This window comes from Nicotiana sylvestris, chromosome 10 (assembly GCF_000393655.2).
Source record: "Nicotiana sylvestris chromosome 10, ASM39365v2, whole genome shotgun sequence".
NCBI classification, from domain to species: Eukaryota; Viridiplantae; Streptophyta; class Magnoliopsida; order Solanales; family Solanaceae; genus Nicotiana; species Nicotiana sylvestris.
Window position 1 is genome coordinate 22,533,983 of NC_091066.1, and position 70,408 is coordinate 22,604,390.

Below are 70,408 nucleotides of genomic sequence, written 5' to 3' on the forward strand. Positions count from 1 at the left end.
TTGAAGTGTTATGGCGTAATCATGACGTCGAGGAGGCTACTTGGGAGGCCGAGAAAGATATGAAAATTCGATATCCACACTTATTCGCAACTTCAGGTATGACTATTTTTTTGAAATTTTGAGTTTAGAGTTTATTATAATTTATTTTCATGGGGCAAGTGATTGATTGATTTATCTATTGCATATGGTTGTTAGACTTGTCTTATGTTGATAAATTTAATTATTGTGATGTTGCGAGAGGCTAAGTACTGATGTCCGAGATATATAAAATCGCGGTTACATTCATTAAGGTAGTTGTGTTGAGTTGAGCCATGTAAGGCCTTTTATATTGTATTCTTATAACTCGTTGTGAGGTTGGAATTTTGGGATAAGCTTATTAACAAAGGAAACTCTGCTGAAATTTTTTTAAAAAAAATTTGGAGAGTTAGTCAAATTTCGAAGCCTTAAAGAGTTAAGGAGTAAGCAAAAGGCTCGGAGATTACGTTTTTAGACTTTAGCACGACAAGAAATTTACATTCAAGGACGAATGTTTCTAAGTGGGGGAGAATGTAAAGCCCCGTAAATTCTTTTAGTTAACTCCTACTAATTTTGAGCCTGAGAATGCAATGTAATTAAATCTGAGCTACATGATTATTCTAGTGGAACAAAGTTATTGAAATGCTTAGGGACAATATCGATAGTTAATCATTGAATTAGTAGATGTTACAAGGTCATCAAATGCATTTGGAGCATTTCAAGTTTCTATTCATAAGTGCTGAAATTTTGAGAATTCAATAGTATGTAACCAACTTGAAGAGTTGGAATTTAATAAGGAAAATAAGGATTTAAAATCCTAGTCTTCAGATGACAACGAGAAAGGATTTAGAAAACTAGGAAAAGTGATTGGCCAACAAAGAGACAAGTGGGGGAAAATGGAATTAATTAAATAATAAGGATAAGAAAATAATGGAAGTAATTATGAAAGACAAAAGCAAGTGAGAAATAAAATGATTAATGTTGAAGACCAAAATGTTACTTCTGTGATGGAATAAATTAGAACCTAGTGAAGGCGTGCAACTCAGCACCCGAAATTTAGAATCCATAACTGAAGCTTTTGTAGGCTTGTAAAGGGAGAGATTATATTATATTTGACTTGGTCTTGGGGATTAGAGAGAACAAGAAGCTATTTACCATTAATACATCTTCAAGGTAAGAATTAAATGCATTTCTTTGATAAATTTGATTCATTTATTACATCTCTTAACCCTCCAACATCGTGGGATTCATAGCTTTGTGAAGATAATCTCAAAGACATTTCAAGAAACTCAAATCTTGTTTTAGGGTTTGACAAAGAGGTAATTTCTTCTCTCCAATCTTATGTACCATACTCCACGGGCGTAGTAGAGTATATTTATGAAGTTAGATTTGTATTTAAACATCTATTCATAAAACCCTAGAAGCTAATCTTGAAATTGAAAAGTTAGTTGGTAAGAATGATGAATAGTGATGGGTGTTGTTTGAACGATGTTATTTTGAGTTTATAGTAGAATGACTAGATTCCATAACAAGTTTAATGAATAGTTGGAGTTAAAATTCAAGGATTGTCATTCAAATAATCAAATGAGAATTTTTGTTAAATTTACAAGATTAGATTTAAGTATTACACACTTAGTTGGTTTAGTAGGTATCGTTGTGATTTGTTCTTGAATTATGTGACTTCGTATATGTAGATCGTGACTCATTGGCGTTGTTGGATCATTTGTGATAAGGTTGGAAGCAATTTGAGGTACGTTGAAACTTACTACTCTCAGAACTTTTCTCCAAACTCATATCGAAACACGATTAAACTGAGTTTCAAAATGCGAGTCCTAGCTTGTGGGGACGGGTGAGTTGGGATTTTACCATTCTTGCATCATAAAAGATTTAAGTGATATGAACATTATTTTCCTGAAATGTTGTATCTTAAATAAAGAAAAAAAACTAAATAAATAAGGAATAGCACTTGTAGTATTTTGAAATGAAAATACATGAGTTGTAAAATATCTTGGATATAGCTATTCTCAAATAGTTGATTTGGCTATAAATATCATCATTGATAAATGTAAAGGTTTTGGGAGTTACTTAAATTCACCGAGATTGACCTTGGACATTTTTCCTCATTAGGTCATGAAACTACACGTGCCGGTGTAGGCGTAGAACCTACCTTATGGTTAGGGACTACGGAAGAGTACTTCCCATTAGGGGTACTATTGTGCTACTTTATTAGCATGGCTGAGTCGATTCGTGCGGCATAACGATGAGACGACATGAGCAAGTAGGGTATATGATACTTGCCGCTAGGTACATAACCTAGTTGACCTTCTTTCGTGTCGGTGATGGTATAATGCTCCCAGTAAATGAAAAATCTAACATGATTTTGCAAAGATCAATGATAAAGGAAGACTTTGAAATATGTTTTACCATATTATTTTATTGTACTTTTTAAATTGTTAATTGATATGAATACTTCTTTCTTGATATCAATTATTATTGCATATCTTATGTCTTCTTAAATATCGTCCTATTTTCTTTTTGGAAAACGGTTCATGATTCGTACTGGGCATGTGGAGCTTAGGCCTTTCGGCCACATTTTCATTTTCTATTTTCAAGGATTGGACCTGAGCAACTTGGACCGCGTGGATAGGGCAGCTCTACATTTTCCGTTGACGTTATTTGGTGAGACTCCACGCTTGTATTTGTGGAGGACTTTATTATATTAATATCCTTTTGAGCTACGGGGTTATGCCTTGGCTGACTATTCCAATTCGTGTCATAGAGATTCCATAGACAACAATAGTATTCATTTTGGGTTGTAATCCTATGGTTACTTGCATGACGTGCATAAACGAAATTTCTTTTATCTTTATGAAGCTTTGCCTTCAAAAGAAAATATTTACTTAAAGACATTATTCATGTTTTGCGTATATCTTAAAATGATTGAAATTGAAGAGTCTTCCGCATCCTCCTATTAAGCATATAGATGTGTATTAATCTATAGGATGGTTCACTCAAGTCGGGTAGAATACTGGGTGTCGGTCACATAGTTTTAGGGCGTGACACATTCGAACGCATTATCTTTTGCACAAACATTTTTTTTTCTTGAGAAAATTTTTTGCAAAGTTGTCCAAACAACTTAAGGCAGTGAACGCCAGCGTTGGAAGTATATATTGCATGAAATGATGAAATTAAGTGACATGAGATGTATGTTATATTATTGAGGTAATAATATTACCTACCAAGAAATTTTGCAATGTATAGGAAAATTGGAAATGTAGACGTCAAGGTCCGTGTCTATAATTGTTTTTTTTTTCCTTGACTTGATTCATTATTAAAAAGTAAAAAAGAATAAAACTTTAATTTTTAGGCATTTAACTACAGCATTGAGGTGTGGGACAAACAGCAAATATTCAAACGTTATTAGAAATATATTATATTATGGATGTTCATTTAGTACTCCGTTGTAAATAAACTTCCTGAAGAAGCTTATCCATATGGGACTTCGCCGTAAATATGTTTATCTATTTAGTATTTTATTGGAAATAAGCTTCCTGAAGAAGCTTATCACTTCGGTACCCGGTTATGGATAAATATTACCCCCAGTAGAAGATTATCCATCCGGGTATAATAAGCTTATCCTTTCGATACTCCGTTATGGATAAATATTATCTCCGGTAGAAGATTATCCATATCGGGTACAATTAGCTTATCCTTTCAGTACTCCGTTATGGATAATCGTTACCCCTAGTAGAAGATTATCTATACTGGGTACAATGAGCTTATCCATTCAGTACTCTGTTATGGATAAACATTGCTCTCAGTAGAAGATTATCCATATCTGGTATAATAGCAGCTTACACAACAGTTTATAGTAGCAGCTTACACAACAGCTTGCAGTAACAACTTACACAGCAACTTGCAGTAGCAGCTTACACAGCAGCTTGCAGTAATAGCTTACACATCATTTTCCATTCTTCTATAAATAGAAGATATTTCAGTTCATTATGTACATCAGTTTGAATTCGTATAATATATCAGTTTCTCTCTATACTTGTCTTTACTTTACAGTCTTTATTTTATAACACCTTATCAGCACGAGACTCTGCCATCTCGAGCAAATACTTTGAAAGTATTAGAGGTACGAACTTTCTTTTCCTAAAAAATGTCAAATCTTTCTAAACTTGAATTTGTAGCCCTGGATATATCGGGCAAAAACTACATGGGTGCTTGATGCTGAAATTCATCTTGATGCGATAGGATTGACAGACACCATCAAAGACAAAAAATCAGGTATCAAACCAACACTGTGCCAAAGCAATGATATTCCTACGCCATCACCTTGATGAAGACCTGAAAATGGAGTATCTTACTGTTAAAGATTCAGTCATATTGTGGAATAATTTGAAAGATAGATACGACCACCTGAAGATGGTCGTTCTTCCACGGGCACGATATGATTGGACTCATCTAAGGCTTCAAGATTTTAAATCTATCAGTGAGTATGATTCTGCTATGTTCAGAATTATTTTTCAATTGAAATTATGTGGTGATAATATTACTGATCATGATATGTTGGAGAAAACTTTCACCACTTTTCATGCCTCAAATATGCTCCTGCAGCAATATTGAGAGATAGGATTTAAAAAGTATTATGAACTTATCTCATATCTTCTTATAGCCGAGCAACATAATGGGCTATTAATGAAAAACCATGAAAGCCGACCTACCGGTTCTTGTCCATTCCCTGAAGTGAATGAGACGAACTTCCACCAAGCTAAACGTGGAAGAGGTCGTGGCCCCAGTCGTGGTCATGGACGTAGTCGGGGAAGAAACCCCAATCATGGTAATAATAATGCACCAAAGAAGCCTCCTCACCACCGGCAGTGGAAAAGGAAGGAACAAAAAGCATGAAGCGGTGCAAGCGCCAAATGCAGAAAATGCATGCTATAGATGTGGAGGAAAAGGGCACTGGTCACGTACCTGTCGTACGCCAAAGCACCTGGTTGAGCTTTATCAAGCCTCCCTGAAGAAGTCAGAGAAAAATGCTGAAGCAAATTTTATTTCTGAAGATAATTTAGACTTCATGCATTTGGATGTAGTTGATTACTTTGCACTCCCAGAAGGAGAAACAAGTCATGTAATCAGTAGTGAATATGTAGAAATATGAACATTTTAATTTTTGTTGTTTGTAATAGATAATATGGTTATGTAATTTTTGTACATAAATAAAAGTTATGCTTTGATAATGATGTTTACTATAATATATTTTATTTATGTCATTTTGAAGAATATGGATAATCCTCAAATTATGTTTGGATCAAAGACAAATCATGAAGATATTTGTGTTATTGATAGTGGAACAACTCATGCCATATTCAAGGATCAAAAATATTTTTTCTTATTTGCATAAGGAAAAAGCAAATGTTTCAACAATTTCTGGTAATATAAGTTTGATTGAAGGCTCCGGAAGAGCCATTATATTTCTGTCTAAGGGAACAAAACTTATTATAGACAATGCATTGTTCTCCTACAAGTCCCGAAGAAACTTGTTGAGTTCTATAGATATCCGCCGAAATGAATATCATGTTGAGACAATAAATGAAATGAATGGGGAATATCTTTGTATTACAAAGAATATTTCTGGCCAGAAATGCATTGTAGAAAAGTTACCGACTTTATCTTCTGGCTTATACTATTCAAAAATTAGTATAGTTGAAACACACTCTATCGTAAACCAGAAGTTTACAGATTCAAATACTTTTGTGCTTTGGCATGGCCGTTTGGGCCATCCTGGATCAACAATGATGAGACAAATTACTGAAAATTCAAGAGGGCATTCATTAAAGAACCTGAAGATTCTTACAAATGGCGAATTTTCTTGTGATGCTTGTTATCAAGGCAAAATGATCACTAGACCATCACCAATGAAGGTTGGCATTGAATCCCCTGCCTTTTTAGAGCATATACATGGGGAAATATATGGACTTATTCACCCACCAAGTGAGTTGTTTAGATATTTTATGGTCCTAATAGATGTATCTTCAAGATGGTCTCATGTGTGCCTACTATCATCTCGCAACCTGGCGTTTGCAAAGCTATTAGCCCAAATAATTCGATTAAGGGAACAATTCCCAGATTATCTATAAAGGCTATTCGCCTTGATAATGCTGTAGAATTCTCATCTCAAGCTTTTGATGATTATTGTCTATCGGTTGGGATAAAAGTTGAACATGTTGTAGCTTATGTTCATACTCAAAATGGCCTTGCAGAGTCATTTATTAAACGCTTGCAATTGATAGCAAGACCACTACTTATGAAAACAACATTGCCCACTACTATTTGAGGCCATGCTATCTTGCATGCAACATCACTTATCCGTCTCAGACCGACACATTATAATAAATATTCTCCGTCACAATTAGTTTTTGGTCATGAACCAAATATTGTCCATCTACGAATTTTCGGATGTGCTGTATATGTGTCAGTAGCACCACAACAGTGCAGTAAGATGGGACCACAGAGAAGGATTGGAATATATATTGGGTTTGAATCACCCTCTATTATTCGCTATCTTGAACCATTGACATGAGATTTATTTACTGCTCGATTTGCAGATTGTCGGTTTGATGAAACAAATTTCCCACAATTAGGAGGAAAGAAAAAGGAAATTAAAAGAGAAATTATGTAGAAAGTTTCATCATTATCTCACTTTGATCCCCGCACCCCCATATGTAATCGGGAGGCCGAGAAGATCATCCATTTACAGAATATAGCAAATCAAATGCCAGACGCATTTACTGATTTGAAAAAGAAAACTAAGTCACATATCCTAGCAGAGAATGTGCCTATCCAAATTGATGTCCCGGTAGGACCATCTACTAGCATAAGAGCTAGTGAACCTAAAGCACGCCTGAAGCGTGGTAGGCCTTTGGGTTCTAATGATCGAAATCCTCGAAAAAGAAAATCGACAAATGATCAAAATGATATTATGAAGGGATATCCTGAAGAGACCCAAGATCTAATCAGTTCTGAGATTCCTAAAGAAATCAATGAACCCGAAGCTCATGTGAGTGAAGAACTTTTAATAAGTTCGACAGGTGATGGGATTAATTTAAATCGATCTGAAATAGTGGTGGATAATATTTTTGAATATAATGTTGCACTTAATATTATGCAAGATAGTGAGGATCTTGAACCTCGATATGTCGAAGAATGTCGGCAAAGATCTGATTGGGCAAAATAGCAAGAGGCAATTCAATCGGAATTGAAGTCACTTGCTAAAAGAGAGGTCTTCGGACCAGTAGTCCAAACACCTGCTGGCATAAAACCAGTTGGTCATAAATGGGTTTTTGTTTGAAAAAGGAATGACAAAAATGAAGTTGAAAGATACTGTTGCACAAGGATTCTAACAACGACCTGGAGTCGATTTTGATGAAACATATTCACCTGTTATAGATGCCATAACATTTCGATATCTCATCAGTTTAGCACTACATGAAAAGATTGAAATACATCTAATAGATGTAGTTACAGCTTATAGGTACGGTTCACTTGATAATGAAATTTATATGAAAATCCCTGAAGCAAAATCTCAGGAAATGTATTCAATCAGATTACAAAGATCTTTGTACGGTTTAAAGCAATCTGGGTGCATGTGGTATAATCGCCTTAGTGAATATTTGCTGAAAAAAGGTTACATAAATGATGCTATTTGTCCGTGTATTTTTATAAAGAAAATGGCATCAGAATTTGTTATACTTGCTATTTATGTTGATGACATAAATCTTGTTAGAACTCCAGAAGAGCTCCAAAAGGTAATTGAATATCTTAAGAAAGAATTTGAGATGAAAGATCTTGGAAAGATAAAACTTTGTCTTGGTCTGCAAATTGAACATTTAGAAGACGGAATTTTAATCCATCAATCTTCCTACGCAGAAAGAGTCTTAAAATGCTTTTACATGGACAAAGCGCACCCATTGAGTACACCAATGGTTGTTCGATCGCTTGAAGTGAATAAGGATTTGTTCCGACCTCTAGAAGATGATGAGGAACTCCTTGGTCCCGAAGTACCCTATCTCAGTGCAATTGGTGCACTGATGTATCTTGCTAATGCTACAAGGCTTGATATAGCATTTTCTGGTAATTTACTAGCAATATATAGTTCTTCTCATATACGGAGACATTGGAACGGGATTAAGCATATATTGCGATATTTAAAGGGAACTCTTGATATGAGTTTGTTTTATGCTAACAAAGATAGTGCAGATCTTGTTAGTTATGCAGATGCAGGTTATTTATCTGATCCCCATAAAGCTCGATCTCAAACGGGGTACGTATTTACATATGGAGGTACTGTCATATCATGGCGCTCCACAAAGTAATCTATTGTTGCTACTTCTTCAAATCACGCTGAGATAATAGTTATTCATGAAGCAAGTAGGGAATGTGTATGGTTGAGATCAATAATTCATTTTATTCTAGAAAAATGTGGCTTGGAATGTGAGAAAAGACCCACAATTTTATACGAAGACAATGCTGCATGCATAACCCAATTGAAGGGAGGATTTATAAAATGAAATAGAACGAAGCACATTTCACCAAAATTATTCTACACACACGATCTTCAGAAAAGTGGTGACATTGATGTGCAACAAATCCGTTCAAGTAATAATCCAACAGATTTATTCACTAAATTTTTGCCAACTTCAACTTTTGAGAAGATGGTATACAAGATTGGAATGCGGAGATTCAAATATAAAATAAGATTTTCATCAGGGGGAGTAAAATACGCGATGCACTCTTTTTTCCTTACTAAGATTTTTTCCAATGAGGTTTTCTTTATAAGGTTTTTAATGAGGCACATAGCAATGCGTATTACTAAATATGTGTACTCTTTTTCCTTCACTAGGATTTTTTCTCACGTGGTTTTTTCTAGTAAGGTTTTAATGAGACACATTATCTTTTAAAGAACATTCAAGGGGGAGTGTTATAAATATATTATATTATGGATGTTCATTGAGTACTCCGTTGTAAATAAGCTTCCTGAAGAAGTTTATCCATATGGGACTCTGCGGTAAATATGTTTATCTATTTAATACTCTATTGGAAATAAGTTTTTTGAAGAAGCTTATCACTTCGGTACCCAATTATGGATAAACATTTACCCCGGTAGAAGATTATCCATACCAGGTATAATAAGTTCATCCTTTCGATACTCCGTTATGGATAAATATTATCCCCGGTAGAAAATTATCCATACCGGGTACAATGAGCTTATCCTTTTAGTACTCCGTTATGGATAATAATTACCCCTGGTAGAAGATTATCTATACTGGGTACAATGAGCTTATCCATTTAGTACTCCATTATGGATAAACATTGCTCTCAATAGAAGATTATCCATATCTGGTATAATATCAGCTTACACAACAGCTTGCAGTAGCAGCTTACACAACAGCTTGCAGTAGCAGCTTACACAACAACTTGCAGTAGCAGCTTACACAGCATGCAGTAGTAGCTTACACATCAGCTTCCTTTCTTCTATAAATAGAAGATATTTCAGTTCATTATGTACATCAGTTTGAATTCGTATAATATATCAGTTTCTCTCTATGCTTATACTTGTCTTTACTTTACATTCTTTATTTTATAACAAACTTATTATTGTTGATATGTTTCTCAATTATTTTTCGTATAAAACACTTTACATTCCAAAAATGGTCCGGTTAAGCTCCACCTTAGATGAAAATATTTCAACACTGCCCTTCATTTTCTCGTAGAAATCTATGTTGCATATTTATAGGATTTAAGTTATGTACACTAAGAGTGTATATTATCTTTACAAGATAAATGCAATTTAATAGTATGTTATTGCAGAATGCAGATTCACTTATTATGTATCCAAGATTGTCAATCAATACTTATTATCTGCAATTACATTTAAATGATCCAATTATATAAATATTCTGCAGATAGCCTTTGCGTATTAAACATTTTTTTGCTTCTCCTTCCCTTGAGTTCTTTACTTCTTCCACATTTTGCTATCTAAGGTCCTACCACTACTAGAAATCCGGAAAAAAACAATCACAAAAAGCGATCAAAGTTGGTCGTTTATGGCCTAAAAAGTAACCAAAAAGCGACCAAACACGTCTGGTAGCTATATTGATGGTCCCTTTTATTTAGCGACCAAAGTTGGTCGCTATTTAGCGACTAACTTTGGTCTCTAAGCTAAAAGGGCCAAATATTCTGATTTTGACTTTAGTGACCAACTTTGGTCGCTATATTAATTTAATAATATAAATTTGGCGACCAAAGTTGGTCTCTACATATGAAATACGTTGTTTTTAATTTATCATTAATCATTAGAAAGCGACCAACTTTGGTCTCTAATCCAAATATTATATTTTAAAATCTGGACAATAGAGACCAAAGTTGGTCGCTAAATTCAAGAATTTAATTTTTTTTTAAAGATAAGCGACCAACATTGGTCGCTATATTTCCAGAAATTGTATTTTTTTAATAGAAATCTGGGCAGGTAGCGACCAAGGTTGGTCGCTATTGCCCAGAAAATTATTTTTTTATAGTGAAAAGCGACCAAATAGAGACCAAAGTTGGTCACTTTTCTTGGTATATTTTTGGCAGAAACTGCCTGTTTTGGCAGCTACACCACCTGCCAGCTTACCAAACATCCTAAACAGGCATTTTATGCCAGCAACAACAACAACAACAACAATTAAAAGCAACAATCAATAGAACTAACACATTAAGCTAACAAAACTAAGTTAACGCTTATTACAAGCCCATTCAAACTAAAAAGAACTAACACAATAGAACTAAGTTTTTTTGTCTAGTTCAAAGTATATAAAGTACTCAAGGAGTGTTCTTTCAGCATCCTCGTCCGAAAGTTGGATTGCCTCGCCCGATTCATTAGGTGGTTGACTGCGTATGAATTCCCCCACGTCAGCTGCATGTGAAGCGAACCTATATGAAAAATTATATATATTGAATTAGTATTTCAAAATTTATATAAAAGTAAATCAAAATACTTAATGAAAAGTAAAAAACTTACATGTATATAGTCGAGGCTCGACCCTCCTTTCTGAATCAGTCTCTTTCTTCTTCTTTACAATACGAGTTTCATTGAATAGCTCATCTTGCTTCATTGGCATCATAAAGCTGTCTGGTGGCTTTGGTGATTATCCTCGTGGTACTATTACTCGGGATGAACTTGGATACAGAGAATAACTTGGATACAGTACCTGACAGGGTGTGTCTTTGATCAATTGTTGATCTCTATAGCTACAATGATAATGAGAAGGCAACGACATGTGTTTCAAAATAGTGATGGTGTAGGTAGGATTTTAACATTTCCTAAGTAGATAAAAGAGGTTATAGAGGAATTCTCTACTTCACTTTCCAAGAGGAAAAGAAGTTTGATTGATAGTGACAACGTTGATGAAGACGGAATGTTTTTCGTTGGTCGTGGCAGTTCCCATAAAGCGGGGATCATAAGACTCTATGATGACAAAGATTATAGGAAGTTTTATTCTAAACTTTCTTCCAAGTCTGATCCGTACAAGCTTAATGTGATATTGGTGATATTTCTTCGGATTCAGACAATGATTTGACCGACAAAAGTATGGAAATGCTCTTAAAAAGAATTAAAAGTAAAACGTTTTTCTTGGTAGAGAAGGATGCTGAAAAGATTTTACCTTTAATTCTTTTTAAGAGCATTTCCATACTTTTGTCGGTCAAATCATTGTCTGAATCCGAAGAAATATCACCAATATCACATTAAGCTTGTACGGATCAGACTTGAAAGAAAATTTAGAACAAAACTTCCTATAATCTCTGTCATCATAGAGTCTTATGATCCCCATTTTATGGGAACTGCCATGACCAACGGAACACATTCCGTCTTCATCAACCTTGTCACTCTCAATTAAACTTCTTTTCCTCATGGAAAATGAAGTACAGAATTACTCTATAAGCTCTTCTTTTATCTACTTAGGAAATACTAAATTCCTACCTACACCATCACTATTTGAAACACTTGCCATTGGCTTCTCATCATCATTGTCGCTAATGAGAAGAACAATTAAAGGCACACTTTGCCAGGTACTGTATCTTAGTTATTCTTGGTGGAAGTTCTATTGCATGTCTAATAACGTCATCAACCTCTTCTAATAATCCTCCGGCAATCTAAAATTCCAAAACATAAACTAAAAGTTCAATTCATATTCTAAACCTTCAATTCATATCCACAAAAGTTCAAGTCATATCCTAAAGGTTCAACTCATATCCTAAAAAGTTCAAGTCATATCGTAAAATTTCAATTTATATCGTACAAGTTCAATTCACAAGAACAAAACCTAAAAACTAAAAGTTCATCAATTCTTATCCTACGAGTTTAAACATAAACTAAAAGTTCAATTTATATCCTAAAGGTTCAATTCATATCCACAAAAGTTCAAGTCATATCCTAAAATTTCTATTCATATCCTAAAAATTCAACTCATATCCTAAAATTTCAATTTATATCCTACAAGTTCAATTCACAAGAACAAAACCTAAAAACTAAAAGTTATATTCATATCCTACGAGTTTAAACATAAACTAAAAGTTCAAGTCATATCCTAAAGGTTCAATACATATGCTAAAGGTTCAATTTATTTCCTAAAAGTTCAACTCATATCCTAAAAGTTTCAATTCATATCCTAAAAATTCAACTCATATCCTAAAATTTCAATTTATATCCTACAAGTTCAATTCACAAGAACAAAACCTAAAAACTAAAAGTTATATTCATATCCTACGAGTTTAAACATAAACTAAAAGTTCAAGTCATATCCTAAAGGTTCAATACATATGCTAAAGGTTCAATTTATTTCCTAAAAGTTCAACTCATATCCTAAAAGTTTCAATTCATATCCTAAAAATTCAACTCATATCCTAAAATTTCAATTTATATCCTACAAGTTCAATTCACAAGAACAAAACCTAAAAACTAAAAGTTATATTCATATCCTACGAGTTTAAACATAAACTAAAAGTTCAAGTCATATCCTAAAGGTTCAATACATATGCTAAAGGTTCAATTTATTTCCTAAAAGTTCAACTCATATCCTAAAAGTTTCAATTCATATCCTAAAAATTCAACTCATATCCTAAAATTTCAATTTATATCCTACAAGTTCAATTCACAAGAACAAAACCTAAAAACTAAAAGTTATATTCATATCCTACGAGTTTAAACATAAACTAAAAGTTCAAGTCATATCCTAAAGGTTCAATACATATGCTAAAGGTTCAATTTATTTCCTAAAAGTTCAACTCATATCCTAAAAGTTTCAATTCATATCCTAAAAATTCAACTCATATCCTAAAATTTCAATTTATATCCTACAAGTTCAATTCACAAGAACAAAACCTAAAAACTAAAAGTTATATTCATATCCTACGAGTTTAAACATAAACTAAAAGTTCAAGTCATATCCTAAAGGTTCAATACATATGCTAAAGGTTCAATTTATTTCCTAAAAGTTCAACTCATATCCTAAAAGTTTCAATTCATATCCTAAAAATTCAACTCATATCCTAAAATTTCAATTTATATCCTACAAGTTCAATTCACAAGAACAAAACCTAAAAACTAAAAGTTATATTCATATCCTACGAGTTTAAACATAAACTAAAAGTTCAAGTCATATCCTAAAGGTTCAATACATATGCTAAAGGTTCAATTTATTTCCTAAAAGTTCAACTCATATCCTAAAAGTTTCAATTCATATCCTAAAAATTCAACTCATATCCTAAAATTTCAATTTATATCCTACAAGTTCAATTCACAAGAACAAAACCTAAAAACTAAAAGTTATATTCATATCCTACGAGTTTAAACATAAACTAAAAGTTCAAGTCATATCCTAAAGGTTCAATACATATGCTAAAGGTTCAATTTATTTCCTAAAAGTTCAACTCATATCCTAAAAGTTTCAATTCATATCCTAAAAATTCAACTCATATCCTAAAATTTCAATTTATATCCTACAAGTTCAATTCACAAGAACAAAACCTAAAAACTAAAAGTTATATTCATATCCTACGAGTTTAAACATAAACTAAAAGTTCAAGTCATATCCTAAAGGTTCAATACATATGCTAAAGGTTCAATTTATTTCCTAAAAGTTCAACTCATATCCTAAAAGTTTCAATTCATATCCTAAAAATTCAACTCATATCCTAAAATTTCAATTTATATCCTACAAGTTCAATTCACAAGAACAAAACCTAAAAACTAAAAGTTATATTCATATCCTACGAGTTTAAACATAAACTAAAAGTTATGATTATATCCTAAAAATTCAACCCATACCCTAAACCCTAGATTTCTATAAATCCTAGATTTCTATAAAATGTTAAATAAAGTTAAATACAATGTTAAATAAAATGCTAACATTTCTATAAACCCTAGATTTCTATAAAATGTTAAATAATGATAAATACAACCTAAACCCTAGGTTTCTATAAAATACAATGTTAAATAATCAATTGAAACACTAGTCATTTGAAACTAATTCATAGCTAATAAACAAAACATTATAAGCTTACACAAAAGATATAAATTGCAATTCTAACCTAGAATTTTTAGGAGGTGGAGAAGGAGAGAGACGCAACAGCGGCAGAGGCGACGGCGACGGGGCGACGGCAGCTGGGCGGTGGTCGTTGGTGGCATGGGTGGGGCCTCTGGTGCTAGGAGTTGGAAGGGGGAGTTGAGTGTGAGAGAGAAAAGAGAGATTTTGGGAAATTTTTAGAAAGAATGGGAGGGTATCCCGGTTTTGACAGTCTGGAATTAAAAATAGCGACCACAGTTGGTCGCAATTTTGGTAGGTAAATCAGTTTTGAATTTTTAGAAATAGCGACCAAAGTTGGTCGCTATTTCTAAAAAAATTATATTACTCTTAATTCAATTTAAAATTATATATATATGTAGTATAAATTTTCATGGTAAATATATATATATATATATAAGCTATATTCGATACAGTATTACCTAATACACTTATACTTAGTGCATAGCATAGCGTAAATATATATATATATACACTTATACTTAGTGCATAGCATAGCGTAAATACATATATATATAAGCTATATTCGATACAATATGACCTAATACATTTATACTTAGTGCATAGTATATCGTAAGTATATATATTATATATATATATATAAGCTATATTCGATATAATACTACCTAATACACTTATACTTAGTGCATAGTATAGCGTAAGTATATATAGTATATATATAAAAGCTATATTCGATACAGTATTACCTAATACACTTATACTTAGTGCATAGTATAGCGTAAGTATATATATATATAAAAGCTAATACACTTATACTCAGTGCATAGTATAGCGTAAGTATATATATTATATATATATATAAGCTATATTCGATATAATACTACCTATTACACTTATACTTAGTGCATAGTATAGCGTAAGTATATATATATATAAGCTATATTCGATACAGTATTACCTAATACACTTATACTTAGTGCATGCGTAAGTATATATATAATATATATATATAAGCTATATTCGATACAGTATGACCTAATACACTTATACTCAGTGCATAGTATAGCGTAAGTATATATATATATATATATATATATATATATATATATATATATATAAGCTATATTCGATATAATATTAGCTAATGCACTAATACTCAGTGCATAATATAGCGTAAGTATATATATATATATATATAAGCTATATATATTTACCTAACCTGTCCAGGACGTACCTGCAGTCAATTAGCATAGTACTAGCACATACAGGTACTTTCAAGACTTCTTCAGGAAGTTTTTGTAAATCCCAAGACTACTTTTAAATACAAGACAACACATTAATTTTGAAAAGAAAAGACTATAGATTGAATATATATATGTATATATAGAGAGAGAAACACACACGCACGATTCTTAGTACTATTCATCCCTTGTATTACAAAAGTATTAACGGCTTACATTTATATTCTTTAGATAGTAAATACAAAAGTGATTTTTAATTTTGACCATTGTTGACCTGAATAGAGACCAACTTTGGTCGCCATTTATTCAAGAATTTAGTTTAGCGACCAAAGTTGGTCGCTATATTTAAATCAGATTTAATTATATTTCATATAATATTTAAATTAATAATATAATTATTAAAATTGTATAACTGGGTCCCATTTAAGCGACCAAAGTTGGACGGTATCTTCCTACCCTTTAAGTTGCAACCAACGTTGGTCGCAATTTTTATATTATATATATTTATATTTTATAATTTTTTTAAAATAATAATATATTTATTAAAATTTTGTAGGTGGATCTCACTTAGCGACCAACATTGATCACTAATCTTAGTAAATGTTAGACCAAGAAAGTCTGACCAGTTCAGTCAACATTTTGACTAATATAGCGACCAAGTAGCGACCAACCTTGGTCGCTATTTTGTTTCTTTTATTTATTTTATTATTGTCGCTAGTTTAGCGATCAACTTTTGTCGCTTTTTCCCACAGACCAACTTTGATCGCTAAATTTTGATCGCTTTTTTTTCGGATTTCTAGTAGTGTACTAGTACTAGATATTCTCACCTATACTTTTTCCATTGTACAATGAAAAGATATAACTTTGATATGCTGCCTTATTGACCCAAACAACGCACGGTTGGCTATAGGTTTTGGTGCTAGAGCTTATCCTATTTTGGAAATGAATAATTTCACTTTTCTAGTTGATGATTTTGTGTATTTGCTGGTGAAAATAACGTAATTCCTCCGTTCCAATTTAGATGAGTTAGTTGATTTGGCATGTAATTTAAGAAAAAAAGATTTTTGAAACTTGTGGTCTTAAAAGCTTATGAGGTAAAAACTTTGTATGTCATGATATTTGTGTGGTTACAAAAGCCTCTTATTAAGCTTCTTACTATTTTGGAACACACAAAAAATGAAATTATCTCATCTAATTTGAAACGGATGGAGTATCTTGTTTGGCAGATATTTTCTTTTGCGACCTTGTTCTCCTTTTTTCAATAAATTAATTTCCTGATTGGCTGATATATATATATATATATATATATATATTAAATTTCTCTAGTCCTTATTCGAAAATTTAAATGTCGAAGTTATTAACTGAGTGAGTCGTCAATACTTACTATGTGATGTACTTTATAATATGTATCTTATCATAAACCTTTTTTTTCCTATAACACCCATAACGGTTAATTATTCTAACATTATTTTCATGGACTTAAGATATATCTTCATTTCATTTTTTACTGTTTGGTAAAATTAATTTTGGTGGAACCGTTGCCAAAAAATTTGCAAGTTGATATTATAAATCCATATATCCAAGGGGATAGTAGCAAAAAAGACAAATATGAAGAGGTTTTGAGGGGATTGGGAGAAAAAAATATACTTGGAGGAGTAGGGAGGCCATTTTAGGCCAAACATACACTGTAATGGGTAGTTTGGTTGTGAAATAAGTTATCTCAGGATTAATTATTTAAGGATTAATTATCCTGCAATTTTAATCATACATTTCCTTAGGAATAAAAATGACATTACAATCTTAGGATAACTAAATTTCGTAAGAAGTTAATGTATATGAAATCTTTATCGTACTCAAAAGCAGTTTTTTTTTATGATAATAGTTAAATAATCATACTATATTGTATTGTACATTCATGTTGTTCAAACAACAACCAAAAATAAAAGGGAAACGATCTTGTTCTTAATCACCTTCGTTAAATTCTGGCTTGCTTGTTTCAGCTGATTAGATGTTTATCTAGAAGCCATAGTACTTAATTATTATTAATTGTTCAGGTGTTCTGTTTTTTTATTTCTAGTCGGCGAAGAAAGAAGTCAATAATTTTTGAGAGCAAACAGTTAAATCATTCACAATACATAAGATTATATTTTCTCGTTAGACAGGCTTAGGATCTGGTAAACTTTTCATAGAATGAGAAATGAAATTTCTCATATATCACCGATGCCATGAGAAATTTATTACTCGCGCTATCTCCCGTTTTTAACATGATACTTCTATTTCTAGATTTTATGATTACAATTTCCTAAGTTCAAGACAAATTTAATTATCCTATGGAATAGTGATTTATAATAATATTACATCATTTTGAAATAAAAATAGATTGTCTAATCTACAATGACATTTTTCTCACTCGAAAGATATTTTAAGTAGTACTCCCTCCGGTAAGGGGTCGTTTGGTTAGAATACTATTTATATCGGTATAGGTTATGCCGGTATAAGTTATCTTGGAATAAATTAATTATGCTGGAATTATTGTTTATTCATTGTTTGGTATATTGTATTAAGAATGAGAATTGCATAATTTTTAAGAAGAAGGTATAAGTTATATCGGTGATAATTACCCCACCTTCTATAAGGTATACGTTATCCCAATGTTAAAATTAATACCGGAATAACTTATACCTGGTTTTCTAACCAAACAGAGTATTAAAATGGTATTAAATTTTTATATCACCCTTATACCTTCTTATACTTCATACCAAACGACCCCTAAGTGACTTTTTTGACTATTTTCACACATATTAAAAAATTTATTTTTAGCATTAATTAACAATAAAATTGATTATATTAACCTTAATTTATACGTTGAAAATATAAAAAATACTCCTAAATTTTTTACTTCAATAAAAATTATTGAAAAAAATTAATTATTTCTTGATATTTAAAATAATTAAATATTATGAACCACAAAATAAGACCAAAAGATCGCTCTAAGGGAATAGAGGGAGTATTAATTTGTAGGTAATACAACAATGATTAGTCCTACAATGAAATTTTGCGAGGAGGGACACACATAGTGTCCCCTGTGGCGCCAACAGTAATAGAGTTTGACCCCTAACCTGCAGACCAAATTCCACGTTTTTTTATTAATTACTCCCCATATTCACAATAAGTGACCATTTTTTTTTATTTTGGTTCAAAATAAGTGTTCTGTTATGTAATCAAGAAAAAATTCAATTTATTTTTATAAAATAACCCCTATGTACATATCCCTAAAAAAAATTCTTACTCCTCACATTAAATGTTTAATTAGAAATAATTTAGTCATTTAAAAGCAAATTGGTCACTTATTGTGAACCGGAAGAAGTAACATTCTAATCCTCATTAGTTGTACTATAAACTATGGGCTTTTCTTTTTCCTACTTTTCGCTACGGAGGGTGAAAATTAGGATAGAAGTTGTAGTTAGTCGAGCAATTTCTTTATTCTTTGTGGGAGAGCATAATTTTAATTTAGAGCACTTTATCTGTTCATCGCTTCTCTATATAAGTATTAATATTATTATTCAATTATTGTCTTATTCTTTAATTTTATTACGATCATTGTTTCTTCGAATTTGCTTATCTTTATTAATTGTTGTCAATATTTTTCTTTACTTCAATATTTTTATTTTTAGCTTTTACTCTTGTAATTTTAAATCTATTTTAAAAATATTTTTTTTGATCTGAAGATCTATCAAAAATAATATTTCTACTTTACTTGAGACAGCGGTAAGAATAAAGTCTATGTACACATGTGTGATCATAGTGAATATGTTATTGCTGTTGTCGATGTTAAACGGTTGAACCGGTTAAACTCCTACTTTCTTCTAACTTTTGGTTTGGTTTTCTAGATGAGAGTATATTATTGTTAAACAATTATATTAGATTTCTTTGTTTATGCTTTTCTTTTTGGCGCTCAAGGATTTGGTGAACTTGGAAAAAAGTTCCTACGTCGATGATCAAGCTGTAGAAAGGGTTGGATAAGAATCAATCTCCGAACTTTACACTTTTAACTTTTATCTTACTTTTGTGATACTTTCCATTTTGGCACGTCAAAATGTTTGACATTAAGATATTATTACATTGTTTTCACAATTTTAAATAATTTAAATTTATGGAATTATTTGTACTATAATTTTTGGATATGATGTTTGTATTGGTCAAAATCTGACCATCACGATCAGGTCGTCTAACACCCCGCGCCCAGTAACTATACAATGAAAGTCAATAGAGTCTGCTCCATTTCTCCTCTGTGACATTTGACAAGTCAAAAAGAGTAACGTTTAAAAGCAAGACCAGGACACACTGACGACGAGAAAGCGTCAAGTCAAGCAATGGGTCGACCATATAGCCAGAGAACTCTCAACAAACAGGAGGGGCTTCGCCATTCTTCCAAAAAAGAGGACAAAAAGCCTCTTCCTTGTATTTTAGAAAACAGAGGAAATGATCTCAAGGAACACCTATAAATCTACTCTCTCATTAGTGGGTGAGGTACACAATATTAAATCTGAATAAGATCGATCATGTTTCTTTCGTCTCATATGCGTTCATTATCATTAACGTTTCGATCTGGAGTTAATTATCTTTGGCTAAGATTTACCCCTTCATTTTTGATTGATTTGTTCAAAAAAGGTTTTAATATCTTTTGAGTCAAACAATTTGGCGCCGTCTGTAGAGATTTCTTAGTGAAAACTCCTAGTTTTTTCCAGATCAAAGCTGAGAAACATAATTATTCACCGAAAGAAGCACGAAGGGAGAATCTAACTCACGCGAGACATGGGAACAACGCGGTAAGGGAAGGAGAGCCGAGTGGGTTTACCGAACCTGGAATTCCTCGCCCCATCAGCTGCAAATATTCTAAACAAGGCAAACGGTGCTCCAAAACCAGCTCTCCCCCACTGAACCACCGGATGGAAGCGAATAAAATCTCACCCTCACCTCTCACACTTCGTTAGGGCAAGCACATAAGATCCGCGTGGACGAAAAAACACAAGGACATCTAGGTTGAAGAAAAAAAAGTACTTCAATACGGCCGAAAACCTCCCTGCCGGCAACATCTCCGAGTTGAACGGCCGGAGTCAGACAAGAAAACTGTAATGCACGCACAGTGCGAGCCTACATGAAACGTTGATGCCTCTTGTCCACCAGCGTTGCACCATTTGATGCAAGCAATACCAAACAAACTGGGACTCCTGCGGAAGATGCCCAACTCTCCAGAAACTGGGACTGGCGGCGGGCTGTTATTTCGATAAATTCGAAATAACACCCTTTAAGGCCAAGGGCCTTCGCCATCAAATAAGAAAGGTTCGACCTCGATCGAACGATGACGGGCTGTTATTTCGTTAAGTTCGAAATCACACCCTTGAAGGCTAATGGCCTTCGCCATAAAAAAAAGAAAGGTTTGACCTCGATCGAACGACGACGGCCTGTTATTTTGATAAGTTCGAAATAACACCCTTCAAGGCCAATGGCCTTCGCTAACAAATAAGAAAGGTTCAACCTCGATCGAATGACAACGAGCTGTTATTTCGATAAGTTCGAAATAACACCCTTTAAGGCCAAGGGCCTTCGCCATCAAAAAAGAAAGGTTCGACCTCGATTGAATGACGGCAGGCTGTTATTTCGATAAGTTCGAAATAATACCCTTCAAGGCCAAGGGCCTTCGCTATCAAATAAGAAAGGTTCGATGTCGATCGAACGATGACGGGCTGTTATTTCGATAAGTTCGAAATAACACCCTTCAAGGCCAAGGGCTTTCGCCATCAAATAAGAAAGGTTCGACCTCGATCGAACAACGACGGGCTGTTATTTTGATAAGTTCGAAATAAAACCCTTTAAGGCCAAGGGCCTTCACCATAAAAAAAAAAAGGTTTGACCTGGATCGTACGACGACGGGCTGTTATTTCGATAAGTTCGAAATAACACCCTTCAAGGCCAAGGGCCTTCGCCATAAAAAAAGAAAGGTTAGACCACGACCGAACGACGACGGGTTGTTACTTCGATAAATCCGAAATAACACTCTTTAAGTCCAAGGGCCTTCGCCAAAAAGAAAAGAAAAGTTCGACCCCGATCGAACGATAACGGGCTGTTATTTCGATAAAATTCGAAATAACGCAACAGGTCGACATTTCGATAAGTTCGAAACAACATCACCAAAGGTCGATAACTAATGGAAGAAAAGAAAAACCGGGACTCGTCAGACGAGCCTCTATCTTGCACCAAAGCCATGAACAGTTGGAATAAAAAGTAAAGTACAAGGCAAGTAGCGAAGGAGAGAACTTTTATTTATGCAAAGTCACAGTGCAGGCTAACACCGCTTACATATGGCCCAGGCCAACCAATAAAAAAAGAAAAAAAAAGGGAAAAAAGAAAGAAAGAAGAGGAAACAAACAAGTGACAGTTAACAAACAAAATAAAAATAAAAACAAAGGACAATATTCTTCATTCAGCGTCATCACCGCAGTCATCATCACCACTATCATCACCATCTCCACGAGATCCACCATTATCATCATCCGCACCCCATTGGCTTAAGGAGTCACCGCATCGTATCCACAGTTAATGCGAGCCTCACGAGCTTTCGCTCACGCTTCTTCATAAGCATCCTCAGCCACGGTGCCCGCTTCCCATAAACTCTTATATATGTCCCTCTAGGCTTCAGCATAAACCCATAGCTCATGCATTTGGCGAGGAACGACAGCGGAAGACGACTCAACCTGGGCCTGTAATCGCTCATTCTCTGCCTCCAAGGCCGTGACATGATCTCTCAAAGTCGATGCCTCCTAATCAATCGTGTCGATGCGCTCCTCGAACCTCGTTTCCCTGAGGGTAGCTGTCGCTCTCTCCGATTCCTGTTCAGATTGAGTACGTGGATGGTGTCCTCCAAGGCCGCTGCCCTCGCCAAAGCCTCAGACCAAGCTCTCTCGATGTTCTCTAAACCCGCGACCTTGCTCTCCATCGCAGTCAATTTTCTCAACCACTCCGTGCTCATCGCCTCGACCTTGACCAAGTTCTGGTCCATCTCCGATTGCATTGACCTCAACCTGCCATGCAAATGCTCACACTCCACCGCAATCCCCCTACCTAACTCGAGCTCTTCGTCCTTAATGCGGAGTTGCTCCTCGAGTTCGCTCTTGCTACGAATTGTCTGCATCAATTCCTGGTCCCTTTTCTCCAACTCCTCACCAAGAGCCCGTTTATGGGGGTCCGCCCTCAGCCACTCGTGCATCTCACGACATCTATCACGGTAGCGATGGTATTTCTCCAGCATCTTCAGGAAAACCCTTGCCCGGATGTTAGCCCTAGGAATGCTTTCCACTTCCACCATGTATGTCTGGAAATCATAAAGACGGGGTTAAACTAGTGCTCTCGAAAAGGGGGAAAGCATAAAGTGAAAACAAAACGCAACGTACCTTTAAGCCCATGACGGCCACCTCGTCCCTCAACTCAGCATCAGGGACATCCCGAATAGACTCATTCTCAGCTTCTGAGCATAACAGGCTGAATTGCGGCACCAGATCCTCTCCTTCCGCCAAGAGGTTAACGCCTGAAGGGATCCGAAGAACATGGGTCGATTCCCCCGCATTAACCACCGAATGAGTAAGGCCCTCCTCGAACATCCTGACATCATCGGGGTCTAGGTCTGACTTAGATTCATACTTATCAACCACCATAATTTTTTACTTTCCGCTACTGAAAGAGGGGCACGACCCGCTGCAGAAGATGAGGGCATGTCTGAAGTCACAACAACGGCGCTAGAGGTTTGGTCCTCTAACACGGCAAGATGTTGATCATCAGTAACAGCAGGGACTTCTGATTGAGCCAAGACGACGGTGGGAGTTTCTGACTACTGATCATGGGCGCCGACAACTTCAATGGCCTGCTCCGCCCCTATGGGGGAAGCCGCAATAACACCCTCTCCAGAGCCCGTCGGGGGAGAATCGTCCAGGCGAATCACTGTTGGGGGCGCCGCCTCAAACTCTACTCTCCGTCTCTTTAACGGACCCTCCTCCTCTCCAGTAGACGGTGACTCGTTCGTGGGACGAACGACATTGGTCGGGACCTCGTCCTGTGAAACGGCCCTCGCTGGAGTAACCAAGGCCATGGATTCAACGGAAGCAACTCTCGATAAAGGTCGTGCAGTAGATACTGCGATAGGGAGAGCAAATACGGTCGGCTGGCGGAAAGCTAGTTGAGGTGCCCTTACTCTCCGCACCCTCCCTGACAACGACGAACAATGCTTGAGAAGCTAAACAAAAAATGAGAAAAGAAAAGGGCAGTACATAAAGGCGTCGTCTCACCTGTGAGGGGCCGACGTCCGAACCTCTCATGAAAGGCCGACCATGTGCGAATTCCCACTGTATGGGGAAGAATGGCCTCCTCTCATTCGCGAATTCCTTCGATGGGAGGCGGGGGTAATCTCTCAGCTGCAAAGACGAGTCAGTTTGGTACTCAAGGAAATTAATAAAGCATTTCACCGAATAAAGGTGCAAACTTACGTGCGAAGTTCCATCTCTCAAGGAATCCCATTGGGTCCGCCACAATGTGTTCAATCCACACATAAAAGTAGTTCTCATAGAAACGACGGTTGGCCCTGTCGTTCATTCTTACCACCAGACTTCTCGACCCCCGAGGACGCATGTGGATCATCGAACCACGGATCCGTTGAGGAGCAAAGATGCTGAGCATATGGTCCAAGGTGACATCACGACCGACAAGTTCCGCATACTTAAGCAGCATAAGGAATAACTTGTACAGATAAGGCGAAAGCTGGGTGGGGCACACTTCGTAGAAATGGCAAAAATCCACCACCAACATGGGAAGAAAAAATGTGTAACCTACAATGAAGGGGTAAGCATAGAACACGCAGTACCCAAGACTGTCGAAGTGAACTCTGTCGTCCCCCTCCACCGGTCGTATCTCGACGTAATTGGGGATTCTCCACCTTTCCCTCAACTCTAAGATTCCTCTTTCTCTCAAAATGGAAGCGACGGGTTCCGGATTCGCTCTACCAACAAAACTAAAGTCAGTCGCCACCCTCCCAGGGCGAGGTAGGATCTCAACCACCGAGGGAACCTCCTCATCCTCTACCGCGTCCGCCCCTCCGGTGACATGAACAAAACTCTCTGGTAACGGATTAGCGGCAGGAAGATTGTCGCGAGAAGAATCACCGGTCATTTTTAGCAGAGAGTGCACCGGAAGAAGTAATAAGAAGAAGAGATGAAAGATTTCAGTAAGCAAGAAGGTGAGCAGAAATTCAAGGTATCAGAAAAAGCTATATCTGAAGAACTCACTCAAACGAAAGATGAAGTGAATCAATCAAATGACAAGTTCCCTTTATTTATAAGAGACATAAATTTCCCGAGCACAAAACCCAAGAGTCGTCATTCGAATCTGACAAGGCACGAAACGTTTCAGTTTCCTAGAAACGTATGTCATAATGGTGTTAACCACGATCCGTCGCTTCAATACCAATCAACGTTTCGGTTCTGAATTCACCGCAACGGCCCGCGAGGATTGAGAGAACCCCACCATTTCATTAAAAATCCCCAGGACACAACTAAGGAATGGAAAGTCATAGGCCAAATTTCTCTCGACTGCGTAACGAGCATGATCCGTCTGTCGAGGCCGACGTAGGACGACCCCGACAGACAGAGGGACTAAATGTATTGGTCAAAATTTGACCATCACGACCAAGTCATCCAACACCCCGTGCCCAGTAACTGTACAATGAAAGTCAATAGAACCTGCTCTATTTCTCCTTTGTGACATTCGACAAGTCAAGCAATGGTGATGTTTAAAAACAAGACCAGGACACACTGACGACGAGAAAGCGTCAAGTCAAGCAATGAGTAAAGGGATCTCGACTATATATAGCCAGAGAACTCTCAACAAATAGGGGGCTTTGCCATTCTCCAAAAAAAGAGGACAAAAAGCCTATTCCTTGTATTCTTTTATTTTTATTATTATTTATTATTATTATTATTATATAAAAAAGCGAAGATGGTCGACCATCTGAGGGCATTTTTGACTTTTCATAACTTATAATAGACGTGGCCACTCATCGAACTCTCAAATTCTTTATTTTTCTTCTTCATCTAGAATTTTCCCTCACTTCAGTTCCCCATCTCTAGCATCTTCGTTGTCTTCTTTGTTGGGTCTCACAATGTTCAGGTTAGTATTTACTCTCTTTTTAATTTGTTTTTCATTTTTTGTTGCTTGTTGCAGTGGAGTTTTGCTTCTTTTTCCCCCTTTATTTGTTATGCGTATTTTATATTTCTTTTAGTTTTCTCTTCTTCTTCTTTTTTCCTTCTTCATTACCTGGTTGGTGATGTTGCCTTCTTTCCATTGTCGCTTTTCTTAACTTTTTTGTGTAGTAGTCTCTTCTGTATTTTCTTTGCATCTCTTTTACGATCATTGGAGTTGTATTATTTTGTGTATGTTTTAATTTTTTGGTTGAATTCCACACTTGTATTTTTGCTTGATTTGTTTTAAACTTTATGCAAAACTGCTCCATTTAGTTTGTTTTATGTTTTGTGGATCTTCACTAATTGAAGATCTTCTTTGTTAAATAAATTTTGCATGTCAGATGAATCTTTCATTCTAAAAAAAGCCTAAAAGAATGAATATATGGGTCAAAGGAAAATAGTTGTGCGAGCACACAAAAAATCATCAGTAATTCATTAGTATCTGCACATTCAAAGGGACCTTAATTTTTAATAGTTTATTTAGTGATTGAACATTGGACATTTGAGATTTTTGGGAATTTTGGTGATATGCCGTGAGTAACAGTAGTAGAAGCTAACTTGTAAAAAAATATATAACTAAAATAAATGCTGTTAGAAGCTAAACAAAAGGGACAAGGAATATACCAATGTATGACTATGACAACTGTTGCTAGCACTGAAATAGCTATTAGCTTCATGGTCTTTATCTTAAATTCATACTTTGATTATTATTGTTTTGTTATTCTATATTTGCATTTGTATTTTTTGTTTATTTTTTGCTTTATGTTTTACCTTTTTAATTAGAGTGGAGATAATAGCACTATTGTAGGCTCACCTAGAGGTACGATATAGATATGCATCTTGAACTGAGCTGTTCATTTGGTTATCTTTTTCACCCTACTTGCTTATGTGGCTGCCACTATGAATAGCAAGAATGCATTATTAACATATTATATCAGTTATCTTAATTTTCATGACTGCTGTATGGATAACTCCGTGCTGCATCTTAGTGTAAGCATTTTATTTTTCTACTTTGTTTGCCTCATAACAGTAAAAAAAAGAGGCAAGTATTGCACTTTCTTATTAATCATGTTTCAATGTTGTTCTACTCTGTTTGCCTCATAAAAGTAAAAAGGATTCAAGTGAAATAATTCTAGCTATGATAAGTAGTTGACTCCCTCAAAGAACTCTCATGTACTATAAAATTGCAAATTATGGTTTTGTCTTCCCAACTGTGCACTTTAACTTGATTAAACTAAAAATTTACCTTAATTTCTAAGTTTTAATACTGGAGCATTGAAAATGGTATATTTCCTCGGTATTATTTATGGGAAACATGAAACAAGGCTCTCTAAACTACTAAAGCAAGCATATCTTATTTTTGGAACTGCAATCTGTTAATTTAAGATTTTCTTTCACTTTAGATGTCAAGAACGTTATCTAGCCTCTTTCTCCTATAGTTATGAAATTTCATAATGTTAATTTTCCAATTTAGGTGCCTAGAATTTGTCTTGGTGTCAAATGAAGAGGATATGGCTTATTCTACTAGAAGGATATCAATTCTCTCCCAAATTTTTTAGATATTTCTAACGGCTCATATTATGATTTAGCCTTAGTTGAGAAGGACATAATTGGAAAAAATGGTACAATCTTTTTGGTGCAGAATGGAATTTTACATGCACACATCTTATCTAGGCATCATTATGGTTATTTTTTGTTTTGCTTACAGTTTCTAAGATATCAGTAGTGTTGGGGATGCATTAACCGATCATGTTCTGCAAGCAGTATCAGATTTCCCATAGGACACTTAAAACGGAAGCAGGATATACTCTTTGTGCAGAGAATGCAGCTGACACAAAGTCATTTATATGGACATGTCAACTCTTGCTTCTCTTGCCCAAAGTTGATGCACCATGGGTTTCCGCTAATATAATAGCTCCTGTGTGAATGACCAGACCTCAACAATATGTAGCAAAGAAACAAAATTGCTTCTCATTTTTCATATTTGATGATTAGTTGCCTAGACTGCTGCTTTTATGTGCTACATATAGGACCACTACATTTGTTTTTAATAATTGCAAGGACTGGATCAATACATGCACTTCTTCCCGCAAACTATGTGTTGGCAGTTGAAGTTTTACCATTGCAGTATTTAGATAAATGGTCATATTCAATCTTGTACTGGGGGGTATACTTGTCAATTGAGTAATAAGTAAGGGGTATAGTTATCAAATACTGCAGCGTTAATAACAAATTAGTTAGTCAGTTACAGGAGGGGTTAGTCCGTTGAGAGTCGTTAATAGCCTAATCACAATATATAGTTGAGGGCTTTGTAGATTGGGGATTTTATCGAATGAAATTACTCTTCTTCCTCTTTATTCTCAGAACTCTCAATTTACTTTCTACAAATACTTGTTCAGGAACCATTCTCTTCATTGGTTTCTTAGAGATTTGCATACGATTCCTTGGTTGTATCAATCTTGTACCATCTCAATGTTTAAGAAAATTTTGGTATCAATTTGTGGTATAAAACTTGAGATTTCTGTTAGTTTCTTTTTGGAAAATAAATGGAAGTAGTTCTCTCACTATTATTGTAATAAAGGGAAATGAAAATTCAATTTTTAGTAGGTGCTATAGCAATTAGTAGCAAGCTCATAGTTCAAACTTTGACATGCAAAAGAGCAACATATTAGAAAAATCTGCAAATTCTTTTGCATTAGAGGAAGATTAATGGTTGACTCTTCAACTTTAGCTTACTGATCTGTAGTATTTATTGCTCAAACTTAATCCGGACTTACATAATTTCTATATTAGCTATCCTGATAAATCCTAACTTAATTCTTCTTGTTAAGGCAGAATTGGAGATGGAGAGAACCCAATATGATTCTTCAAGGAAATTGATATGCGAAAGCAATACGCTTTACATGTCTGTCACACCCACACGCCTCCTGACTGTAATGGTTGGGCTTGGCTATGCTTGCCGGTTGTGCTGCGTGAGCCTCCAAATGCCTCCAAGCAAGGAAATGTTTTCGGGGTAATTGCGACGCTTGAAAGAAACTAAAAGATGTCTACTAAAATAATTATACGTATCTGTTTAGTGAAACTTTCTCCTTTGTTTTTATTTTATGATGTATCTTCTTCTGATTCTTGAGGGTAAGTACAGAGGAAACATTTTTTTGTAATGCAAAGTTCTTGCAATACACTATATACCTGTCAATTTGGATATGAAATTTTGTTCGTATGTAGTGTAAGCAATCATTTCTGCCGTACCTTTTTGTGTTTTTTTATTGGTTGTCACAGCACCACTTTGTTGGGCCCGTGCTGAGCACGGACATGCTTCATCTAGTTAGAAAATAGAGGAAATGATCTCAACGAACACCTGTAAATCTACTCTCTCATTAGTGGGTGAGGTAGATAATGTTAAATTTGAGTAAGATCGATCATGTTTCTTTCGTCTCATATGCGTTCATTATCATTAACGTTTCGATTTGGAGTTAATTATCTCTAATTAAGATTTACCCCTTCATCTTTGATTGATTTGGTCAAAAAAGGTTTTAGTGTCTTTTGAGTCAAACAATATCTTCTTTATCAAATGAATTTTTCGATACTTTTGTATATTTGTAATATGACTATATAAATTAGAAAAATGTCTTAAAGATCCACAGATGACGAAGTACCTGTATGTTTATCTTGGTTCTGTTAGATAATAGCTTTGACGGAGATACTAGGCACAATAGGAATGATGAACTTATAAGATAGAGAACAAAAATTGGGTAAAATAAAATATTTAAAGTTATTTTATTGTCAAATTTAGAAAGTAACCATTAGGAAATAGATTCTCTCTTTTCTAAACGAAGGAAATATGTACTTTTAGTTCAAAATGGTGAGTGCAATCGAAATATTGAATATGCCTAAATAAAGGTGTGTTTGCTTCCATTTACTTACGTATTCAAGATTTTAAGTTAGTGAGCGCAAAATATTATTATACTTAGTTGTTAAAGCGAAAACGCAATCATATTTCCCGAGACAATTGAAAGGAAAAAGGAGAAAACAAATGACAACCATTAATACTTTTTAATATTATCATCGCACCACTAATCATAATCATGGTACTAATTAATGATGATTATGTAGAAAGGAGGGTCTGTCCAATTTTAGGCTTGCACGTTCGACTATAAGGTTCACTATTCGTCTGGTACTAGTCTGGTTATTATATTACTGGCCGGCCAGCGGCGGCGATCACTTCAGATATTTTCCTTTTTTATTTGCGAATATTTTTATTTTTCGAGCTGGGATTTGATTAAATTTACATTGTATTTAATATCTGAATTGTATCACATGTTGTAATAATGTTGACACGTGTGCTTAGTCAAATTGAAGATCCGACTTTTTTCGCTTCCTATTTGGGAAAGAAATTGCTCTTTTTATCCTCCTCTGGGCTCTTGGGCTCTGACTTCCTAATTCCTATCATCTTATTTATCCACATTAGTTGGGATTTTTGACAGATAGAGTTTATTAATATTCTTTTTTTTAATCCAAAAAATGGTAAATGGCCTTTCCCTAATTTTTTTAATTCTTAGTTGTTCAATTCTAAATGGTTGTTATTGGACAATAAATTTATGGCTCAGTTAGGCATTCTTCAACCGTTAATTATATGTTATGAAATGCATATGCGAGAGTAAAGTTATATGGACTAGAAAGATGTTATTTGTTGGTATTCCATTTATTTTGTATCAAGTTTGAAAAAGATAAAAAAAAATGAGAAAAATTAATAATGTGAATATTATTCAGATGGTAAACCTTATAGGAATGTATCAAACCTTATCATCTTTTTCCTTCTTATACCATATATGAAACCTTATTACCAAAAATGTGCATAGTTTCATATTTACCCGTCATATTCACAGTTATTCTACAAATATTATACCATTCATTAAATACCAATTATTAGGAGCTGATTCCTTTCTAATTAGGCGCGCTACAAATCTCGAACTAAATATTCTTCCAGATATTCCTATTTAGGCGCGCTACAATTATGGAAGTAAATATTCTTCCAGATATTTCATTAAATAAGGAATCATTGTAGCATTAAAATTCCTTATTTAGATATCTCTAATTATTTTTTTTCTCTTTGAGAGATCAAATGACGTGAATAATCAGAGAGACAGAGTATGAGACCGGCTTTTGAAAATTGTTCCTATTTTCACCTGATCTTTCTGCTTATAGTCTCACTTAAAATTGTAGCTGAAAATATCATTATATTTTTTTCCATGAAAAATAATAAGTTGACAAATCTAATAATTGATGTCACTAGGTAGTATTTTTCAAACTCGACAAAGTAGTTGATGTAGCTTTCTAACATATTTCCCTCAATCTATAATTGAGAATACTATAATGAATCTTTAAGATTATGTCTAGTCGAAATCCCAATTAAACTACAATCGAATGAGGATTGGGATATTAAAATTCAATATACCCAGTTTGTAGATATTTTGTAGAAGAATTGTAGATTATTTGTATTATGATTGTAGATACTTTATTTTTTGTTTTCACAAATAAAAAACGACTAAAACTTCTACAAATCTTTTGCAAAAAACGCAATTATGTCGAAAATTTCAATTAAACTACAATCGAATGGGAATTGGGATATTAAAATTCAGGGTACCCATTTTGTAAATATTATGTATATAAATTGTAGATTATTTGTATTCTGATTGTAGATGCTTTGTTTTCTGTTTTCACAAATCAAAAACAACTAAAACTTCTACAAATCTTCTGCAAAAAATGCAATTATGTCGAAAATTCCAATTATGCTACAATTGAAATGAGAATTGGGATATTAAAATTCAATGTACCCAGTTTGTAGATATTTTGTAGATAAATTGTAGATTATTTGTATTCTGATTGTAGATGCATTATCTTCTGTTTTCACAAATCCAAAACGACTAAAACTTATACAAATCTTCTGCAAAAAACGCACTTATGTCGAAAATCCCAATTATGCTACAATTGAAATGGGAATTGAGATATTAATATTCAATGTACCCAGTTTGTAGATATTTTGTAGATAAATTATAGATTATTTGTATTCTGATTGTAGATGCATTGTTTTCTATTTTCACAAATCCAAAACGACTAAAACTTCTACAAAATCTTCTGCAAAAAACTCAATTATGTCGAAAATACCAATTAAGCTACAATTGAATGAGAATTGGGATATTAAAATTCAATGTACCCAGTTTGTAGATATTTTGTAGATAAATTGTAGATTATTTGTATTCCGATTGTAGATGCTTTGTTTTCTGTTTTCACAAATCAAAAACGACTAAAACTTCTATAAATCTTCTGCAAAAAACGCAATTATGTCGAAAATCCGTTTTTAACTTTAAAAATCAACATCCATACCCCTAAAGAGATAAAAACAAAAACAATTGCCAGGGAAATTCTTTCTAGTTAAACAAATGGCAAATAACCAAAAAGGAATCGGTGGTCATAGATTAAATTAAAAAAAAGTTGGAAACAAGGAGCTCTTCAGATTTTGACTAGCCAACTCAGTCAATTGGTTTGCATGAAACAGAAGTACATACTAAAAGTTACTCTGCAGTAAAAGACATTGCCATTTATGAAATTTTTGTAACCCGAGGCTGCCAACAAAGACCCCTTTCCAGTGTAGGGCGTGGGGTTTTGGCGTAAAAGACATAGCATTTTTTTCACTGAATGTAGACAAAAAAGATTTAAATTGAACTTTAATGGTGGGTGAACGATGTTCCTGCGATTTTAGAAGAGGGAAAAGGGGTAAAAAGAACGCGTGTTTGAGTAAAACGTGGATGAGGGTGAGGGTTTGGGAGAGAGAAACGTGGAAGTGGTGGGAGATACTGTAATACCTTATATTTTTAGTAAGGGTGTATTTGTCATTAGTAAATAATAATAATAATAATAATAATAATAATAATAATAATAATAATAATAATACATCAGATAGTGTATAAAATAAGTGGCCAGTGGCTAATTTCGTAACTCCACCTAAGGTTATTAAACAAAAAACAAAACAAAAAAAAGAAGTTGGGCCAAACCCATTTACGTAACTATCAGATTTTACCTAGGGAGTAGATAAGAAAAAGAATTAACTTCCTGGTTTCAAGATAGGAAAAGTTACAAGGAGGGTGAGCAGACGTTGGCACTACACCAGAAAAGATATCAATTAATTTACTTTGAAAAATTGGCACTGTGCGCGAACTTTGGTAGAGAAATCAAAGCAATCAGGTATATTAATATCAATATCCTTTCGTTTGTATGTGCATTTAAGTTGGAGCAAGTGGTCTTTAATAATTAAAGGGTAGCGATTTCGCTGGTTGGGAATTGGAAATTTTAAAAGTTCTTAGTCTCAACTTTCAGCAGTTGAACGAAAAGCCACTGCCAACTTAAATTGGAAACTCGCTTTACGTGATTTGTATACGTAATTGGGATGGTGATTATTATTTATGTATTACAATTATTAGGTAATGATTTGGGGGAAAAATAACTTACTAATTATTATAATAACTAATTAGTTAATGGTTTAACAAAAATTATATGTAATTTCAAGTTTGGAGTAGTCTGTTTTGAAATAAAGTTTTTGCTACTATAATTTTATCTCTTTAATTTAAGATATAATGGCCACCTAGTGATTGGGTAATAAGGAGGAAGGCATATGATCGTGTAATAATGATTTAAGTTTTGGGGACTTAAGAATGCATTAGAAATCCACGTTGTCTCTACTGTTGCTGGTTGTAAATTTGGATACTAAGGATTAGCCAATAAATTGTAATAATGAGATGATTGACAGTGAATAGAATAATGAGAGTGAATTAAGTAATTAAAATACATCCGACGAATTGATGATGAAATATAAAACTCGGAGGATTTGGATATTCTACATTTGTGATGGATTTAGCCTAAATGAGGAAATTAACATGGGATCGATATTATGTAATTATAGATTGATTGGAGGAATTCGTACGAATCGCACGAGGTGAAGTATTTGGTATTTCGGCACGAGTACTGTGAGTAGTAACCTTACCTCAATTTGTATTTCTACAACTAGCATGATTTACATATGATTTTAATATGAGCATGTTACCGACTGATTTGAATCTGTATGTGGGACAAGTCCTTTACTCGATATGATACTACTATATTTATTTTAGACGATTACAGTTATTCTGAATATTCTCATTGTTACTGAATACGTTTTACTGTTACTTGAGATAAGATTTACCGTTATTGAAATGAAATTACATGATTTGATAAAAACTGAAATGCCCTATATTGTTTTAAAATATTTTCTACGAGTATATACGAATTACAGAGACAAGTATAAATGGGAGAAGACATTGAAGGATCCCGTAGCTAACGGCGGGTTTGTTAGACCTGGTGCACCTTGTAATTACAGATTACCGTTATAGCCCTCGCTAGTGGGAAGTAGAACTAGCATACCGTTACCGACTTCCCTCGAGTAGGGACTACCGTTATATTTGACTTCTTGCGAAGAAGTCCACTATTATACCGATTACATGATCCGTTCATTGAAACCTCCCAAAGGTGAATTTTGATATTATACAGTGGTTACCAAGCTTATTACTGAACTTTTAATTGTATTATACTACAAGAAAAAAACATGATGAGACTGAAAATTATTTATTGTTTCTGAAAAGGCATTTTGATGTTATCTGTTTGAGATACTAGCATGTTTTCTGACTTGTCCCCAATAAAAACGGTTGTGGTTAAGTGTTATTACTCACTGAGCTAGCGACTCATTCCCTGCTAATTTTTTTTCTAGAGACAGCAGTTGACACAGGTGAGGATTTCGTTAATTAGAGCGCACAGGTTGATAGTTCTTGGCGAGCCTCGCACTTGTTCGCGTGAACGGAGATTTTATTTATTGTTATGGTCTATTCTTTGAATTCTTAGAGTCTCTCCATAGTCATTATTTTAGTGTCATGAGTATTATTTATTTATTATAGTCTTATGCTAAGTATCGTTTTTTATTATCAAAGTTGGAGATAAATTAGTGTTTCTAGTGGTTAGTTGGTGATTTAGTTATGGTGGAGACTTGTATTAGTTAATTGGCAAGTTGTCAATTGTTGGGTATGATATTAGGATGTTTGGTTGTTGATTTGAGACAGGAAAATTTTTTGGATGGTCCAAAAACGGGGGAAACTTTGCCCGATTTTCTGTAAAATTGTCGATGAGGCTTACTTGGGAGCACTTGCTCCTAAGCGCCGGTCACAATCCTAAATTGGGTCGTGACAAAGTTGGTATCAGAGCTTAGGCTTTAAGTCCCGAGTCATGGAGCAATGTTTAGTAGAGTCTTGTTCATGGGTATGTAGGCGCCCATACTTATGATCTCGAGGATACTGAACATTTAGGAATGTTTTCCCTTCTTTCATTCTTTGATCGTGCGTTGAGATAACTTGGGATTGACTTTGGAATATTTATTTCGCAGATGGCTAGGACACGCACACCCTCATCTGCTGGACGTGGTGCTGGACGTGGTACTACCCGGGGTGGAGGTCAAGTTGGGGTTCATCAAACTAGAAGACAGACTGCTCCTCAGTCTCAAGTTGGGAACATGGGTCAAACCCAAGCTGTTATGCCAGATCAAGTGCAAGAGCAGGGAGTTTAGAACGCTCCACCACCAGTGCCAACTGTTGTACCTACTGTTGCCTTACCTGCAGATGCAGTGGCAAGGTTATTGAATGTGCTAGAGGCATTGGTGCCTACTCAGGGCGGAAGTTCAGCTCCTCAGGCTACTTTACAGACACAAGCACCTACACAGACTCAGCCTTTTGGGAATAAGGAAGTATCCCTACACGAGTTCCTGAAATTGAAATCACCAAAATTCACAGATTTCGATAACTCAGCAGATCCTCAAGGTTTCTTGGATGGGACACTCAAGGCATTACGTGCTCTTGGATGTTCTAGTGAGAGAGCCGTGGAGCTCGCATCATACAAACTAGAGGATATGGCCAACACATGGTATGAAACGGTATTGCTAGGAAGGCCAGCAGGAGCACCACCACTGACGTGGGACGAGTTCACTAAGTTGTTCAAGAATCATTTTCTTCCAGACAGTCTGATGCAACAATATGCTAGAGACTTTGAGAGATTGGTTCAGACTCCAGATATGGATGTGTCAACATATAACACTAAGTTCTATAAGCTGGCTATATATGCTCCTCACTTAGTGCCTACCGAAGAAGCTCGAGTTCAGAGGTTTGTTGATGGATTGGTTGGTCGTCTATACACTGCAGTAGCCCCACAGATGAAGACTTTATCCTACTCTGATGTAGTCGACCTTGCTAGAAAGATTGAAAACAAAGGACGTGAGGAGCGTGCAACTAGTGATTTACGTAAGAAGGCCAAGACAGGAGGGGCTTTCAGTGGTGGTTTTAGTGAAAATAGAAGAGCAGGAAATCAGGGACAACAACAACAACAGGGTTCTCAAACATGGATACACATGTCTTCACAGTCCACATACAAACCACATTACAAACAAGGTAATAGGGGACCATCATCTTCTGGACATCGAAATTCTGGGCAGATATATGCCACTACTCCAGTCTGCCAGACTTGTGGTAAATCACATTTGGGCCAATGTCGTGTTCTAACTGGAGAGTGCTTTCGGTGTGGCCAGTTGGGACATCACTTGAGAGATTGCCCTCAGCCTCCGAGAAATTTCAACCAGGCTTCTATTCAATCAGCTGCACCGACTCAGACTATTCGTAATACTTCAGGTGCTACAGGTACGGGAAATAAAGGTCGAGGTGCTGGAGACCGTGCTAATGTGAATCAAGGACAAGGCAATGCTGGAAGAGGTCAGGCAAGAGTTTTTGCATTTACTAGTCAGGATGCTCAAGCCTCGAATGTAGTGGTTACAAGTATTCTTTCTGTTTGTTCATTTGATGCACTTGCGTTGATTGATCCGGGATCTACCCACTCCTATGTGTCCTCGTACTTTGCTTTGAGATTTAGTAGACAACCTGAGCTATTGAATGATCCTTTTCTAGTTGCTACTCCTGTTGAAGGGTCTCTATTAGCTGAATACGTGTATCGTGCTTGTCAGATTCGGGTTGAGGGTAGAGATACTCTAGCTGACCTTATTGTACTCGATATGATTGACTTTGACATGCTGATGGGAATGGATTGGTTATCTTCTTACTATGCTATAGTCGATTGTCATGCAAAGATAGTTAAGTTTGAGATACCAAATGAACCCAGTTTTATTCTAAGAGGGAGTCAGGTTCCAGAGACTTGCAAAATTGTATCTTTTATGAAGGCTCAATGACTTCTGAAGAAAGGTTGTTTGGGTCTCTTAGCTATTGTAAATGATACAAGAAAGGAAACAGTTAGTATAGAGAATGCACTAATAGTGAGAGAATTTTCTAATGTATTTCCTGAGGATTTACCAGGATTGTCTCCAATACGAGAAATAGACTTTGGTATTGATTTGCTACCTGACACACAACCCATATCGATACCCCCATATCGAATGACACCAGCAGAGTTGAGGGAGCTAAAGCAGCAGTTACAAGATTTGTTAGATAAGGGTTTTATTAGACCTAGTGCATCACCATGGGGAGCACCAGTACTATTCGTAAAGAAGAAAGACGGATCCCTGAGATTGTACATTGACTACAGGCAGTTGAACAAGATAACAATACGCAATAAATATCCTTTGCCTCGTATAGATGACATGTTTGATCAGTTACAAAGAGCTGCCCATTTTTCAAAGATTGACCTCCGTTCTGGTTATCATCAACTTAGAATCAAAGATGAAGATATTTCTAAGACTGCTTTCAGAACTCGATACGGGCACTATGAGTTCCTTGTGATGCCTTTCGGACTAACAAATGCTCCAACTGCATTCATGGATTTAATGAATAGAGTTTTCAAGCCGTTTTTGGATAGATTTGTAATAGTATTTATTGATGATATCCTGATATATTCTCGTAGCCAAGGAGAACATGAGAATCATCTCAGGACTGTGTTGCAGACATTGCGAGAACATCGGCTTTATGCGAAGTTCTCGAAGTGTGAATTCTGGCTAAACTCGGTATCATTTATGGGACATGTTGTATCTAAAGATGGAATTATGGTAGACTGAAGCTGTGCAGAAATGGCCCAGACCTACTTCTCCTACAGAGATTCGCAGCTTTTTAGGCTTAGCAGGTTATTACAGGCATTTTGTGCAGGATTTCTCCAGAATAGCAGCGCCACTGACAAAGCTAACACAGAAAAATGCAAAGTTTCAGTGGATAGAGAAATGTGAGCAAAGCTTTCAGAAACTCAAAACATGTCTGACAACTGCACCAATATTAGCCTTACCATTAGGTTCTGGAGGATTTACAGTATTTTGTGATGCCTCGAGGGTGGGATTAGGATGTGTTCTCATGCAAAATGGTCGTGTTATAGCTTATGCTTCGAGACAATTGAAAAAGCACGAGAAAAACTATCCTACACATGATTTGGAGATGACTGCAGTGGTATTTGCTCTAAAAATTTGGAGGCATTATCTATACGGCTTGTGAGATTTATACCGACCATAAAAGTCTGAAATATATCTTTCAGCAGAGAGATCTGAATCTTCGGCAGCATTGGTGGATGGAACTACTCAAAGACTATGATTGTTCTATTTTATATCATCCTGGAAAAGCCAATGTGGTGGCTGATGCATTGAGCAGAAAATCTATGGGGAGTTTGGCACATATAGCCCCTGCAAAGAGACTTTTGGCCAAAAATATTCAGAGACTAGAAGATACAGGTATCAGATTTAGTGTCGGAAATTCAGAGGCATTGTTGGCTTGTGCTCAGGCTAAGTCTTCATTAGTTGAGCGTATTAAGGCCACCCAATATGAGGATGAACGATTATGCAAATACAGGGATGAAGCCTTAGCTGGTAAAAGCAAGGATATGATTGTTGGAAGTGATGGTGTTCTTCGAATGGGTGATAGGCTATGTGTAGCAGACGTAGATGGGTTGAGACATGCTATTCTTAAAGAAGCTCACAACACTAAATACATTATACATCCTGGATCCACAAAAATGTACCATGACCTGAAGCAATTTTATTGGTGGGAAGGTATGAAGAAAAATGTTGCTAACTTTGTTTCTAGTTGTTTGACTTGTCAGTAGGTCAAGACTGAGCATCAGCGACCCGCAGGACTACTACAACAAATTGAGATTCCAGAGTGGAAATGAGAAAGAATTACTATGGATTTTGTCACCGGGCTACCACGAACCCTTAGAGGTTATGACTCGGTATGGGTGATTGTAGATCGACTGACGAAATCAACACACGTTTTGCCGGTGAAGACTACATATGGTGGAGTTAGGTATGCACATATATTTATGAACGAAATTGTCCAACTTCACGAAGTTCCAGTATCCATCATCTCTGATAGAGGATCATAATTCACTTCACGCTTTTGGAAATCTTTTCAAGAAGCATTGGGTACACGAGTAGATCTTAGTACTGCATTTCATCTACAGACAGACGGGCAATCTGAACGTACTATTCAGATCTTGGAGGATATATTGAGAGCTTGCATTCTTGAGTTTGGAGGTAGTTGGGACACTTATCTACCATTAGCTATATTTGCTTACAACAACAGCTTCCAGACCAGTATTCAAATGGCACCGTACGAAGCATTGTATGGTAGAAGATGTCGTTCTCCTATCGGATGGTTTGAAGCTAGTGAGACTAACTTATTGGGACCCGACCTTGTACGGGAAGCTATGGACAAGGTCCAGTTGATCAGACAGAGATTGCTTGCAGCTCAAAGCAAACAAAAGTCTTATGCTGATAAGAGAAGAAGAGATTTAGTGTTCATGATTGGAGACAAAGTGTTCCTACGAGTCTCCCCTATGAAAGGTGTAATGCGGTTGGGGAAAAGAGGCAAGTTGAGCCCCAGGTTTATAGGACCGTATGAGATACTAGACCGAGTGGGAGCGGTGGCTTATCGTTTGGCACTTCCTCCTGAGTTGTCCTTTATCCATCAAGTGTTTCACGTCTCAATGCTAAGAAAATGTATATCAGACTCATCTCAGGTGATTGAAGCACCTACTATACCACTTGATGAGAAGTTGTCTTACGAGGAAGAGCCGATGGCAATTGTTGATAGACAAGTAAGAAAGCTATGGTCAAAATAAATTGTGTTCGTTAAAGTCTTACGGAGAAATCATACCGTTGAAGAAACCACTTGGGAAATAGAAAAAGATATGCAAGCGAAGTATCCTCATTTGTTTCAGTCAACAGGTATGTACTTAAGTTAAATTCGGGGACCGAATTTCATAAGGTAGGGAGGATGTAATACCTTATATTTTTAGTAAGGGTGTATTGGTCATTAGTAAATAATAATAATAATAATAATAATAATAATAATAATAATAATAATAATACATCAGATAGTGTATAAAATAAGTGGCCAGTGGCTAATTTCGTAACTCCACCTAAGGTTATTAAACAAAAAACAAAACAAAAAAAAAGTTGGGCCAAACCCATTTACGTAACCATCAGATTTGACCTAGGGAGTAGATAAGAAAAAGAATTAACTTCCTGGTTTCAAGATAGGAAAAGTTACAAGGAGGGTGAGCAGACGTTGGCACTACACGAGGAAAGATATCAGTTAATTTACTTTAAAAAATTGGCACTGTGCGGGAACTTTGGTAGAGAAATCAAAGCAATCAGGTATATTAATATCAATATCCTTTCGTTTGTATGTGCATTTAAGTTGAAGCAAGTGGTCTTTAATAATTAAAGGGTAGCGATTTCGCTGATTGGGAATTGGAAATTTTAAAAGTTCTTAGTCTCAACTTTCAGCAGTTGAACGACAAGCCACTGCCAACTTAAATTGGAAACTCGCTTTATGTGATTTGTATATGTAATTGGGATGGTGATTATTATTTATGTATTACAATTATTAGGTAATGATTGGGGGAAAAAATAACTTACTAATTATTATAATAACTAATTAGTTAATGGTTTAACAAAAATTATATGAAATTCCAAGGTTGGAGTAGTCTGTTTTGAAATAAAGTTTTTGATACTATAATTTTATCTCTTTAATTTAAGATATAATGTCCACCTAGTGATTGGGTAATAAGGAGGAAGGCATATGATCGTGTAATAATGATTTAAGTTTTGGGGACTTAAGAATGCATCAGAAATCCACGTTGAGTCTACTGTTGCTGGTTGTAAATTTGGATACTAAGGATTAGCCAATAAATTGTAATAATGAGATGATTGACAGTGAATAGAATAATGAGGTTAGGTGAATTAAGTAATTAAAATACATCCGACGAATTGGTGATGAAATATAAAACTCTGAGGATTTGGGTATTCTACATTTGTGATGGATTTAGCCTAAATGAGGAAATTAACATGGGATCGATATTATGTAATTATAGATTGATTGGAAGAATTCGTACGAATCGCACGAGGTGAAGTATTTGGTATTTCGGCACGAGTACTGTGAGTAGTAACCTTACCTCAATTTGTATTTCTACAACTAGCATGATTTACATATGATTTTAATATAAGCATGTTACCGACTGATTTGAATCTGCATGTGGGATAAGTCCTTTACTCGATATGATACTACTATATTTATTTTAGACGATTACAGTTATTCTGAATATTCTCATTGTTACTGAATACGTTTTACTGTTACTTGAGATAAGATTTACCGTTATTGAAACGAAATTACATAATTTGATAAAAACTGAAATGCCCTATATTGTTTTAAAATATTTTCTACGAGTATATACGGATTACAGAGACAAGTATAAATGGGAGTAGACATTGAAGTATCTTGTAGCTAACGGCGGGTTCGTTAGACCTGGTGCACCTTGTAATTACAGATTACCGTTATAGCCCTCGCTAGTGGGAAGTAGAACTAGCATACCGTTACCGACTTCCCTCGAGTAGGGACTACCGTTATATTTGACTTCTTGCGAAGAAGTCCACTATTATACCGATTACATGATCCGTTCATTGAAACCTCCCAAAGGTGAATTTTGATATTATACAGTGGTTACCAAGCTTATTACTGAACTTTTAATTGTATTATACTACAAGAAAAAAACATGATGAGACTGAAAATTATTTATTGTTTCTGAAAAGGCATTTTGATGTTATCTGTTTGAGATACTAGCATGTTTTCTGACTTGTCCCCAATAAAAACGGTTGTGGTTAAGTGTTATTACTCACTGAGCTAGCGACTCATTCCCTGCTAATTTTTTTTCTAGAGACAGCAGTTGACACAGGCGAGGATTTCGTTAATTAGAGCGCACAGGTTGATAGTTCTTGGCGAGCCTCGCACTTGTTCGCGTGAACAGAGATTTTATTTATTGTTATGGTCTATTCTTTGAATTCTTAGAGTCTCTCCATAGTCATTATTTTAGTGTCATGAGTATTATTTATTTATTATAGTCTTATGCTAAGTATCGTTTTTTATTATCAAAGTTGGAGATAAATTAGTGTTTCTAGTGGTTAGTTGGTGATTTAGTTATGGTGGAGACTTGTATTAGTTAATTGGCAAGTTGTCAATTGTTGGGTATGATATTAGGATGTTTGGTTGTTGATTTGAGACAGGAAAATTTTTGGGATGGTCCAAAAACGGGGGAAACTTTGCCCGATTTTCTGTAAAATTGCCGATGAGGCTTACTTGGGAGCACTTGCTCCTAAGCGCCAGTCACAATCCTAAATTGGGTCGTGACATATACGGTACCTTAAATTAAGGAGGGATATACGCTGCATTAATTGTACCCTTAAAATACACTATGGTATAGAATTGGTAATTTGGTATACTAAATGTAATTATATCAAACCTTAAACATTGAGGGTAATAAGATTTCCTATATGGTATAGGAATGTATGAAACCTTATTACCAAAAATGTGATAATAATCAACCAATTAACGTGATGTTTGTCAGTATTAGTTGAAGGCTGCTACTTTACATATTAAAAAGATGGGCAAAGATCACTTTTAGTTTGCGGATGAAACCATTTACATTTGATAGTGATAAAAGTGTATAAAATTTATATATTTTTGTATATAATATACAAATATATATATATTCGACTATTATTTTAAAAATAACTATACAATATCATTTTTCCTTAAAAGATTGCCAAAGCAATATATCCAATTATTATTTTAAAAATAACTATACAGTATCATTTTTCCTTAAAAGATTGCCAAAGCAGCAGGGCCATTCGGCAAAGATGGTCCAAAGTCCATTTCTGGAGAAGATAAGCTTTTTCTAAATATAAAGTCCAAAAAATAATAAAATAAATTTCAATACCAAGATAAACTGAAACAATTTCTTAACAAAAGGGCCACATCTACCTGTTGAAAATCTTGTTATTATTCAGCTAATTATGGCCAACCATGACTCCTTTTTAAGGTGATGTTTCACCGGCCATTACCAAATTAAGATATATTTAATCTTTTCTTTTTGTGGTTAAAAGGGGTTTACAAAGATCAATTAATCTAAAAGGTTGAAATTAAAATGAAGAACATACGTTCCAATCGTCCACTTAGTTCCTTTAAAAAAAATTCTTTTGACTTAAGGCATATCCAAAATTTAAAATTAATTGGGAAAATTCAGTTTTTTGCATAACTTAAATTTTGTTAGGCTTTATAAATGGCTATTGAATTCTGTTATACATCCAAAAACAACATAGTGGGACATAAATTTCTTAAATATGTTGTATACGGTCAAAATCGGGCTTGTTCTTTTCGTGAGACTGATCGAGGATGAAGCACAATAAGTCAGGATCGGCTTTGATTTATGACGGACCATGGCACGGGGATGGATTGTTAAGCTCATGAATCAATGACCGATCAAGATCGAGACCAGCCGTAATCGAGACCGAAGCGGGATAGAGATCGAGCGAGGTCGAAGGGAGCCGGCTAAGTCGAATAACAGAAAGCCGAGATATCCGTGGTCAGGCAAGGACCGTGACGAAAATCTCGGCACGTATCAAATCAAAGACCGGTTATTTAGCCTATCATGGGATTTGCTTCTGTAATTAGAATTGTATCATAAATAGAATTCCTCTAATATATAAAGGGGGTTCTAATCATTTTGTAATCATCATATTCACGCATAACAAGCAATACGTTATATTTTCTCTTTTAAGCTCTGTTGTTCAGTTCATACAACATTAGCATACTCAGTTGGTTCGAGGGTGATCTAGCTCGAGTGCCATAATCGCTCATTATATTGGTTTGCTTTATTTTATAGTTAATTTCTAATATTAATTATCATATTTTTCAATTTGTGTCAAGTGAAATCACATATACTTAAAACCACTTATAAGTTTAATTGTTTTCCAATTTTAAGGGTAAACATACATGTAATTACAGTATTAAATTAAAGCTCTATTTTTTGTTTCTACAATTTTATACCAACACGCTCAATTAACATTACTACTCTTCTGATATGCATCCTTGTTTCGCCATGTAAAATACTACTAGTATCCTTTACTTTATGGACGGCTACATAGATGCAATGCAATATGTCACTCTTAGAGGTGGCCCTTGAATTCAATTGCTTTTGGTTTAACATGTATCGATAGCAATAGTTATTTTTTCAATTTGTCGATCCCGATTATAAGTTCTCATCGACCATGACCGGGGGCATATATATAGGGAGGGTATGGATTTATGTGAATCCATTCTCTGCTTTGTAGACAATTCATAATAATGCTATATTTCAGTTGTAGCATAGTCAATGAGCTCAACCGATCCCAATATATTTAATATGAAATATAGATACATATGTGAAAATTTAAAATAACGAAAAAGAGTTAATTTTGAACCTATATTTTCAAAGGTGCTATGTGTTCATTGTAAGAACCTAAAGGTTGAACTCGTGAAGTGTAAATTCTAAATCCAACTCTTCGTAATAGTGCACCCATCTTCTTAATATCTCGGATATGCCTCTGAATTCACGACCTATAATAAAAGTCTAGTAGATTATATTCTAGTCATTCATAAGTGTCACGACCCGGATTTTCCACCCTCGGGAGTCGTGATGACGCCTACTCATAGAAGCTAGGCAAGCCACGAAATGCGAAAAATTCAACCTCTTTCATTTTAGCTTTTTTTAACCAATTAAATTAGCAGGTAATCAACATTTAATTAATGACGAAAGATGAAATTTAAGCGGAAGACTTAGATAAATATTATACCAAAACCGATACGAATAAAAATTCAACATATATCTATACCCAGAAACTGATGCCACAACATTCACGGACTGTCTAGGAATGCTACATATAAGTGTCTGAAAAAAGAAATATAGTCTGTCTCGGATACAAAAGAAAACAGAACATCTAAATGGATAGAAGAGACGCCGGGCCTGCGAATGCCTGCAGGACTACCTCGGAATCTCTGTGGACTGAAGGCTAGCTCCCAAGCTATTGACCAAGCGCTGCTCCTGTATCTGCACATAAGTGCAGAGTGTAGCATCAGCACAACCGACCCCATGTGCTGGTAAGTGTCTGGCCTAACCCCGGCGACGTAGTGACGAGGCTAGGACCAGACTCCAGATAAACCTGTGCAGTTATGTATATATATACAGCGGAAGATAGACGAAAACAAACAATTAAAACTGGTGAGGGGAAACATGCTTCGGGGAATAACAGATAAGGCAGAATCTCAATAAAATTATAAGGAAACCAAAATTTAACTTCTAACAAGGATAAAGAAAATAAAGGCAAATTTCACGTTCAGTTTACATCTTGTTACAGGCGTGCAACCCGATCCCATTTCTCATATCTTGTGGTATGCGTACCACCCACTCCCATTTCATTAAATCTCGTGGTAGGCGTACCCCCACTCCCATTTCATCAAACCTCGTGGTAGGCGTACCACCTGCTCCCATTTCATCTTATCTTGTAGTAGGCGTACCACCCGCTCCCATTTCATCATATCTTGTGGTAGGCGTACCACCTGCTCCCATTTCATCATATCTTGCGGTAGGCGTACCACCCGCTCCCATTTACAAGCCAACAATAATCACAAGGAATCCCGACAAGGGAACAAAAGCAATATAACAACTTCTCGGCAATGGGAACAATGATATTTCAACAACATCCCGGCAAGGGAACAATAATATCAAAACAAACATCCCGACAAGGGAACAATACTATCAAAACAAACATCCTGGTAAGGGAACAATACTATCAAAACAAACATCCCGGCAAGGGAACAATGGTGATAATAACATATGAAGCGCAATAAACCATAACAGAGTCATGGCAATTATAATACAAGGCTCACGGGCATGCTTGACACCAACGTATAGATACTCGTCACCATGCCTATATGTCGTACTCCACAATTAACATGTAGCAAATAAGACACAACTCCTAATCCTTCAAGCTAAGGTTAGACCAAACACTTACATCGATGCCTCGAACACAACTCAAGTTTCAATTATAGCTTTACCCCTTGATTCCACTGCCAATTTGCTCGTATCTAGTCAAAGTTACTTAATTACATCAATAAACGCTAAATGAATCAATTTGAATGCATGAAAATGAGTTTTCCAAAGTTTTACCCAAAAAGTCAAAATTACCCCCGGGCCCACGTGGTCAAAACCTCAGGTTCGAACCAAAACTCGATTACCCATTCCCCCACGAACTCAAATATATAATTTGTTTTGAAATCAGACCTCAAATCGAGGTCCAAATCCCCAATTTTTGAAAAACTTAGGATCCCAATTTCCCCATGAAAATCATTGATTTGAAGTTGAAATCATGTTAAAAGATGTTAATGATTGAAGAAAACTAGTTAAAAATGACTTACAATTGATTTGGAGAAGAAAGGTTGTTTGAAAAAGCGCCTCTTATGTTTTTGGGGTTTTGAAAAATGAAAAATAACTGAAAATCTCGTCTATTTATACCCCTCTCAGACCCCCTGTGCGGACCGCACATGCCTTCCTGAGGGTACTGCGGTCCAGTGCCTTGTGCGGACCGCACGAAATAGACTGCGGCCACATAGGCCTCCTCCGCGCACCTCACAAAGCCGACCGCGGACCGCACTGGCCGCCTTCCGCGGTCGCACACGTTTTTGTGCGGACCGCACTGGCGGGTTCAGAGACCTGCAACTTCTCTGAACCTGCCACAATTGCGTTTTTAGGCCTAAGGCATCCCGGAACCTACCCGAAACTCACCCGAGCCCTCGAGGCTCCAACCAAATATACACAAAATCCTCAAAAATATCCTACGGACTTATTCGTGCAATCAAATCGTCAAAATAACATCATGAACATCAAATTAAATCTCGAGATCAATGAAATTTTCTCAATACTTCTTTAAACATCAACTTTGCGATTTAAGTCCGAATCATGTCATATGACATTCGTTTTCACCAAATTCCACAGAAACATCTTAAATCATATATAAGAGTTGTACCGGGCACCAGAACCAAAATACGGGCCCGATACCATCTTGTTCTAAGCAAATTTCATTTCAATTTTCCTTAAACAGTTTTAGAAAATAATTTCCTTTAAAAATTCATTTCTCGGGCTTAGGACCTCGGAATTTGATTTCGGGCATACGCCTAAGTCCCATATTTTCCTACGGACCCTTCAGGACCGTCAAATCACGGGTCCATGTTCGTTTACCCAAAACATTGACCGAAGTCAAATTTATTCATTTTACAATCAAAGCTTATCATTTTTCACAGATTTTCACATTTAAGCTTTCCGGCTACGCGTCCGGACTGTGTACGCAAATCGAGGTGACTTTAAATAAAGAAGGAAGTACCTGAGTCGGGGAAAAGATGGGGATAACGGCTCCGCATATCAGACTCAGACTCCCAAGTCGATGCCTTAAGAGGCTGACCTCTCCATTAAACACGAACAGAAGGAAAACTTTTTGACGTCAACTAACGAACCTGCCGGTCTAGAATGGCTACCGGCTCTTCCTCATAAGACAAGTCCTTGTCTAATTGGACAATGCTGACACGTGGGATGGATCGCCGTGATACCTCCGAAGCATGGACACATGAAACACTAGATGCACGACTGATAAGCTCAGCGGCAATGCAAGTATGTAAGCCACCCCTCCCACTCGATCAAGAATCTCAAACGGACCAATGAACCTAGGGCTAAGCTTGCCCTTTTTCCCAAATCTCATCACGCCCTTCATAGGCGATACTTGGAGCAATACCCGCTCACCGACCATAAAAGCCACATCTCAAACCTTGCGATCTGCATAACTCTTTTTCCTGGACTGAGCTGTACGAATCCTATCCTGAATAATCCTGACCTTGTCCAAGGCCTCCTGAACCAGATCCGTACCCAACAACCGAGCCTCTCCCGGCTCAAACCATCCAACCGGAGATCGACACTGCCTACCATATAAAGCCTCATAAGGAGCCATCTAGATACTCGACTGGTAGCTGTTGTTATAGGCAAACTTTGCTAAAGGCAAGAACTGATCCCACGAACCTCCAAAATCAATGACACAAGCTTAGAGCATATCCTCCAAAATCTGAATAGTCCGCTCGGACTGCCCATCCGTCTGAGGATGAAATGTTGTACTCAACTCAACTTGAGTGCCCAACTCTGGCTGAACTGCTCTCCAGAAACGCGAGGTAAACTGCGTACCTCAGTCCGAAATGATAGACACAAGAACACCATGAAGACGAACAATCTCCCGGATATAGATCTCAACTAACCTCTCGGAAGAATAGGAGACTGCCACAGGAATGAAATGCGCTGACTTGGTCAGCCTATCAACAATGACCCATATTGCGTCGAACTTCCTCCGAGTCTGCGGGAGTCCAACAACAAAGTCCATAGTGATCCGCTCCCACTTCCACTCGGGAAGCTCAATCCTCTGAAATAAACCACCAGGCCTCTGATGCTCATACTTAACCTGCTGACAATTTAAACACCGAGCCACATATGCAACAATATCCTTCTTCATTTTGAGCCACTAATAATGCTGCCGCAAATCCTGATACATCTTCGCGACACCCAAATAAATAGAGTAGCGGGAGCTATGGGCCTCCTCTAAAATTAACTCCCAAAGCCCATCCACATTTGGCACACACACTCGACCCTGCAATCTCAAATCTCCATCATCATCATCTAAGGTAACCTGTTTGGCACCTCTACGCTACACAGTGTCTCTAAGGACACACAAATGGGGATTATAATACTGCCGATCACGGATACGCTCCAACAACGAAGAACGAGTGACTGTGCAAGCTAGCACATGGCTGGGCTCAGAGACATCCAACCTCACAAACTGATTGGCCAAAGCCTGAACATCCAAAGCAAGCGGTCTCTCACCGACCGGAATATAAGCAAGACTACCCATACTGGCTGACTTCCTACTCAACGCATCAACCACCACATTGGCCTTTCCCAGGTGATATAAGATAGTGATATCATAATCTTTCAACAACTCCAACCACCTCCTCTGTCTCAAATTCAACTCTTTTTTCTTGAACAAATACTGAAGACTTTTGTGATCCGTGAACAGCTCGCATGCCACGCCATACAGATAATGTTTCCAAATCTTCAATGCGTGAACAATGACTGCCAACTCCAAATCATGAACCAGGTAATTCTTCTCATGAATCTTCAACTACCGCGAAGCATAAACAATGACATTGCCATCCTGCATCAACACTGCACCAATCCCAATACGAGATGCATCACAATAGACTGTATAAGGCCCTAAACCTATGGGCAAAACTAACACTGGTGCCGTAGTTAGAGCTGTCTTGAGCTTCTAAAAGCTCGCCTCACACTCGTCCGACCATCTGAACTGGGCACCCTTCTAGGTCAACCTAGTCATCGGGACTGCAATGGATGAAAACCCCTCCACGAACTGACGATAGTAGCTTGCCAATCCCAAGAAACTCCGAATCTCTGTAGCTGATGCTGGCCTAGGCCAGTTCTTGACTGCCTCAATCTTTTTCGGATCCACCTGAATACCCTCTGCTGATACAACATGACCCAGGAATGCAACTGAACTCAGCCAGAACTCACACTTTGAGAACTTAGCATATAGCTGACTATCCCTTAGAGTCTAAAGAACCACTCTGAGATGCTGCTCGTGCTCCTCCCGGCTACGAGAATATATCAAAATATCATTACTGAAGACTACTAGAATGAATCCAAATAAGGCCTGAACACTCGGTTCATCTTATTCATAAAAGTTGTTGGGGCATTTGTCAACCCGAATGACATAACCAAGAACTCATAATGCCCGTACCGAGTGCGGAAAGCTATCTTAGGGACATCGGATGCCCTAATCCTCAGCTGATGGTAGCCAGATCTCAAGTCAAGCTTTGAAAATACATTGGCACCCTGAAGCTGATCAAACAAATCATCAATCCTCAGTAATGGATACTTATTCTTGATCGTAACCTTGTTCAACTGCCGGTAATCAATACACATTCTTATCGACCCATGCTTCTTCTTAAGAAACAACACCGGCACACTCCAAGGCGAAACATTGGGTCTAATAAAACCCTTCTCAAGCAAGTCTTGCAACTGTTCCTTCAACTCTTTCAACTCAGGCGGCACCATACGATACGGCGGGATAGAAATGGGCTAAGTGCCCGGAGCCAAATCAATGCAAAAGTCAATATCCCTGTCGGGTGGCATACCCCGCAGGTCTGAAGGGAATACCTCAGGGAACTCATGAACAACGGGCACAAAATCAATATATGAAACCTCAGCACTGGAATCGCGAACATATGCCAAATAGGCCAAACACCCCTTCTCGACCATACGGTGAGCCTTCACATACGAGATGGTACTGCAGGTAGAATGACCAGGAGTCCCTCTCCACTCGAGGCATACCCGGTAAAGCTAAGGTCACAGTCTTGGCATGACAATCCAAGATAGCGTAGTAAGGTTATAACCAGTCCATCCCCAATATAACATCAGAATCGACCATGTCTAAAAGCAACAAATCTACACGAGTCTCAAGAACCCCAATCACCACAACACAAGAACGATGAACTCGATCGACCACAATAAAATCACCCACCAGCGTAGACACATAAACAGGAACACTCAATGAATCACTAGGCTTGATCAAATACGGTGCAAAATAAAATGACACATACGAGTATGTAGACCCTAGATCAAACAACACTGAAACATCTCTATCACAAACCAGAACTGTACATGTAATAACTGCATCTGAAGCCTCAGCCTTGGGCCTGGCTGGAAGAGCATAACATCGGGGCTGGGCCCTGCCACCCTGAACTACATCTCTGGGATGGCCTACAGTTGGCTGGCCTCCACCTCTAGTAGCCTGATCTCTACCTCTACCACCTCTACCTCCACCTCTAGCACCTCTACCCCTACCTCTAGCTGGCTGGGCGGCCTGTGGGACACCTGGTGCCTGAACCATAGCACGGTAACCTTGATGCGGAGAACTGCTCGAAGCTCGAGGGCAATAACTAGCAATGTGCCTAGTGTCGCCACAAGTAAAACAAGCCCTTGGCTGCTGGGGCTGACCACCCTGGAAACTCTGAAGCGGTAGTGCACTGATAGGTGCTGGTGGCACACTGTAGGACTGCTAATCAGAATACTGCATCTGAGGACCACGACTACCTAACGCACCGTGAGAAACCTGGAGTGCCGACTGGAAATGCCTAGGGGGATGGCCTCTACCATATGAATCTCTACCTACAGATGAGGTACCACTGAATCTGCCTGAATGACATGGCCTCTTATCCGACCCATGACCACCTCCCTGTGACAGGACCATCTCCACTCTCCTGGCCACATTGGCCGCCTCCTAGAAAGATATCTCACTCCCAGTCTCCCTAGCCATCTGAAGACGAATCGGCTGAATAAGACCATCAATAAACCTCCTCACCCTCTCTTTCTCGGTAGGTAGTATGACAAGAGCATGGCGAGCTAAGTCGATGAACCTGGTCTCATACTAGGTAACAGTCATGAAACCCTGCTGGAGGCGCTCAAACTGCCTTCGATAGGCCTCTCTCTGAGTAATAGGGAGAAACTTCTCCAGAAATAGCAGTGTGAACTGCTCCCAAGTCAAGGCTGGCGATCCAGCTGGTCTAGCTAAGCAATAATCCCTCCACCAAGTCTTGGCGGATCCAGACAAGCGAAATGTAGCAAAATCGACCCCATTGGTCTCAACAATACCCATGTTCCAGAGAACCTCGTGTAGCTGTCTAGGTAATCCTGGGGATCCTCAGCAGATGCACCGCTGAAAGTAAAAGTGAAGAGCTTGGTGAACCTATCCAGCCTCCATAAAGCATCGGCAGACATAGCCGCTCCATCGCCGGTCTGAGCTACCACACCCGGCTGAACTACTCCAACTGGTTGAGCTGCTGGAGTCTGAATCTAGGGAGCTACCTACTCCGGAGTGCGGGTAGCAGGACTTTGGGCCCCTCCTCCAGCCTGAGAGATGGCTGGTACCACAGGAAGCAAGCCTCCTCGGGTGACACTCTCCATGAGACCCACTAATCGGACTAGAGCATCCTGAAGAACTGGGGTAGCAATAAACCTCTCTAGGACCTAAGCTGGGCCCACCGGAACTGCTGGGGTCGGAACATCCTCATCAAAATCAACCTGAGGCTCCGTCACTGGTGCTGCTGCTCGGGGCTGAGCTCTGCCCCTACCTCGGCCTCTACCACGACCTCACCCTCTGCACCTCGTGGAAGCTGCTGCTGGGGGCTCGGGCTGCTGAGCAGTGGATGAGGAAGCGCGTGTTCTCGCCATCTGTGAAAGAATAAAGTAGAAATTCAATTAGCATTGAGAAACAAACCGCACGACAAGAAAGAACGAATGTCAAGTTTTTCTTAACCCTATAGTCTCTGGGGATAAATACACACGTCTCCGTACCGATCCCTTAGACTCTACTGAGTTTGTCCGTGAATTATGAGACTTATGTAACCTAGAGCTCTGATACCAACTTGTCACGATCCGAATTTTTAACCTCGGGAGTCGTGATGACGCCTACTCATAGAATCTAGGCAAGCCACGAAATGCGGAAAATTCAACCTCTTTCATTTTAGCTTTTTTTTAAACCAATTAAATTAGCAGGTAATCAGCATTTAAATAATGATGAAATATGAAATTTAAGCGGAAGACTTAGATAAATATTATACCAAAACCGATACGAATAAAAATCCAACATATATATCTACCCAGAAACTAGTGTCACAACATTCACGGACTGTCTAGGAATGCTACATACAAGTGTCTGGAAAAGGAAATATAGTCTGTCTCGGATACAAAAGAAAACAAAACATCTAAATGGATAGAAGAGACGCCGGGCCTGCGAATGCCTGCAGGACTACCTAGGAATCTCTATGGACTGAAGGCTGGCTCCCAAGCTACTGACCAAGCGCTGCTCCTGTATCTGCACATAAGTGCAGAGTGTAGCATCAACACAACTGACCCCATGTGCTGGTAAGTGTCTGGCCTAACCCCGGCGAGGTAGTGACGAGGCTAGGACCAGACTCCAGATAAACCTGTGCAGTTATGTATATATATATGTGAGCACGTGATTTTTGTTTTCGCGACAATCACTCCAAAAGAAACGAAAATAATAGCAATTGGTCTTGTCGTACAATTTTTGGATTTTTACGTGGCATTTTGTTAATTATCTATGATTTTTGCCCTTTTTTATTTTTTTATTATCATTAAAACAAAATACAAAAAAATGTGTGTGTCATGTGCAGTTTGAACCGTAATCCGGTTATTAATTGGAAAATCATAAAATATGCATTTTTGTCCTGATTGTTGCCTTGTTTGATTTTACATACTTTAAATATTTTAATATGTGTGTAATAATTACATTAAGTGTTAATTATTGGTGTTTAATTTTATTTAATTAGGTTTTGTGTTTTAAAATTAGGAAAAATAAAAGAAGAAGGATTTTTCGGATTGGTCCAGGCCCAAAGCAAAACAACGAGCCCAAACCCAAATCATCCGGTCCAGATCAGTTCAGCCCCAGGAGTATCTCAAACGACGTCGTTTGGGTCATGCTTGATCTGGGTCGTTGATCTCAGCATGATCAACGACCAAGATCGCATTCCCCATACCCACGAACAAAACCCGACCCATTCCACCCGGACCGACCCAACCCCCTTTAGGTTGAAACGACACCGTTCCTTACCAGCCAAAAGCTCCTGACCCTTCATCTCACTCCATCCGACGGTCAGGAATCGACCACTCACTTACTATATAATCCCATTCCTTCACCCCACGCCCCCTAGCCAGACCCCCCTACCTTTCATCGTCCTCACCACAAACCCCGGAACCCTAGCCGCCCCTATTTCCCTTCACCAAAAACCCGGCGGCATGAACGCCGGTGGCCCTCACCTTAACACCATAGATGCACCTCACCATTCTGAACCCAAATCCACCAGCCACTTAGCTCGAATCCCCTCCCACCTTCTCGAATCTTTATTTGAAGATTCGAGTCGGAACCTGACTTACACCGATTGACCCCAGTTTCACACCAGACAGTCCCCGGACCTCCCTCGTGACCAAACTATGCTTGGTTTGGTCCGAATCTAACCAGGGAAACATAAATCCCAGATCTGCTTTTAGGAGCCCTAGGGTTCCTCGTGACTGATCTGTGTCTGTTTGAGCCAAGTGATTAGGGTCTAATGGACCTTAATCGAAGTGTTTCTCATTTGAGAACACTTCGATTAAAGTCCGTTCAACCCTAAGAAAGATCAATTCGAATCCGAGTTAGGGTTTGCTGATTTTCAAGATTTCAGGTATTTTTGTGTTCTTTTCTATCAGTTCATGAGTCTTGTTGTAATTGAATGTTTGTTTATTGCCCTAAAATGTTAGTTGATTTTATTTCTAAATTGTTGGTCGACTGTGTCCTGTCCGCCTTGCCTGAACCTCTGTGTTTGATCGAGTCTTTCTTCTATTCTCTGATAATGTGTATATGTGTATGAGCTGTGCAATCAATTGAACTTTGAAATTGACTGATTAATTAATTCACCGGTACAACTTTTGCTTAGTCAGTGCAATTTGAATTGTAGGTTGATACTGTTAGAGTTCTGATCATGGTTTTCGATTGTACATGTTATGATTAGTATAGTCGAGTCGACATATGTCGTCGATTAATTTCAGTTGTTCGAATGGTAACAATTTGATCTATTGCCTGCTGGAACTTTGTTTGAATCAAAGTAAGAATCAAGTATGGCTACTTATAGTTGCTGTATTTGAATCTGAAAATGAAAAGATTGGATTGTTAGCTGCAATCTGAATTGGTGGCATGTGCATTTGTGCACAACATGTGCATAAAGGCCCTTTTGAGATGAAGAATAACTTGACAGCATGTGCTGTCAGGTTATATTCCTGCTGCCCATGTCTGCTTTTTAGTTTAATAAGGTGTTTAAAAGGGGTTTGTCAGGGAATATCAAGGGAGGGTTTATACTTAAATAGTTGAGTGGAAACTGAAAAGAGGACAAACCACATGGGGGGGGGGGAAGGTTTCTGATGGTTTAACAGGCTGTGAATAGTTTGAGTTTAGGATATAAAAGGAAGCAGAACTTCCATTAAAGGGGGACTGGATTTTTGAGCAACTCAGACAGATTTCGAGACTGGAAATTGGCACTGGATTTTGAAAAGAAAAGAGATAGTGAGAGGGATATCACAGAGAGGCATATACAGACACATAAACAAGAGAGAAAAAGATACAAAAATCAGAAACTGTTTCTTACTACTGTTGTTTGGGTTTCATTTGTTCAACCTGTTCAATCAATCCTGATTTCTTCCAAGTCTCGACTAAGTCTATTGTTTGGGTAGCATTGTTTGTTCTCCTGGGCTTGGTTTTGGTCTTGAAGCATTGTGTCTACTGCACTGGGTGTTGCTGTTTGTGTTGTTACTACTTGTTCTATCGGCTATAGTTGCACTTTGTTCTGGGATTTGTCCTGTTGTTGTTTGCTGTTACTGCTGCTGCATTTGTTGCCATTGTTACTCTGCTGACTTCCCTTCTTCTTCAACTGTAAACACTTCCAGGTACACAACTTCTGAAACCATGTGTTTTTGAAAGCTTGAAGTTGTGAAGCAGAAATAAAGAAACGAATGTTGTTTACTTCACGATGCTTATGTTCAAAATATAGCCATAGTTTAAATGATAAGTTGGCCTGCATTTGTTTAACTTCAAACTGCAATTGCTCTGTATGCATTAACATACATTCTGATTTGAGATGAACTATTAGATAGCATTTGTTTGTTAGATCAGACGTGTTTTAATGCATATAACCATTGGGTTTTGTTTTAGTTATGACATTATAACATAGAATCATGGCAAGTATCTGTATGTGTTTGGTCTAGACCTCTGAACTGTCAAATCTGTTGTATTTGATTCCATTTGACTTCAGGATGAATGTACCCCAAACAAATTCTCATGTGGTTACGTTAACAGTTCGGCCATGTACGCCAACTCCCCTGTTAGATTACTTGTTCCGATATAGGCTCGATATGGGTTTCGATATAGATTCACTATTTCGAAATAATGAGACGACTTTTGAGGAAAACTAATAGGCATTTTTGAGTTTAATTAGTAGTAGTTTTCCCTAATAAAACAGCCGATTCCATTAATCAAAGCCCAAATAAGCTAGTTTTAAAATTCAAATTTGAAGGTCGTTTAATGTAAGTTTAGTATATGTTATTAGTTTGTTTGCCATCTCCCTTAGCCAATTAACAAGCGTATTCACTCGTTGAAGACAAGTCATGAGGTAACTCTCATAAATAACCAATCACGTAATAAAACAAAAATTCGGATTCGGCAAACATATTAAAGATTTAGTATGTAGTTGTTTAAACAAGTAAATTTGGTATCCTCTTCCTTTTATTTTTTAGAGACAAACGTAATAGAAAAATATAGTCACTATAGGTTTATCCTTTAAATAAAATTGAGACGAGCCTCGACAAACAAAAATGAACAAGCTGCGGGGCCCTCTAAATGTATATACTAAAATACTTAGAATTCGGGATAGGCCGTTTAGCGAATTTTACGGCCTTCCCAAAATAACGGTACGTTAGTTGCTCTAGGTACGACTTAATTAAATTACATTCTTAAATTCGGGTGCACATTGATGTGGACCCAAATCCGAATCTCAACGGAGTCAAAATGTGTCGACGACCACGGGTGCATTGATTGTGACGTGGTTCGAGATGCATTTTCACGACGTTGCAATTCTATAAAAATAAATGATAATAATAAAAGCGGTTTAAACTTAATAAAAGCACATAAGTCACAACATGTATTTAAATCAGATATTTAGCCATTATAACAATTTAAGCGACCGTGCTAGAACCACGGGATTCGAGGGTGCCTAACACCTTCCCTCGGATCAACAGAATTCCTTACTTAGAATTTCTGGTTCGCAGACTTCATTTGGAAAAGTCGAAAAATTTCCTCGATTTTGGGATTCAAGATAAACCGGTGACTTGGGACACCAAAAAGCCAAACCTTTCCCAAGTGGCGACTCTGAATTAAATAAATAATCCCATTTCGAATATTGTCACTTAAATTGGAAAAACTCCCCTCGCGCATCTTACCCTTCGGGGTGGGCGCGCAAAAAGGAGGTGTGACAATATACAACAGAAAGATAGACGGAAACAAACAATTAAAACTGGGGAGGGGAAACGTGCTTCGGGGAATAACAGATAAGGCAGAATCTCAATAAAATTATAAGGAAACCAAAATTTAACTTCTGACAAAGATAAGGAAAATAAAGGCAAATTTCACTTTCAGTTTACATCTTGTTACAGGAGTGCAACCCGATCCCATTTCTCATATCTTGTGGTAGGCGTACCACCTGCTCCCATTTTACTAAATCTCGTGGTAGGCGTACCACCCGCTCCCATTTCATCAAACCTCGTGGTAGCCATACCACCCGCTCCCATTTCATCTTATCTTGTGATAGACGTACCACCCGCTCCCATTTCATCATATCTTGTGGTAGGAGTACCACCCGCTCCCATTTCATCATATCTTGTGGTAGGCGTACCACCCGCTCCCATTTACAAGCCAACAATAATCACAAGGAATCCTGGCAAGGGAACAAGAGCAATATAAAAACTTCTCGGCAAGGGACAATGATATTTCAACAACATCCCGGCAAGGAAACAATAATAGCAAAAAAAACATCTCGGCAAAGGAACAATACTATCAAAACAAACATCCCGGTAAGGGAACAATACTATCAAAAAAAAAATCCGGCAAGGGAACAATGGTGATAATAACATATGAAGCGCAATAAACCATAACAGAGTCATAACAATTATAATTCAAGACTCACAGGCATGCTTGACACCAACGTATAGATACTCGTCACCATACCTATACATCGTACTCCACAATTAACATGTAGCAAATAAGACACAACTCCTAATCCCTCAAGCTAAGGTTAGACCAAACACTTACCTCGATACCTCGAATACAACTCAAGTTTCAATTATAGCTTTACCCTTGATTTCACCGCCAATTCGCTCGTATCTAGCCACAAGTTACTTATTTACATCAATAAATGCTAAATGAATCAATATGAATGCATGAAAATGAGTTTCCCAAAGTTTTACCCAAAAAGTCTGAATCGCCCTGGGCCCACGTGGTCAAAACCTGAGGTTCGAACCAAACCCGATTACCCATTCCCCCACGAACTCAAATATATAATTTGTTTTGAAATTGGACCTCAAATCGATGTCCAAATCCCAATTTTTGAAAAACCTAGGTTCTACCCAAAACACCCAACTTCCCCATGAAAATCATTGATTTGAAGTTGAAATTATGTTAAAAGATGTTAATGATTGAAGAAAACTAGTTAAAAATGACTTACAATTGATTTGGAGAAGAAAGGTTGTTTGAAAAATCGCCTCTTATGTTTTTGGGGTTTTGAATAATGAAAAATAACTGAAAATCTCGTCTATTTATACCCCTCTCAGACCCCCTATGCGGACCGCACAAAATGGACTGCGGCCGCACAGGCCTTCCTAAGGGTACTGCGGTCCAGTGCCCTGTGCGGACCGCACGAAATGGACTGCGGCCGGACAGGCCTCTACCGCGCACCGCACAAAGCCGACCGCGGACCGCACTAGCCCCTTTTCGCGGTCGCACACATTTTTGTGCGGACCGCACTGGCGGGTTCAGAGACCTGCAACTTCTCTGAACCTGCCACAACTATGTTTTTAGGCCTAAGGCATCCTGGAACCTACTCGAAACTCACCCGAGCCCTCGGGGCTCCAAACCAAATATACACAAAATCCTCAAAAACATCCTACGGACTCGTGCAATCAAATCTTCAAAATAACATCATGAACATCAAATTAAATCTCGAGATCAATGAAATTTTCTCAAAACTTCTTTAAACATCAACTTTGCGATTTAAGACCGAATCACGTCATATGACATTCGTTTTTCACCAAATTCCACAGAAACGTCTTAAATCATATATAAGACCTGTACTGGGCACCGGAACCAAAATACGGGCCCGATACGATCATGTTCTAAGCAAATTTCATTTCAATTTTTCTTAAACTGTTTCAGAAAATAATTTCCTTTAAAAATTCATTTCTCGGGCTTGGGACCTCGGAATTCGATTCCGGGCATATGCTCAAGTCTCATATTTTCCTACGGACCCTCCGGGACCGTCAAATCACAGGTCCGGGTCCGTTTACCCAAAACGTTGACCGAAGTCAAATTTATTCATTTTACAGTCAAAGCTTATCATTTTTCACAGATTTTCACATTTAAGCTTTCCGACTACGCGCCCGAACTACGTACGCAAATCGAGGTGACTCTAAAAGAGGTTTTTAAGGCCTCGGAAACACAGAATTTAATTTAAAGCAAGTGATGACCTTTTGGGTCATCACAGGAAGGGCTTCATATAGTTTTGGTGTGTAACGTTGTGGTTGATTCCTCTCCTTTCAATCAAGTAACTTCATAATATATGGTCCAAAAACTCAGATATACCCTTATTTAGAGCGTATAAGGGAAAAAGAGATATTGCATTATTAGTCACTTTTTAGTATTTTCTACCTGAGTTGTTGACCATCACTTGACCTCAAATGAGATATCATACGCGGAGTGATTCTCTCCCCCCCAAAAAAAAAAAATTAAAACTCTACATGTTTATGTTTTGATTATTTCATCTAGCTATTTTTTGTGTGAACAAGAATTTGTATAATAAAACATTGGACTTTTGTTTTAATTAAGAAATATTAGACCCACCGTCTTATCTTTAAATCAACCATAATTAAGGTTTTGGTTGGTGTTGATGTGACAGTTCCTCCTCTTACATCATGATTAGGGACCTAGCTTTCTTCTCTACATATGAACACTTTATGAATCACTAAAATTTGCCATAGTCAATTTGCAACCAACCCCTTCTGGATAATCGGTAAGATTTAAAATTTTATATAGTGGTATGCAGGTTTAATTTGTTGAACTACAGAAAAAGACAAAATAAAAAACAAAAATAGATCTATAGAGTCAATGCAAACATAAGAAAAGTAAATTATTTCCTATTTAGGTTCTTGAGTAAATCAAACACTTACTGTTGTATTGTCTATATTTTATTCATTCAGTTAAACTTGAGGTTAATCATTCATAATTTGTTTTCATATCCATAGCCAATCTATAATTCTTGTTGTCTATGTTGATTATTACATATAATGGTTAGAATTGTGAATAATAGTAATCTTTTATCTAAAATCTTGAAGTACATCTACTCTATAATGTAGTTCAAGTTTTGATCTTTCAGGGCCTGTTTGGCTTTTTTTTTTCTTTTTTCGGAATTAGTGGTTGCCCATGAAATTTAAAATTTTACTTGAAGTTCGAATAAATATCAAAAATCTGTTTTTCAAAATTTTCATTTCGAATCACTCACAAAAATTTAAAAACAGCTCCAAATTGTATTTATACTCAGACACAACTCTAATTTTCAAATACTATTTTCACTTGACCTTTTTCTCCCGAAATTTTATAATTTTTATGTGCAAACGCCCACTTATTCGCTAAGGCAGGGGCGTACATAGGTCGGGTTGGTTCGGATTTTATAATTACCAAACCAAACCAATAGTGTCGGGTTATTAAATCTAAAGACCAAACCATACCAATAAAACTCGGGTTTTTCGCTCTCAATTTTTCTCGGGTTTTCTCGGATTTTTTCGCCTTTTTTTTTTTCCGATAAAAACTACGTAGAACAAAATATATAGATTGTGCTCAAAATATTTCTTTAATCCTAGTAAGATAAAACTATATAAAGTATTTTTCAAGAAAATAATACAAAATATGAGATGTGTCATGGCATTATCCTAAAATATTCAACAATAAAGACAATAAAATTACGTAATGTAAATATTGCTAATTAAAAAGTCATAATAAAAATAAACATAATCTAAAAGTATTAAGTCATGCTAAAATAAGTAGACTAATAAGGGATTATTAATTACATGATTAAGCGCTAAAGAAAAAATAAAATAGGTTATGCATTTTTATCTAAATTATTGCAACACAAAAAATAGATATTCAATACATTCACGTTCGTAGTATTGAATTGAATGTTTTTTGTTAGTATTGCTATTGATTTGATTTTAGTTTGGACTTTTGTTAGAGTTATTTAATTTACTAATGTTAATGGCTATAAAACTTATTGGAATATTCAAAAATTCTAAGTCCAACCTTGAAATAATACCTTAAAAGATAATATTATGAATGTTTTTAAGAAATATTTATAAATTACATCACAATAAGTATATTTATATATTAAATATATCTAAAAATTTTATATATGTAATGTCGGGTTGGTTTGGTTTCGGTTTGACTTTCTTTAGTTAAAACCAAACCAAACCAATTATGGTCGGATTTTTTTTTTTTTTAAATCAAACCAAACCATAGTCGATTTTTTTTTTCTCGGTTTGACTCGGATTATCGGATTGGTGCGGTTTGTCGGTTTCCTTTGTACACCCCTACGCTAAGCTATGTCCTTTTTTGACAACAAACAGTCTCAAGGGACAAAATGGTAAGTTGGCCTTAAGACAATTGGGCCATCTCCTGATACCCTTTTGATCTTATAGTCTTGTCTATTAACAAACAATGGTTGGCCATATCTTGGTTATTGGTTTTTTGTATAGTACAAGGTTTGGCCTAAAAGGGGTAAAAGTCAGTTGGAGAATCTTTCATATATATGCTCCAACCAGAAATTATTTGTTTTTATTGCTCAAAGCTTGAAGGGACCATATCATATTCATTTCAATTCAAGAAATCACTAAAGGTGGTGTCCCTGTGAAAAAAGTCGGCAATCACCAAAAGAGTCAAAACTATAAATAAAGAAAACAAAAGAAAAAATGGCAGGATTTCAAAGAAAAATGCATACAACTAAAGCAGTATTACGCAATAAACACATTGTACACCAGCCTTCAGGTTTTCTGGACTTCATAGCCATATATACATACTTCTCTCTCTTTCCTTGTACGTTCAGAGAATCCGCCTCATTTATACTAGGGGTGGGCCTGATAACGACCGAACCGAAAACTTTCGGTTCATTCGGTTTCAATTTTTCAGCTTATTCAGTCGGTTTGCAGTTTATATTTTCTATAATGTTGGTGTTCGATTCGGTGCTCGGTTTTGCAATTTCGGTTTTCGGTTAAACTGAATAGTCGAAGTTTTTTAATATGTGTCCTAGCCTATGGGTTCCTCTTAAGCTGTCTAGCCCAATTTTTCCACATATTTACAATATAAAATTTGAAGCCCAAACCCAAAAAAAGTCCCACATTCGAAAAATTGACCTTGCCAATGCATCTTTCATCGCTTGCGCGTTGCCGATATTGCTGTCTACGAGATAGTTATATTGTAATAAGTAATATTTGTCAAATAAATTTATATTTCCTACATCAACTAAATGATTTGGCTAATCATATTATAAGTATCGCATTTTCGAGTTTTAATTGCACTAAACATGAGATTAGTCATATTTTTCAGTAGAAAAGGTCCGACTTAAAAGCTCAATATGACAAGATCAAACCGACCGAATTGAACCGAAAATCGACCGAACCGAATTAACAAAACCAAATAAACCGAACTAATTTTGGTTCAGTTATTGGTGCACCAAATAGAAAATCGAAAACCGAACAAATCAAAGCGAACTTCATGAAAACCGAACCGAACCGGCCGACGCCCATCCCTAATTTATACTATGTTGTCATTTTTTTTAAAATGACAGTTTAGTGCACGAATATTCTGCATTCACGCTGTATGAGTCCAAACATGACTGACCACGGACCACAACGAGTACGACAAACGATCGGGTAACTCCGAACCGGCGTCCTGAGCGAGACGACCTTAAGGCGAAAGAAGAAACTGTACGACCCTTGTAGAAGTGTAAACCTGTTAGGGGACATTAAGAATATTCCTCCGAATATTCCTTGTATTTTATTTCTTACAATTCAAAAGGGTTTCTTTCTAGTATATAAGGGGGAAAAGGGACCTTGTACGGGGAAAAAGACTGGGAAACTTATCAATCTTGAACAAAAAGAAATTTTACAACTCTCTTCTCTTTACTTGTTATTATTCTAGAAATTATTATCTTCAACTATGATTTACCCCTTTATCTTTGATTGATTTGTTCAAAAAGGTTTTAACATATTTTGAGTCAAACAATTTGGCACCGTCTGTGGGGATTTCTATAGCTGAAACCATAGTTCTCATGTAGATTCCCGAAAGTGATAATTACTTTTCTTCAAACTTCGTATAAACCAACAATGATGGGAAAGGAAGCGAGGCTAAAGGCGGTAGCAGATGTCTCGAATAATCTCTTGAACTCCCTCGACGAAGCCGACAGAGAAGACAATGAGAATGCAACACCAAGCGCTACGCCGGAGGGAGAGATCTCACCTCTTCCACACGGGGATCTAACGATCTTACACGAAAGGGGAACCTCAACATCCACGGTGGGGGAAGCCCCACCAGCAGTCAAAAGGCTATTAGAAGAATGGTTAACGAGTGCTTTGAGCAACATGCTCGATAAAACCCACTCAAGGAGACATCGAAGACGTGCCACCTACAGAAATTGCAGTTGCCGTCGATGAGCCAAGAGCTACACGAACATGTAACACCCGCACTATTACTAATGCAGGTGACGATGCACTCATTGCCATTTTGAAGAAAATGGAAGAGATGGAAAATGAGAACAAAACACTCCGCGACAAAATGAAGGAACATCGGGAGAGGGTTGACAAAATACCGGGCGCTCTGAAGCTATTACCAAAACGCGATGTGGGTCGATTTGTCGAACAGCCATACAACGAAGGGGCTGCTCCTTATCCCATTCCAAAGACCTTCAAGATGGCGCCATACTTGAAAATATATGATGGGACCACGGACCCGGAAGATCACCTAATCCATTATGTTACTGCAGTAAAGGGCAATGGTCTGTCAAAAGAACATGTATTGTCTGTGCTATTAAAAAAGTTCGGCGAAACTTTGACAGGGGGAGCATTGACATGGTACTCCCAGCTACCGGCGCGATCGATATCGACGTTCGAAGAGATGGCGGATAAGTTCGCCACCGCCTATGCAGGAGCGAAGTAGGCCGAGGCTAGGGTCAATGACATCTTCGCCATCAGGCAAACGACAAGCGAGGGGATTCAACAGAGTAAGGATGAGACTACCGAACGTGTCAGAAGGGATGACAATAGCAGCCTTTCAAAATGGGTTAAACAGGAACGGATCAAAGGCGACCAAAAAACTACTCAGTAGACTTATGAAGTACCCCCTACCACATGGGAAGAAATCTACAACGCCTATTGCGCCGAGGTAAGGGCAGATGAGGATGACCTGAACGAGTCGCTTTAGCGATTAACATCAGTCCAGACCGAGACAAGGAGAGATCAACGTAACGATGGGCGAAGAGATCAACCACCACGTTTCAATTGAGAAAGGCATCAACCCTATATCCGCACATCCAACCTGCCCCCTCGGCGATAAGCGAACGTCATGTCGCGACACACGACACCCTTTCGAAATGAAAGATGTATGCCTTCACTACTATCTGCTCATAATTTTTGTGTTTCCCCTTTAGAAATAGTGTACGCACTGAAGAAACTAGGCACAAAGGTGCAACAGTCGCAAAAGATGAAATCGGGTGGATCCAAGCACCAGGAGGTTGAACGTCCTCTGTGAATTCCACCAAGAAAGAGGACGCAAGACCGAAGATTGCATAGGTCTGCGGCAAGAAGTAGTTAGGATGTTGAACCAGGGGTACCTAAAAGAACTGTTAAGCGATAAAGGAAGGGCCAACTTCGCTCGAGGGAGCGACCCATCTCAAGGACCTCCAAAGCCAACATCACCAGCGCGTACCATACAAATGATCATTGGCGGCGACGATGATACCACCACGTGAAGTTTACCACCACGCACAAGCTCAAATGGACAGTCGCCCATGAACGGTATGATGACCTTGAAGATATTATCATCTTCGATAAGTTAGATACTGACGGTTTGTCTTTCCCTCACTATGATGCTTTGGTTATAACTTTACACATCGCTGACACCGATGTAAAAAGAATCATGGTGGATGACGGAAGCGGCGCGTGTATTGTTCACCCACGAGTTCTCATGCAAATGAGGCTCGAGGATAAAATAATACCGCATTGCATAACACTAACGGGTTTTAATAATGCAGTAGAGTGAACATCCAGAGAAATAGTGCTACCTGTCCTAGCAGGAGGGGTCACCCTAGAAACAACATTCCACGTCATGAACTAGGAAACGACCTACAACGCCATCATAGGGTGACCATGGATACACGCCATATGAGTCGTCCCCTCAAGCTTCTATCAAGTGATCAAATTTCCCACCCCATGGGGGATATTCAGCATTCGAGGCGAGCCACGTACCGCCCAAGAATGCTACCGGATTGCCCAAGATTGCACACACACCAAGCAACTAAAAGGGGCAAGCGCGGAAACATAACAGTCAGCCATGTCGGGCACCAAACCCGACATACAAGTAGAGGCCATAAAAGATCCTGACATTGTAAAAGCTTGCAAAGAAACCATAGAAGATCTTGATCCCGTCCAGTTAGATAATACCGACTGCACCAAAAAGGCTTATGTTGGACACAACCTCTCGAAGCCAGGTGAGTATTGTGCGTTTTTAGCTAACAACGCCGATTTGTTTGCTTTTTCCCACTCAGATATGCTAGGAATCTCAAGAGAGATCGCCATACACAAGCTGAATGTCGACCCACTTTATCCACCGGTATGACAAATGAAGAGGAAGTTCAATGCCGCAATCAATGAGGCAGTCAGTGAGGAAGTCGATAAATTACTCGCCAATGGTTCCATCAGAGAATCGAAATACCGCCAATGGGTCGCCAATGTGGTCATGGTCAAAAAGAAAAATGGGAAGTGGTGAATGTGTGTCGACTTCACCGATTTAAACAAAGCATGCCCGAAGGATTCTTTCCCGTTACCCCACATCGACCAACTTATCGATGCAACAATGGGACACAAACTTTTGAGCTTCTTGGACGCATACTCCGGTTATAACTAAATTCTAATGGCTGAAGAAGATCAAGAAAAGACCACTTTCATCACTCACCGAGGTACATACTGCTATAAGGTGATGCCATTCGGGCTGAAGAATGCATGGGCCACGTACCAAAGGTTAGTCACCAAAATGTTCAAAGAACAACTTGGTAAGACAATGGAGGTTTACATCGATGACATGCTAATGAAATCAACAAAGAAAGAAGATTAAATTGGTCATCTGAATTAAGCCTTCAAAATACTAAGGCAGTGCGGAATGAAACTGAATCCCGAAAAGTGCGCCTTTGGTGTGACTTCTGGAAAGTTCCTCGGTTTCCTAGTGTCACAAAGGAGAATCGAAGTCAACCCGGACCAAATCAAGGCCATCGACGCAATATCGGAAATACTGACCAACAAAAAGCAGGTGCAGAATTTGACAGGACGAATAGCCGCCCTATCAAGGTTCATTTCACGATCCTCGAATAGATGCGATAAATTCTTCAATGTACTAAGGAAAGATCATGGGCTACAATGGAATGATGACTGTATCGACTCCCTAAGAAAGCTGAAAACGTATCTATCCTCGCCACCACTACTCGTCAAAGCGGACCCAGGTGAATGCCTACTTGTATATCTAGCAGTTTCCGAAGTTTCGATAAGTGCGATCTTAGTCCGTGAAAATAAAGGTACGCAATCTCTGATCTACTATATCAACAAAACTTTAATCGATGCCGAGACGAGGTACCCTCACCTTGAAAACCTAGCTCTAGCACTAGTCATAGCTTCACGGAAGCTTAGATCGTACTTCCAATGTCACCCCATAAGAGTGGTGACAACCTTCCCTCTAAGGGGTATCCTACACAAACACGAACTATCGGGTATACTATCCAAGTGGGCCATAGAACTAAGCGAGCACGACATAACGTACCAACCACGAACTGCCATCAAGTCGCAAGTGCTTGCAGACTTCGTCGCTGATTTCAGCACAGAAATATTGCCCGAGGTAGAGCAAGAAGCACTCCTCACTTCTACACATACCGACCTCTGGGTCCTCTACACCGATGGTGCCTCTAATGCCTCGGGATCGGGACCGGGACTCATCCTCAAGGTCCCTACAGGAAAAGTAATTCGCCAATCCATACGATGCCCCAAAATGACTAACAACGAGGCCGAGTATGAAACTGTGATTGCAGGTTTGAAGTTAGCTCTCAAATATGGCACTCGGCGACTCGTCCTCCACTGCGACTCTCAACTCATGGTGAATCAGGTCACTAGGACTTTCCAAATCAAATAGCAGAGGCTACAAAAATACCAGTCAGAAATCCACAAACTATTGCCAAAATTCAATGAATGCCACCTCGACCAAATACCGAGGGTGCAAAATATCGAAGCAGACAACCTCGCTAAACTAGCTGCGGCCACCAGGAATATCAACAAAGAAAACATGGTCACCCTCCTTCATTCTGCAATAGACCACGTCGAGGTACATTCTATAAACTTAACTTGGGACTGGCGTAACCACTTCGTAGCCTATTTGCAGGATGGAACGCTCTCGCAAGACAAAAAAGAAGCCAAAAAACTTCTGGTGCAGGCAGCCCGGTATAGCCTAATAAACGGCGACCTCTACAAAAGAATGTTCGGTGCCCCCTTAGCCAAATGTCTTGGGCCACATCAAACAAGGCAAGTACTTGAAGAAGTACACGAAGGGCACTGCGGCGCCCATATGGGCAACCGCACCCTCGTCCGATGCCTCATTCGTGTCGGGTACTACTGGCCCACCATGAAAAAAGAAGTCGTCGACTATGTCAGGAGATATGAACAATGTCAAAAGTACTCCCCTATGATACATCAAGCAGGGGAACTCCTTCATTCCGTCACTTCACCATGGTTGTTCATAAAGTGGGGAATGGACATAGTCGGGCCCCTCCTAGCGGGACGAGGTAAGGTACGCTTCCTTTTGGTTTTAATTGACTACTTCTCTAAATGGGTGGAAGCAGGTGCATACACTCAGATATGTGAGCAAGAGGTCATCGCCTTCATATGGAAAAACATTATATGCTGTTTTGGCATCCCCAAAGAGATCAACTGCAACAATGGACCTCAGTTCATCAGAAAAAGAACGACTGAGTTTTTCGAAAAGTGGCACATAAAATGAATACTCTCCACGCCATACCACCCTGTCGCCAATGGCCAACACGAATCCTCCAATAAAGTACTATTGAACATATTGAAAAAGAAGCTTGAGGAAGCTAAAGGGCTATGGCCTGAACTACTACCAGAAGTATTGTGGTCATACCGCACTACGCCAAAAACCAGCACCAGAGAAACGCCATACTCACTGGTCTACGGAACCGACGCAGTTATACCCGTCAAGGTCAGGGATCCCAACTTGATATACTCCAATGAGAGCGGAACAAGCAACGATGAAAGTAGGCTACAAGATCTGGATGAAGTTGAAGAACGAAGGGATATGGCCCACATAAAAATGGTAGCCAAAAGCAGCAAGCAGAAAGATACTACAACAAGAGAGCCAAGGTGCGACCACTCAAAGTTGGCAACAACATCCTCAAAGCCAAATAAAAAGCGTCAAAAGACTCTAATGAGAGAAAATTGGGAACTAACTAGGACAGACCATACAAAATCATAGCAACAGCAAACAAAAGAGCGTTCCAGCTAGAAACAATGGAGGGAAAACTACTCCAAAATAACTGGAACGTCGCCCATCTCAAGTATTTCCACTTCTAAAAGAAGGCGTCACCTAAGTCGTACTCTTTTTCCCTCACCCGGGTTTTGTCCCAATCGGGTTTTTCCAAGGAGGTTTTTAACGAGGCGGCAAGGGGGACGCCATAAGGAGCGACATACTGTTCATTACCTCGACTCGTCGATATGACCTCCGGATCGAAGTAATGAAGGGACTACATATAGATAATCAAATTTCCATTGTGTGTACGGAATCGAATCTCCATTGTATGTACGGAATCGAATCTTCATTGTATGTATGGAATCAAATCTCCATTGTATTTACGGAATCAAATCTCCATTGTATGTACACAACCAGAGCTCCACTAGTCGACATGTGACGTCTTCCTACGGGAATATGATCAAATCGACGAAAGTATAAGTTCGACCTCGTTCAAACTATGACGTGATTCTACTTCGACGACAGTTAGAAGCAACATCACAATGGCCAAGGCTATCGATAAAAGTATAAATTCGATCTCATTCGGACTACGATGGGATTCTACTTCGACGATAGTTCGAAGCAACATCCCAATAGCCAAGGCCATCGACGAAAGTATAAGTTCGACCTCGTTCAAACTATGATAAGATTCTACTTCGATGACAGTTCGAAGCAACACCCCAATGGCCAAGGCCATCGATGAAAGTATAAGTTCGACCTCGTTCGAACTACGACGGGATTCTGCTTCGACGATAGTTTGAAGCAACATTCCAATGGCCAAGGCCATCGACAAAATTATAAGTTCGACCTCGTTCGAACTATGACGGGATTCTACTTTGACGACAGTTCGAAGCAACATCCCAATGGCCAAGGCCATCAATGAAAATGTAAGTTCGACCTCGTTCAAACTATGACGGGATTAAACTTCGATGACAGGTCAAAATAACATCCCAATAGCCAAGGGCGTCGATGATATCATGCGTGCGATAAATGCAAGAAATAAATAAGCCGACAAAAGTAAATTTTTCATTACAACAAAATATCATTTAC

The 70,408-nt window shown here is 37.6% G+C and overlaps 1 protein-coding gene and 1 long non-coding RNA gene across 9 annotated transcripts; both read left to right on the plus strand.

Moving 5' to 3' along the window:
* The first annotated feature begins 25,959 nt into the window (after positions 1-25,959).
* LOC104242616 (uncharacterized) lies at positions 25,960-29,357 on the plus strand. The gene is made up of 2 exons (XR_715041.2): positions 25,960-26,059; positions 28,969-29,357. It is a non-coding gene; the product is annotated as an uncharacterized lncRNA (long non-coding RNA).
* A 3,827-nt stretch (positions 29,358-33,184) lies between these two features.
* LOC138880342 (uncharacterized) lies at positions 33,185-44,298 on the plus strand. 8 transcript variants are annotated; one of them, XM_070160287.1, is made up of 4 exons: positions 33,185-33,375; positions 34,091-40,408; positions 41,560-41,623; positions 42,400-44,298. In XM_070160287.1, exon 2 carries the CDS (start codon positions 36,116-36,118, stop codon positions 37,436-37,438), a length of 1,323 nt encoding a protein of 440 aa, XP_070016388.1. In that variant the 5' UTR covers positions 33,185-33,375; positions 34,091-36,115; the 3' UTR covers positions 37,439-40,408; positions 41,560-41,623; positions 42,400-44,298. The 8 variants fall into 8 exon arrangements, 7 of the variants coding, with proteins under 7 accessions (XP_070016388.1, XP_070016389.1, XP_070016385.1 ...); XM_070160288.1 differs by having other exon boundaries at positions 42,406-44,298; XM_070160284.1 differs by having other exon boundaries at positions 34,091-34,154; positions 34,931-40,408; positions 41,560-44,298.
* The last annotated feature ends 26,110 nt before the right edge of the window (positions 44,299-70,408 follow it).

What these genes read in the sequence shown, in the direction of transcription:
- LOC138880342 (XM_070160283.1), top strand. Translation starts at nt 36,116, where the DNA reads ATGGCCAACACATGGTATGAAACGGTATTGCTAGGAAGGCCAGCAGGA.